Source organism: Macaca mulatta, chromosome X (assembly GCF_049350105.2).
Source record: "Macaca mulatta isolate MMU2019108-1 chromosome X, T2T-MMU8v2.0, whole genome shotgun sequence".
NCBI classification, from domain to species: Eukaryota; Metazoa; Chordata; class Mammalia; order Primates; family Cercopithecidae; genus Macaca; species Macaca mulatta.
The window spans coordinates 76,658,773-76,730,861 of NC_133426.1; the positions used below are offsets into that span (position 1 = coordinate 76,658,773).

Genomic DNA, 72,089 nt, shown 5'->3' on the forward strand with positions numbered 1-72,089 from the left:
CTCCTAAAGCGCACTCGCTCGTCCGCACTCCTGGCCCTCCGAATTCAGCCTCGCCACACCCGGGCTTCAGAGCCCACAGAACTTCTCAGCCCCGTGTCAGCGACGAGGAGCTCATGGTAAAACAGCGCCTAGGGTTTCGTTTGTTTGTTTGTTTGTTTTTAACAGATGCCTACGACTTGTAATAGGCTGCCTCATAAAATGAGTCTATGGAAACGGTTGCCAGGGCCGGCGAACGGCGGCTCCCGGAAGTCCTTTGATGCTTTGGTAACAGTGAGGCTACTGGACCAATGAGCTGCCTCTTCCGGTTTTGTCCGCGGTCGCCCAGTTCTTCTTTATCAAGGTTGCCTTTGACCCCGGGAAAGAGATCTTCCGGGTTCCTCTCTCCCCAAGATGGCTGCTGAGGACGAGTTACTGCTGCCGCGGCTCCCCGAGCTGTTCGAAACGGGCAAACAGTTACTGGACGAAGTAGAAGTAGCGACTGAACCTGCCGGTTCCCGGATAGTCCAGGAGAAGGTGTTCAAGGGCCTGGACCTCCTTGAGAAGGCTGCCGAAATGTTATCGCAGCTCGACTTGTTCAGGTAGGGGGGAAGATAGTAATAATGGCTGAGAACGAAGGTAATAATGGTTACCAAGGGTGGAGCCATTGCGTCTGAGTGGAGGGGACCTTTAGTAGTGAGAACCTTTCGTTCCTACTTACCACTGCGATCTTGTGTACATTGTTTACATTCCCCACCTCTCTTCCCAGATGGTTGATATCCCACGACTCTGCTCCCTAGTGCCTGCTGATTGCAAGGCACTGGATGTGAGCGCTCAGCCACTTTCATTGAGTGAAACTGGGCGCTGTTACCCGTGCCTCCTCCCTCTGCTCCACTCCCAGCCCAGCCTCCCACTCCGTCCCCCAGGAGCCAAGGCCACAATTTGAATGCCTAGCCAGGCTTCACTGCCTCCTTTTTGCTCTTCCAGCCGAAATGAAGATTTGGAAGAGATTGCTTCCACCGACCTGAAGTACCTGTTGGTGCCAGCGTTTCAAGGAGCCCTCACCATGAAACAAGTCAACCCCAGCAAGCGTCTAGATCATTTGCAGCGGGCTCGAGAACACTTTATGAACTACTTAACTCAGTGCCATTGCTATCATGTGGCAGAGTTTGAGCTGCCCAAAACCAAGAACAACTCAGCTGAAAATCACACTGCCAATTCTTCCATGGCTTATCCTAGCCTCGTTGCTATGGCATCTCAAAGACAGGCTAAAATAGAGAGGTGGGTCAATAGCTATAATATGAGGGCTGCCCAATGGCAGTGCTTTTCGGGGGCATGCTTTCTTGGCGGTTGGTGGGGGGCCAGAATGGTGTGTGTCACTTTCTTGGTTCTTATTGAGCATAGGCCCTGGGGAGAGCAAACTTTCCTGAGTTTTTCAAGAAGCCTCTGCTTTTGTTGAGATGATTATACTTACCTGTCAGACCCCTACGACCTTATGGTTGCCAACAGCAGCAATGTAGTTTAGCAGAGTGTCTCCCAACCTTTTCCACATCACATCATAGCAATGTTCACATGGTACAGTGGGGTAGATGTCTCTGGAAGACAAAGCTAGGCCATTTTATGGTCCACTGATTGAGGAGCTCTGTTCAGACTGCTGGAGTAGATGTGTAACATCCTGAACTCATCTTAGTCCTGGCACAGCTTCATCGTGTGATCTTGGAAAAGTTGCTTACTTTCTTAGGTTTTTTTGTTGTTTGTTTTTTAAACAACATTTAATGGGTGGTCATGCTGTCTAGGAACTATGCTAGGCACTGGGGATACAAAGTATATAGGTGTTTGTGTGAGTATGAGTTGTCCGTGCCTTGGAGGAGCATACAATCTGGTGAGGAAAACGGGCATAGAAACAGAATATCAATATAAACTGATGTTATGGAGGGTTGTACAAGGTACTATGAGAGCAGACGGGAGGGGCACCTAACCAAAGGGAGCAGGAGAGAGGAGAAAGCTCCCTGGAAGAGGTGACTTCTGTGCTGAGTTCTTTAAGGGTAAATAGGAATATCCAGAGGAAGAGGAGAGGAGGGCATTAGCCAGCAGAGTATGTAATAGCCTTAGTAAAGCCATAGAGGCATTAAAGAAACAGTGATGGGTGGAGATGTGTAGGACGAAAACAACAGCTATAAGCAATTAGGTGATGGTAGAACACAAAGAGGGTGGTGGTAAGGGGGAAGGAATGATACTGAAGAATGTTGTAGGGTCCACATCAAGGAGAGCCTGGGATGTGAGGAACGTGAAGAGAAACTTGTTGCTGAGAACTTGATAAGGTGTTTGAATCCCAGCTCGACCGCTGTGATTAGTCACTGATTTTTGGCAAATTATTTAATCTTTCAGTACCTGAATTTCCCCAGCTGCAAAATTCAGATAATAGGTCCTTCCTTATAAAGTGGTTTTTGAGGATTAAAAGACAAATATATATATAAAGCAGTTAGCACAATGTTTGACACAGTAAACACTCAAAGTCAACTATTATTATTTGCGGCTAAGAGTATGGGTCGTAGAGTGAGAGACCTGGGTTTGAGACCCAGCTTTACTTATAATTTGTTGGACTTTGGGGAAGTTATTTAACCTAACTGAGCCTCAGCTTTCCTCATATGTGAAATCTAAATAATAATGGTACAGGTGGTCCCCGATTTGCGATGGCTTGTCTTAGAATTTTTTGACTTTATATTGGTGCAGAAGCAATACACATTCAGGGGAACATCAATAAATTACATGAGTTATTCAACACTTTATTATAAAATAGGCCTTGTGTTAGATGATTTTGCCCAACTGTACGCTAATATAAGTGTTCTGAACATGTTGAAGGTAAACTAGGCTAAGCTATGATGTTCAATAAGCTGTATTAAATGTGTTTTCAACTTCCCATATTTTCAATTTATGATGGATTTATTGGGATGTAGCCCCGTTCTAAGTTGAGACACACGTGTACCTACCTCAGGGTTAATAAGCACAAATGGGAAAAAGCACATAAAACAGCCCAATATCTGGCACATGGTGAGTATTCTGTAAATGTCAGCTGCTATCAGATAGGACATGCCAAAGAGCTTACTCTGGTTGGCGACTGAGATCCACTGAAGAGTTCTGTTTCTTTTTTCTTTTTTTTTTTTTTTTTTGATACAGAGTTTTGCTCTTGTCACCCAAGCTGGAGTGCAGTGGTGTGATCTCGGCTCACTGCAATCTCCACCTCCTGGGTTCAAGCAATTCTCCTGCCTCAGCCTCTCGAGTAGCTGGGATTACAGGCACCTGCCACCACGCCCGGCTAATTTTTGTATTTTTAGTAGAGCTGGGGTTTTGCCATGTTGGCCAGGCTGGTCCGCCTCGGCCTCCCAAAGTGCTGGGATTACAGGTGTGAGCTGCTGCGCCCTGGCTGTTTCTTTTCAAATAGTAGCATGATCACATTTGTATTTTAACTAGTACACTCTAACAGCAGTTAGGAAACAATGAGGGAAAAGATTAGACCCAGTTAAGTCACAAAGGTGACTGGGGTTTACTATTGCAATGGTAGAGGGATGGGGGAATATATTTAGGAGGGTTGAATCTACAGGAAACCTGGTGATCAATTGGTTGTGGAAGGTGGGATAGAAGGAAGCAGCAAGGAAAGATGTCCATGTTTCTGATTTAGGTGGATGGCTGTGAAATTTATTGCGATGGGGAAAGAGGAAAAAAAGAAGATGGGGGAAGGTGAGAGTATGAATTTAGTATTGAAACATGTTGAGTTTAAGGTGCCTAGGAGATAAGTAGAGGTATCTGTTAGTCTGAAGCTCAGAGGAGAGGCTTGGTCTAGAGAGCTGAAGATGACTCATTTATTCAAAAATATTTATTAATTCCTTCCTGTGTGCCAGGAGCTGTTCTAGGTGTTAGAGAACCAGATAAAGTCAGTGCTGCTATGGAGCTTTTATTCTGGTGCGAGAGAAAAACAATAAGCTAGTAAATAATGAAATTTCAGCTGGTAAGGACTATGAGGAATAATAAAGTTAGGGGATAGTGAGTGACTGAGGATATGGGCTAGACTGATATGAAATGGAATTTAACATCCTGTCCTTTGTAAGTAGTTGGGGGCAGCCTGTCAGCAGGTAGTAGGTAGTTTAAACAGTGAGTTTGGTATCCAAATAATTATACAAAAAAAAAAAAAAAACCTGCAAGAGAAAGACGAGGGAGTGGTCACATCTGGTTGGAGGGATGAAGAAAAGGTTTCAGAACATAATGGCATTTGACACCAGGCACGGTGGCTCACGCCTGTAATCCCAGCACTTTGGGAGGCTGAGGCAGGTGGATCATTTGAGGTCAGGAGTTCAAGACCAGTCTGGTCAACATGGTGAAACCCCCGTCTCTGAAAAAAAAAAAAAAAAAAATTAGCCGGGAGTGGTGATGCACTCCTGTAATCCCAGGTACTCGGGAGGCTGAGGCAGCAGAATCGCCTGAGCCCGGGAGGCAGAGGCTGCAGTGAGCCGAGATCGCGCTATTGCACTCCAGCCTGGGTAATGGAATGAGACTCTGTCTCAAAAAAAAAAAAAAGAACATAAATGGTATTTGAGACGAGTCTTACAGGATGATTAAAAATAGAAATTAGGCTGAGCATGGTGGCTCATGCCTGTAATCCCAACACTTTGGGAGGCCGAGGCGGGAGGATTACTTGAGCCCAGGAGTTCAAGAACAGCCTAGGCAACAAAGTAAGACTCTGTCTCTACCAAAAAATAAAAATAAAAAATTAGGTGTGGTGGCACAGTCCTGTAGTCCCAGCTACTCCAGAAGCTGAACTGAGCTGGGAGGATCACTTGAGCCCCTGGAGGTTGAGGCTGCAGTGAGCTGTGATCACACCATTGTATTCCAGCCTAGATGACAGAGTGAGACCCTGTCTCAAAAAAAAAAAAAAAAAAGATTTTCTTGAGTGTAAAAGTAATAGTGCTCATTGTAGAAAGTTTGCAAAACAGAAGAATATTTTTTAAATTAAAAATAAGCCTCAGTCCTAGCACTCATGATGATCATTGTTAACTTTCTGGTGTGTTTCCTTTCAGATATATAGTTATTTAAGTTAATAAATTTGGAATGCTGTAACTATCCTGTTTTTTTAACCTAACGTACCGTGAGCATTTCCTCGTGTTTTTTGAAACCATGATATTGAATGTTCCATGCTCTAGTTGTACCATAATTATTTAATCTGTTATTATCAAATATTTAGACACTGGTTTTTTGCTATTCTAAGTAATGCTATAAACAAACATCTTTAAATGCATCTGTCACTGTTTCCTTAGGGTGGATTTCTGGAGCCAGTGACTGGGTCAAAGCGTTTGAATATTTTGAGGCTCTTGACATATGGTAAAAGTGTTGCTTTCCACAATAACAGAGTTTCAGAATATGTTCCACTGCATTTGTCTTGGATGTTAATACTTAGAAAATCCAATTGCGTGGCCGGACGCGGTGGCTCACACCTGTAATCCCAGCACTTTGGGAGGCCAAGGCGGGTGGATCACCTAAGGTCAGAAGTTCGAGACCAGCCTGGCCAACATGGCAAAACCCCATCTCTACTAAAAATACAAAAATTAGCCAGGCGTGGTGGCGGGTGGCGGTAATCTCAGCTTCTTGGGAGGCTGAGGAAGGAGAATTGCTGGAACCCAGGAGGTGGAGGTTAAGCTGAGATCGCACCATTGCACTCCAGCCTGGTCTGACAACAGCGAGACCCCATCTCAAAAAAGAAAAGAAAAAGAAAAAAGAAAAAAAAAGATAATCCAATTGGGCAAACAGAAAGTATCTATTGTTTTGATTTGCATTTCTTTGGCCTGCCTGCTTTGAATGTTTTTCTTAAATGCCTGACAGATATCAACACTTAACTTTATACTAATGTCTCCCACATTCATATCACTAGCCCAGACTCTTCCTGACCTTCAGACCCATACTTGCAACACCCTTCCTTCCTGGGTGTTTCACAGACATGTCATACTTTGAACCCTTGGCTTTTACCCCCAAGTGTGCCTCCACAGCCATCTCAGTAAGTGTACCACCATTGACTTAGGTTTTTAAACCAGAAACCTAGGATTTAGCTTCAATTCCTCCCTTTTTCTGAATTTTCACATCCAGTCTATCAGCAAAGGCCTGTCCATTCTAGCTACAAGAGGTATCTTCTATCCTTCTATTTCTCTCCATCTCCACTATCATACCTCAGTCTAGGCTACCAACATTGCTCACCCTAGATAGATAAATCAGCTCCAAGGCCTTGTGTGATCTGCTGCCTGCCTCTTTTCAGTCTCACCATGTGTCATTCTCCCCTCGTTCACTAGACTCCAGCCACAATGACTGTCTTTCAGTTCTTTGAATAGACCCAGCTCTGTCCCTCTCTAGAATCTCTGTGTGTGCAGTTCTCTTTGCATGGAATGCTCTTCATATGGCTAATTCTTCATCCTCTAGGTCTCAGCTTGAATGTCACTCCTCAGGCCTTTCCAGATCAGTCTCTTTAAGTAGTTAACAAGTATTATTCTCTCTTTGCTTCATGTTTCTTTCCTTCTTGGCACTTATGTGCAGTCATTTCATGTGTCTTTCTGAGTTGTGTCTTTCTCCCCTACTACAGTATATACTCTATGAGGGCACAAACCATTTCTTGTTCACTGTGTTATGCCTGCCGTAGAGCTTGGCATATAGAAGTTACTAAAGCAATACTTCTTGTTGACAAGCAGAAGAAACAAGATGAACAAAATCCCAAAGCCAGGGTATATTTAAGTATGTTCAAAGACCATGTAATAATCTGGTTTGGCAGAAGCTAAGAGAAGTATGGTTGCAGCTCTGCAGAAAGAAGTGATATGTATATAAAATAGTGAAAAAGAAAGGCAGAGGGAGAAATACAAGTTAGCATGTTATGATAGTACTTCAAATAGGAAGGAGTGATAAAAAATGAAGTTATAGCTATCAGAGATACTACTTTTGCAAGAAGAGTTTACATGGTTAGAAAACAGATTACTCAGATCCTTATTTACTTTCTGGAAGTCCCCAACCCATGCCTTTAGATATTGAGGCCGTCTTACATAAAACACCTGAATGGTATGTCCTCTCTCTCAAAACCTGTTTCTTCGTGTATGTCCTCTATTTCCCATATCTGAGGAGTATGAGTCTGGTTGAGTAACAGCAACTCCATCCTTTTGAGAGAAATAGAGAAGTGAACGCTGGCTAAGTAATGAGTCTAGTTTTGGATTTACTGAATTTAGGTCCTAAAGTGGCAACTGGATAGTCATTTCCATAGACAGATTGAAATGTGCAAGTAAAGTTTATGAGACGGTTTTGTGACTGATGTGAAAGATTTAGGAGGCCTCTGCTTTGGTTGGTGTAGATGAGTTTGCCAAGGAAAAACATGTAGACAGAAAAAAACTCAAGGATAAAACTTTGGGGCAAGTTAAGGGAGAAGGAAGAGGAAGGAAAGAGCAATCAGAAACTCAGTAAGGTAGCCGGGCGCGGTCTCTCACGCCTGTAATCCCAGCACATTGAGAGACTGAGGTGGGTAGATCACGAGGTCAGGAGTTCGAGACCAGCCTGGCCAAGATGGTGAAACCCCATCTGTACTAAAAATACAAAAACAAATTAGCTGGGCCTGATGGCAGGCGCCTGTAATCCCGGCTACTCGGGAGGCTGCGGCAGGAGAATCACTTGAACCCGGGAGGTGGAGGTTGCAATGAGCCGAGATTGTGCCACTGCACTCTAGCCTGGGCAACAGAGCAAGACCCCGTCTCAAAAAAGAAACTCAGTAAGGTACAGGTACTTACAGGAGCCTGGAAAAGAGAAAGCAAATGTTATGTCCTCTTTGAAGCCTTTCCCTAATTATCTTCCCTCCCAGATACCATGGCATTTAGTTCATGTCACTTATCACAGTATAACTCTCTGTCAGTCTCTAGACTTGAAACTCCTCAAGATGAGAGACCTTGACTAATTGTATCTCAGTATCCTAATTATATCATTGTATATAATTGCATCCCTTGGTGCCCAACCCAGTAATTGGATCATAGTAGGTACTTGGAGGTGTCTTTGGGAGAGACAGAGTGGTCATAAAAAGATGGAAGCAAAATGCCGTAGCAGAAAAAGCCTAGACTTAGGAGTCAGACCTGGGGTAACTAATCCAATTTCTACCACTTAATAGATGTGGCATCATTTAGCAACCCCCCCCCGCCTCAATTTCTTTATCAGCTAACAGTGTATTGCTGCTTACAAAGCACTTTGATTTGTGTTTTTCCATTTGATCCTCGTAACAACCCCATGAAATAGACATTCTTGTCCCCATTTTAGAGATTAAAAAAAAGCAGGGGGGGCGAGCGCTCTGAGAATTGAATTGCCCAAAGTTACATAGCTAGTAAGTGGCTAGGTTAGGATTTAAACTCAGGTGTTCAAATTCCCAGTTCAGTAACATTCCCACTGTAGCATGGAAAAGAGAAGAGTAGGCCAGGTGTGGTGGCTCATTCCTGTAATCCCAACACTTTGGGAGGCCAAGGCGGGCAGATTGTTTGAGTCTAGGAGTTCAAGACCAGCCTGGGCAACATGGCAAAACCCTGTCTCTACAAGAAATACAAAAATTAGCTGGGTGGTGGTACACGCCTGTAGTCCCAGCCACTCAGGAGACTGAGGTTGGAGGATGACTTGAGCCCGAGAGATTGGGGCTGCAGTAAGCTGTGATCATAGCACTGTACTCCAGCCTGGGTGACAGTAGAGACCCTGTCTCAAAAATAAAGAGAAGAGCGATCATTTAAAAGGGTAGAAAAATGAGTTGAGGGAAAGTGTTTCTAAGACAGGGGAAAGGCACCAGTAGAGTGAAAACTAGCTGCTAATGACAAGGAGGATGATCAATAAATAGAGTGAGGCCTGGAAGAATGTGTGTGGGGTACTAGATTGATAACAAAAGTGGAGTGGTAAAGACATTACCTTTGATCTGGCATAGTGGCTTGTGCATTTAATCACAGCACTTTGGGAGGCTGAGGCAGGAGGATCATTTGAGGCAGGAGTTTGAGATCAGCCTGGGCAATGTAGTGAGACCCCGTCTCACTACAAAAAAATTAAAAATTAGCTGGGCATGGTGGTGTGCGCCTGTCTTAGCTACTCGGGAGGCTGAGGTGAGAGGATCGCTTGAGCCGAGGAGCTCGAGGCCAAAATAAGCTGTCATCACACCACTGCACTCCAGCCTGGGCAACCAAGCGGGACCAAAGCAAAACAAAAAAAAAAAAAACAAAGACATTACCTTGGAAATGCCTTGGTAGAGACAGAATTAGCTCCTTAAAGACAAGAGTAAAAGAGGAAGAGAGAAGTTATAAAATTTTTTTTTTTTTTTTTTTTTTTTTTTTTGAGGCAGAGTTTTGCTCTGTCGCCCAGGCTGGAGTGCAATGGCGTGATCTCAGCTCACTGCAACCTCCACCTCCCGGGTTCAAGCAATTCTGCCTCAGCCTCCCGAGTAGCTGGGATTACAGGCATGTACCTCCCTGCCCAGTTAATTTTGTACTTTTAGTAGAGACGGGGTTTTTCCATGTTGGTCAGGCCAGTCTCAAACTCCTGACCTCAGGCGAGCTGCCTGCCTCAGCCTCCCAAAGTGCTGGGATTACAGGTGTGAGCCACCGCGCCCGGCCAGTTAGAGATTTTATGGTGAAGAGGGAAATTGAATTCTACATTGGCTGGCCATCTGGTGAGTGTGATGGTGATAATAGTCTTCACAAAAGATGAACAAAAGGATGGCTGAGCAAGGGTGACCGCTCAGCCAAAGTTTGACAATAATGGTTTGTAGTTGAACCATTTGATACAAGTTTCTAATTCCTTAACTCTCTTCAACAGCTTGGGAACAGAGAAAGGGAATGGAAGTTGCCCAGGGTCAGAAGGGTTACAAGGATAGGGGATTGTAGGGCAATAGGGAGTATTTCCATGTAATGGCCCACCATGGGGAATCTTAACGGTGATGAAGGTCTAAGACTGGTTTTCCATCTGGTCCTTGGAGCCCCAAAATTTCACTGCAGTGCCTCAGGGTGGGGGGGAGTGTTGGCAGCCCTCCTGATTTAACCAAGGTAAATTTTACTTGTTTATTACTTATGGGAGTTCCATGGCATCTCTCATTAGAAGAAAAGGTTCTTTTACTAAGACAAAATTGTTTAAAAAACACTGGCCCAAATGAACAAGTGTTGAGTTAGAAGTTTAAAAGATGATGAGCAGGCTGGGTGCGGTGGCTCACACCTGAAATACACTTTGAGAGGCTGAGGCGGGCAGATGACCTGATGTCAGGAGTTTGAGACCAGCCTGGCCAACATGGCAAAACCCCGTCTCTACTAAAAATACAAAAATTAGCTGGGTGTGGTGGTGCACACCTATAATCCCAGCTACTTGGGAGGCTGAGGCAGGAGAATCACTTGAACCCGGGAGGTGGAGATTGCAGTGAGCCAAAATTGCGCCGCTGCACTCCAGCCTGGGTGACAGAGCAAGACTCTGTCTCAAAAAAAAAAAAAGAGGTGATGAGCAAAGTCATAGAAGCTAGGAAATAGAAGAAAAGGAAGGAGCAGCAGAGTACAGTAGTTAGGCCTTAAGCATGCAGAGAATGGGAAAAGAAACAAAAGAACCTTATTCAGAGGACTACTAGACTAACCCCGAATTTACCCTGAATTGTATCATCCTAAGGTCTTCATATGTTATTTTTTTCCTGTGACTTAGGTACATCCAGGAAAGAGGGTTGGGGATAGGAGTGAGACTGGAGTTAAACATTCTCAAGCGGTATCTCTTGATAGCATTCATGAACTAGAAATTGTATTTCTTTGTAGTGTTTTACTCAGAAAGCTTCCTAGGATGATGATGTGTCAGTTATTTGTAACATTATAGTAAATGTCCAATTGTTAAGTAAAAGGAACAGAAGAGCCTAAAAATTTTTTAAATAGCCTTTTCAGAACAGTGGTTCTTGACTTTTTTTTTTTTCTTTTTTTTTTTTTGAGATGAAGTCTCACTCTGGCGTCAGGCTGGAGTGCAGTGACACGATCTCGGCTCACTGCAACCTCTCACTCCCTGGCTCAAGCGGTTTTCCTGCCTCAGCCTCCCAAGTAGCTGGAATTACAGGCGCACGCCACCACGCCCAGCTAATTTTTGTGTTTTTAGTAGAGATGGGGTTTCACCATGTTGGCCAGGGTGGCCTCGATCTCCTGACCTCATGATGCACCCCCCTCAGCCTCCCAGAGTCCTGGGATTACAGGGCCGAGCCACTGCGCCCGGCCGGTTCTTGACTTTTCATGGGTCATGGACCCCTTGCCCCTTTGATAATTTGATAAAATCTATACAGATTTCTCAGCCAAAGAAAGAGAAAGCATATAGGTAGAGTGCTGTATAAAATTTGAGGGAGTTCAAGGACCACCCCCACCACACTGAACTCTCTGTGGACTTCAGCTTAAGACACCCTGATTTGGGTGAAGACCTACAGAGGAACATCTGAGTCTGGAGAGTCTGAAGTGGGATTTCAAGCAGAGATATTTCAAGATACGTCTCTTGGAAATCTTGATGTTTTTCCTTGACTTCTCTCTTTCCTTCAGGCTCTTACATCCAATAAATCAACATATCCTATCTATTTTATATTTTAAATATACCCGCATCCCACTATCTCCATCACTACCTTCCTGTTTCAGGTCACCATCTCTCACTTGGATTGTGGCAGTATCCTCTCAATTGCTTTCCCTGCTTATATCCTTGCCTCATAGCTCCCACAGCCTATACTCCACACAACAGCCAGAGTGGCCCGTATTTTAAAAAGTCTTTCAATGTCACTCTATTCATGTCATGTATTCAAAAGCCTCCAGTGGCTTTCCCCTTCAAAATATCATGATATTTGATATTTTGGTTATTGCGACCTACCAGGTTCTACACATTATGGCCCTGGCTATGTCTCACTTCATTTTCTATCACTCCTCTTGACCTCAGCCACACTGGCCACCTTGATATTTCTCAGCCGTGTCAGGCCAGGCACACTTCCCACCTCATGGCCCTTGTATTTGCTCGTCTTCCTTAGCAGTCTTCCAGATATTGGCATAGTTACTTTCCTGAAGTCTTTGTTCACTGTCACCTTTTCAGAGAGGTCTCTTCTGACTACCTTGTATCTAATAGCACCACTACTTTTCCACCATCACCGTATGCACTTGACCTTACTTTTTGCTCTTTCATAGCACTTATCACAACCTAACTCATCTATTTCTTTTTGTCTACTCCACTAGAATGAATGCTTCATGAGACCAAGGACTTTTCTTTTATACACTGCTGTGTCTCCAGCACTGAGAATGGTGCCTGTCACGCAGTAGGTACTCAGTAGATATTTGTCGGATGACATACTAGAATGCATCCTGAAAAAGAAAGGTAGCCAGGGTGGTTACGAGTCTTCAGATGATATAAAGATAAGCCAGAAGAGCTGGGAACATTTTGCCCAGAAGAAAAAAAGAGTTGACCATTTTTTAGGCTGTTTCACAAGGCATTCCTGCATCAGTGGCAGGTAAATGACCTCTAAGATTCTACGATTCTTTGAAGGTGTAATTCTCAAAATGGAAGCATCATAGGAAGCACTATGTTGCGATTCTAAGCACCCACCCTAGTAAAGGTCAGTATAATCAAATGACTAAGGTACTCATCGTCCCTAAAAGAGTTGCTGAGATCCGGTTACTTCTGTATTTTTCTGGCTTCAGAATGTACTCCTCAGCCCCTGCTGGGTCCTTGTCATCTGAGGGAACTGCCTGGTGGCAAACTCGGGGGTATAGAATCTATATTCCTGCCAAAGTGGAAATTGGCATGCTTACTACCCGGTCATTTGCAAAGATGAAATCTTATTGAGGCCTTCTTTTGAAGGAATACCTCTTTATTTGTAAGTTCATGGGTAATGCTTTTCTGTGGAACAGATACAAGCAGAAGAAGGAGTTGGAGCATAGGTTGTCTGCAATGAAATCTGCTGTGGAAAGTGGTCAAGCAGATGATGAGCGTGTTCGTGAATATTATCATCTTCACCTTCAGAGGTGGATTGATATCAGCTTAGAAGAGATTGAGAGCATTGACCAGGAAATAAAGATCCTGAGAGAAAGAGACTCTTCAAGAGAGGTAAGCCTGGCCAAAGAAAGCTACTGCCAGAGAGTTGAGTATTCTACAGGAGATCAAATTAAGATCCTGTTAAGTCTCCATAAAATCACTGTTTTTATCAAGATGAGTATAGAAAGGCCAAAGGGTCACTAGAGTAACTTTCTCTTTAATTTAATGTGCTCCCCAGTGCTTTTTAATCTGTAACACACTTGTAGTCATTTGTAATGTTGTGGTATACCATGGGGGACAGAAAAGTCTCTGAAATAAAAATTGGTTTTGGTTGTGGAAAGCTGTGGCTGCTGAAGGAAGGCATAGGGAGTTAAACCTTTTGAAATCTGTGCTAACTGGCCACTATGGTGGCTCATGCCTGTAATCCCAGCACTTTGGAATGCCAAGGCGGGCAGATCACTTGAGGCCTGGAGTTTGAGACCAGCCTGGCCAATATGGCAAAACCCCCTCTCTACTAAAAATACAAAAATTAGCCGGGTATGGTGGTGCGTGTCTGTGATTCCAGCTACTCAGGAGGCTGAGGCAGGAGAATTGCTTGAACCTGGGAGGCAGAGGTTGCAGTGAGCTGAGATCATGCCACTGCACTCCAGCCTGGGTGACAGAATGAGACTCCATCTCAAAAAAAAAAAAAAAAAATTGTGCTGACTATAATAAAGGGGAAGAGAGAAAGAGGATAGGAATGGAGAAGAAAGGTAGAACTGGAGGAGAGGGAGAAAAGAATAGGAAGAATCTGAAACAAAAGACCAGGGGGATATGCTTAGGGTGGAGGAGGAATTAGAATTTAACCTTGCCACAATGATGCACTCTCACACCTTTAGATAACCCACGTAGGAGGCACAGCAAGGACATTTCCATGCACAGAGTGTCCAGTAAACTGGTAAAGAAACCTGGCGTAACAGCTTTGGCTGTCTTTGAACATCATAACCCTGTTTTGGAGCTGCCACTTCAGAAGAATAGGCTCTGCTGCCACTTGTTCTTTGGTTCAGGACACAACATGAATTGGGTTGAATTTATCAGCAAGTCACAGGCATTTATTTAAGTCCTCAGAGAAACCTCTTCCTAATTTGATTTGTACTAATTAGCCCAGGAGCTCTTGCCTCAGGATAACATCAACCTAGTTCTTCATGTTAAGAGATCAAAGAATGAACAATTAGTATTCTAAGGTCATAAGGCCCCTTGAGCATGTCTAGATGAGTGCTTTACAAGCATTTTAAGGCTGGACTTTTCTGGGTCCTGCCCTGTCCCTTTCTTTGTGTGTGGGTTTTTTGTTTTTTCTTGTTCATTTGTTTGTTTGTTGTAATTGTCGTGTTGTTTTCATGTCCTCTCATGTGGTATTGGAATTGGTTCTGAAAGTGATCGAGCTAGAACTAAGTGAGCACCTTTTCTTTAACCATCCTTTGTTTCAGCATGCCCCTAGAAAGCCAAGGTTCCTTGAAACTTTTCTATATACCTGTATATGGAAACTACCAACTATTCCTTGTCCCTTTCATTTAGGAACATTGACTTCTAAAGCGCCGTAGAAGTTCTTGACAGTTAAGTGCATAATTACATTGGAAGAGGTTTTAGAAGAAAGGTTGTAGTGATTCAACTTTTTAACTGAAGGCCAGGCTGAGGAAAGGGGCTTCAAGTTCACCTCAAGGGATTTAGATGGAACATGGAAGAGGACTTTGGAATCTTCTTCTTTGGACAGGGTATTTTAAAGCCAAGTAATTTTTTTTACTTCTAGTGATATGATTCCTGGGAGAACTTTCTGTCTTTTTTGTAAGGTACTCAGGCCCCCTCAGGAGAGCTAAGGAACCTCCACCATTAGTGTTCCGCTGCTATATCTTAGAGACTGATAAATAGAAAGTGAATTTTGAATCCAGAGCTTTTCAAGCACCCGAAGACTTGAGAGCCCATATGGTAGGTTGAGTAAAATGGCAAATTCACCTCTCATAATTAATTTCCTTTTTAGGCATCAACTTCTAACTCATCTCGCCAAGAGAGGCCTCCAGTGAAACCCTTCATTCTCACTCGGAACACGGCCCAAGCCAAGTAGGTAGTACTAGAAAGGGGTTTGCTTTGCAGCCCTCTGCTTTTATGGTTCAATGTGGCAATTCATGAGTGACCCACAGACTGAGTGATGTTGAAAAGTCATGAACTCGGCCGGGCACAGTGTCTCACGCCTGTAATCCTAGCACTTTGGGAGGCCGAGGTGGGTGGATCACCTGAGGTCGGGAGTTCGAAACTAGCCTGACCAACATGGAGAAACCCCGTCTCTACTAAAAATACAAAATTAGCTGGGCGTGGTGGCACATGCCTGTAATCCCAGCTACTAGGGAGGCCGAGGCAGGAGAGTCGATTGAACCTGGGAGGCAGAGGTTGCAGTGAGCCGAGATCACGCCACTGCCCTCCAGCCTAGGCAACAAGAGTGAAACTCCGTCTCAAAAAAAAAAAAAAAAAAAGAAAAGAAAAGTCATGATCTCACCTACGGAAGTTGTTCTTTTATCAAAGGGATATTATCTCTCCCGAAACTTTCACCATGTCTGTCTTCCTCAGATACTTCCTTCACAAACTCAAGCTTAAAAATAGGCACACATGGGCCAGGCATGGTGGCTCACGCCTGTAATCCCAGCCCTTTGGGAGGCCGAGGCAGGCGGGTCACCTGAGGTCAGGAGTTCAAGACCAGCCTGGCCAACATGGCAAAGCCCTATCTCTACTAAAAATAGAAAAATGAGCCAGGCATGTTGGTGGGCACCTGTAATCCCAGCTACTCAGGAGGCTGAGGCAGGAGAATCGCATGAACCCAGGAGGTAGAGGCTGCAATGAGCTGAGATCACCCCATTACACTCCAGCCTGGTCGACAGAGTGAGACTCCATCTAAAAAAAAAAAAAAAAAAAAAGGCGGACATGTAAACAAACAAATAAAACAGAAAAAAGGAAAATAATTGAACGGGGAATTGTATACTTTAAAGGGTTTTTTTTGTTTTGTTTTGTTTTGTCCTTTAAACATTATTCGCACTCTTCCTGCCTTCAGCTACAATTCTCAAAAGGACATATTTGCCTCCCTGTGATTTAATTCTGAGTTCTTGAGATACTTTTCCCTAGGGTGGCATGAGAGTCTCCTTGTTTTCTGTACCTTTCAGAGTCACCAACTGTGAATACCCATTCCACGGTGTCTTCACTGCTTTGTGGAGTATTGGCCTCTGGGATTGCTTAATGGGAGATGATCCTGGGCTATTTATCTTCTCATGAAAGCTCTGGACTTTAATGCCCCTTTCTGGATGCCTCTTTTTACATATCCTCCCGTGAGTTTGCACAACTCCTCAGAAGTTGACTGGGTAGGGAACAAGGCTGAAATGGACACAGACTTGGTTGTTAAAGAGACTTTTTAGTAGTAGTTTTTTTTTTCGTTTTCTAAATGCAGTGTAATTTTTGCAGAGTATTTGGAGCTGGTTATCCAAGTCTGGCAACTATGACGGTGAGTGACTGGTATGAGCAACATCGGAAATATGGAGCATTACCGGATCAGGGAATAGCCAAGGCAACACCAGGTATGACGGGGTAGGAGGGAAATAGTTGTACCACTGGTCTTTTACTCCCTGGCAATTAAGTTCTCACCAAGTATAGTTGCCCTTTAGGAGCAGAAATAGTGGGGACAAAGATTCTGAGTAATAGAAAGATTCTAGGCAGTATTACGTTTATTATTAGATAGCAGATGATTATGGGAGGATGGGGACGGTGGTAGCATAGTTTGTAAATCTCTCCAAATGTCATGACATAAAAACAGAGCAAGCTGTGTAGAAAACTCAGTCTGTGGATAGCAGTTCCACATCTGGTAATGGCAGAGTAGGTTGTATCAGGCCAGCCCTTCATACAGGATAACAATTACAAACTGAACAAAATATTTTTAAAAACAACTACCTGAAGGTACTGGAAGGTCACCAAAACAGGTGTAAGCTGAAGGAGAGTCAGCACTTACAAGGAGGAAATGATACTTGGAACTCCTTGAGGGCAGGGACTTTGGCTTACTGTACCTTTAATGCCCAACTTAGTAATTGGGTCATAGTGGGTACTTGGAATTGTCTTTGGAAGGGCAAGATGGAGAGGGTGGCCATCAAAAAGGTGGAAGCAATAGGGTATAACAGAAAAAGTATGGACAGACCTGGGATGAACAGTCTGACTCCTGTCACATTTCTTTGAGACGAAGTCTCACTCTTGTCCCCCAGGCTGGACTGCAATGGCGTGATGTTGGCTCACTGCAACCTCCGCCTCTCCTGCCTCAGCCTCCCGAGTAGCTGGGATTACAGGCACCTGCCACCATGCCTGGCTACTTTTTGTATTTTTAGTAGAGATGGGGTTTCACCATGTTGTCAGGCTGGTCTTGATCTCCTAACCTCAGGTGATCTACCCACCTTGGCCTCCCAAAGTGCTGGGATTACAGGCATGAGCCACTGTGTCTGACCCTCCTGTCACTTAATAGATGGAATATCCTAGTCCCTCTGAGCTTCAGTTTTCTTATCTCATATATTAACCCATTTGATCCTTTTTTAAAAAGGAAAAATAGAGACAGGGTCTCACTGTGTTTTCCAGGCTAGTCTCAAACTCCTGGGCTCAGGCAATCCTCCTGCCTCAGCCTCCCAAAGCACTGGGATTATAAGCATCAGTCACCACGCTCAGCTTCATTTGATCCTCTTAAAACTTCATGAAGCAAACATTCTTCTTCTCATTTTAAGATGAGAAAGTGCTCTGGGACAAATAGGTGAAAACAAAAAGAAAAAAAATAAAAATAAATAAGATGCGCTGGGCACAGTGGCTCACACCTTTAGTCCCAACACTTTGGGAGGCTGAGGCAGGCGGATTGCTTGAGCTCAGGAGTTCAAGACCAGCCTGAGCAATATGGCGAAACCCCATCTCTACCAAAAATACAAAAACCAACCGAGCGTAGTGGCATGTATCTGTAGTCCCATCTACTCGGGTGGCTGAGGTGGGAGGATCACATGAGCCCAGGAGGCAGAGGTTGTAGTGAGCCAAGATCATGCCACTGCACTCCAGCCTGGGTGACAGAGTGAGACCCTGTCTCAAATAAATAAAATGAGGAAGTAGTCACTGAGAACTGACTTAAAGTGGCCTGACTAGGATTTAAAATCAGACCTTCAAATTCCTAGATTCAGTTCTCTTTCTCCTATAGCACCAAAAAGAGAAGAGTGGTAATTTGAAAGGATTAGCTTTTCACCTGTGGGCAAACTGCAGTTACTATGATGTGGGGTAACTCAAACTTAGTTAGGAACTTGCAGTAGTACTGTTTGAGGAATGAGAGAACTGAGGTCACAGTGACTAGCAACTGAAAAATGAAGGAAGATATCCCAGAAAAGAGAGAACCACAGAGAAGATGCCCTTTTTCTGTGTACAGACCCTACTGAAATCTCTGGCTGACTATGCATGCACAGAATGGACTCTAAGCACCTCAGCTAAGGCTAAAATAACTGAATGGAGAATTCAGCTGTTGCCCAATGCAAGGGAGGTAGAATTTGGCATTTTGGTTTTAGACAAGTTAATTGCCTGCTAAAATGAAAAATCAGTACTCTTTAGAGGAATGAAACATAATTCAAAATCTCTACAGTATATCATTTATCACGTCCAGAATTCAATTCTAAGCTATTAGACATGAAAAAAACAAACAGGAAAATGTGACTCATAACTCGAAAGGCAGTCAATGGATACCAACCCCAAGATAACTCAGATGTTGGAATTAGCGGACAGGGACTTTAAAACAGCTATTATTTTTATCCTCAAGGGCAGAGAGCAAAAGATGTTTGTAATTAATGAAGAGATAAGAAATCTCAGCAGAGAAATAGAAACTATACACATAATTCTGGAATGGAAAAATACAGTATCTGAAAATGTAAAGTCCCTGGATGAGCTTAATACCAGATTGTTGCTGACAGAAGAGCATGTCAGTTAACTTGAAGATCAATAGAAATTATCCAATCTGAAAAAAAAGAATGGGTAAAAGTAAGCAGTATCTCAGTAGCCTGCGGAATTATGTACAAAGGTCTCATGTATGTGCAATTGGAATGCCAGTACTTGAGGAGAAAGAAGGGAACAGAAAAACTTGAAGAAATGATGGCTAAAGATTTCCCAAGATTCAGAAATGTCAGCAAACCCCAAGCAGTTTAAATACAAAGAAAATCACACATAGGCACATTATAGTCAAACTGCAGAACACCAGAGAGAAAGAGGAAATTTTGAAATCATCCAAAGATAAAGTACACATTACAAATAGGAGAACAAGGATATAAATTATTGCTGAATTTCCATTAAAAACTGTGGGAGCCGGAGATGGTGGAACATCTTCAAAGTGGTGGGGGGAGGAACTTGTCAATGTATAATTTTATACCCAGTGAAAAATATCCATAAAATGAAGATGAAATTAAGACATTTTCAGATAAATGAGAGCTACAAGAATTCTTCACCAGAAAATTGACATTAGAGAAATGCTGAAGAAAATTCCTCAGGCTGAGGGGAATGGTATCTATTCAGATAGAAATGTAAATATTCAAGTAGTGAAGAGCATCAGAAATGGTAAATATGTGGGTAAATACAAAGGACTCTCTCCCTCAACCCAGTTTTAAAAAACTATACGTGACTTCTCAAAGCAAAAATTACAGTACTGTCTTGTGAGGTTTATAATATATGAGGTGTAGTATATATGACAGCCATTGCAAAAAGGACAGGGTAAATGGAACTGTTTTGTTTGTGAGATTCTTCTGTTTTATGTGAACTGATACATGTACACAAATTACTCTAAAACTTAGCAGCTTAAAATAATCAGCATTCATTGTATCACATAGTTTCTGAGGGTGAGGAATTCAGAAGCAACTGGGTGGTCCTAGCTCAGAAACATTCATGAGGTTGCAGTCAAGCTGTCAGCTGGGGCTGCAGTCTTCTGGAAGCTTGGATGGGACTAGAGAATTTGCTGCCAAGCTCATCAATGTAGCTGAGGACAGGAGGCTCACATAGCATTGCTCACAACATAACAGCTTTCATTCCCCAAAGTGAATGATCTGAGAATGACCCAAATCAAAAGGCTCAACATCTTTTGTAATCTAATGTTGGAATATGACTTCTGCCCTATTCTATTGGTCATATAGGCCAACCCTGACAAACAGTATGAGAGGGGACTCCATAAGAGCATGAATACCAAGAGGCTGGGATTGTTGTGCACCATCCTTGAGGCCCCCCATCACATAATTTTAACTCTAGGTAGGCTGGAAAGTTAAAGATGAACATTGTATTTCCTAGAGCAACTACTTAAAAAATAATTTATCAAGAGAATGAGAAAACAAGCCACAACCTGGGAGAAGATACTTGCAAAAGACATATCTGATGAAGGACTTTGTATATTTTACCCAAAATATACAAAGAACTCTTAAAACCCAACAATAAGAAAAGGAGCAGTTTTAGGCCAGGTGTAGTGGCTCACACCTGTAATCCCAATACTTTAGGTGGCCAAAGTGGGAGGATCCCTTGAGCCCAGGAGTTCAAGATCAGCTTGAGCAACATGGTAAGACCCCCTCTCCACAAAAAAAAAAAAAAAAAAAGTTTTAAAAAACTAGCCAAGCATGATGGTTTGTGCCTGTAGTCCCAGACACTTAGGAGGCTGAGGTGGGAGGATTACTTGAGCCTATGAGGTCGAGGCTGCAGTGAGCTATCATCGCACCACTGCACTCCAGCCTGGGTGACAGAGCAAGACCCTGTCTCAAAAAAAAGGGAGCAGCCTGATTAAGAAGTGGGCCAAAAACCTTAACCAATACCTCACCAAAGAAAGTACACAGATCACAGATAAGCATGTGAGAAGATGCTCTACATCATGGCATTAGGGCAATGAAAATTAAACCACACTGAGATACCACTATACACCTGATAGAATGGCCAAATGCAGAGCACCTCAAATGTAAATGGAATAAACCTTCAAATTAGAAGTCAGGGATCGATTATCAGGTCTAGCTACATGCTGTCTATAAGAGATACATTTTAAATATGAAGACACAGATTGGTTACAAATAAAAAGAACAAAAAAGTTATATAGGTGGCTATAATAATCCCAGCACTTTGGGAGGCCAAGGCATTTGGATCACGAGGTCAGAAGTTCAAGACCAGCCTGACCAACATGGTGAAACTCCGTCTCTACTAAAAATACAAAAGTTAGCCGGGTGTGGTGGTGCGCGCCTATAATCCCAGCTACTCAGGAGGCTGAGGCAGGAGAATCACTTGAACCCGGGAGGCTGAGATTGCAGTGAGCCGAGATCACACCACTGCACTCCAGCTTGGGTGACAGAGTGAGACTCTATCTCAAAAAAAAAAAAAGATATATAGGTTGAGCATCCTAAATCTGAAAATGAAAAACCTGAAATGCTCCAAAATCCGAAAGTTCTTAAAGCTAATGATGCTTAAAGGAAATGCTCGCTGGAGCATTTTAGATTTTCAGATTTGGGATGCTCAACCAGTAAGTATATGATGCAGATATTCTAAAATAAAAAACAAATCTGAAATACTTCTGGTCCCATGCATTTCAGATAAGGGATACTCAACCTATACCATGCTAACAGTAAGCATAAGAAAGCTGCAGTAGCTATAGTAATATCAGATAAAGTAGATTTCAAGACGAAAATGTATTATCAGATATTTTGAAAGGGCATTTCCTACTGATAAAGTGGCAATTTATCAGGGAGACACAGCAGTCATAAATGCGTTTGTGCCTAATAATTTTCAAATTATTTACTTGAATACTTATAGGCCACGGTAGGGTTATTCATTGGCCCAATTTCAATATTGCGTCTCCAGGAACAGAAAGGCCTGGGGCAGGGTTGGGACAGCCAGTCCGTGGAGCAGTCAGTACATACACATTTACCCATTAAGTTCTCCGTCTTCTGTGGGCATGGTTTGTGGTGCCCCAAAACAATTACACTGGTAATACCAAAGACCACAGATCACCATAACAAATAAAGAAAAAGTTTGAGAAACTGAGAATTACCAAAATGTGACACAGTGACACGAAGTGAGCAAATGCTCTTAGCAAAAGGGCACCAATAGACTTGCTCACTGCAGGGTTGCCACAAACCTTCAATTTGTAAAAAAAAAAAAAAAAAAAAAAAAAAAAAAAAGTCTCTGCAAAGCACAGTAGAGTGAGGCACAATAAAACAAGGTATGCCTTCACCTTCTTTTCAGATACCCATGGAACATTCACCAAGGTGGATCATATACCGGTCTATGAAATAAGTCTCAATAAATTTTTAAAAATTGAAATCACACTGAATATATCCTCAGACCACAATGGAATTAAATTAGAAATCAATAACATACCTAGAAAATTCTCAAATATTTGAAAATTAAACAATACACTTCTAAATAACGTATAGGTCCAAGAGGAAATTAGAAAGAAAATTAGAAAATACTTCTAACTGGGAATAAGTTCAAGAGATCTGTTATACAGCATGGTGATCTGTTATACACCATCGTTAATGGCTGGGTGTGGTGGCTCACGCCTGTAATCCTAGCACTTTGGGAGCCCGAGGCAGGTGGATCACCTGAGATTGGGAGTTCAAGACTAACCTGGCCAAGATGGTAAAACCTTGTCTCTACTAAAAATACAAAAATTAGCCGAGCGTGGTGGCGGCTGTAATCCCAGCTATTCGGGAGGCTGAGGCAGGAGAATGGGTTGAGTCTAGGAGGCAGAGGTTGCAGTGAGTCAAGATCACGCCATTGCACTCCAGCCTGGGCAACAGAGCAAAACTCCATCTCAAAAAAAATAAAAATACAATACAGAGTAGATGTTAAATGTTCTTACTGCAAAAATAACAATGTGTAAGATGCTGCATCTTTTAATTAGCTAGATTTAACTATCCCATAATATATACTTCAAAACATGCTGTACACCGTAAATTTTTGTTTGCCCATTTAAAAATAAAGAGAATACTTTGAACAGAATTACAGTGAAAGTACAGCATCAGAATTTATGGGATACAACTCGAGCAATGCTGAGATGGAAATATGTGTAACTTTCAACACTTGTTAGAAAAAAGGAAGATAAAATCAATTACCTAAGGTTTTACCTTAACAAGGGCGGGGGGTGGGCCTAGGGAACAAAGCAAGCCCAAAGTAAATAGATGAAAGGAAATAAAGGCAGGGAAACTAGGGGTGGTCGTGGTCATGGTAGTAATGCACAAAAGTTGGACATGTGTATACTCCCATGACCTGGCAGTCTCACTCCTCAGTATATACCTAAGAGGAGTGAGACCATATGTCCACGAAAGACCTGTGCAAGATTGAACATAGCAGCATTATTTGTAATAGTCCACACTGAATACACCACTCAAATGCCCATAAATAACAGAATGAAGAAATAAATTTTGGTATATTCACACAATGGAAAACTATGTAGCAGTAAGGTTAAACTATAGTTTGTTAGCTGTGACAAATATAGCTGAATCTTATAAACCTAATTATGAGTGAAAAAAGCCAGATGCAAAAGAGTATATACTGTGTGATTCCATTCATACAAACTTCAACAAACAGGTAATACTTGTGTGTGCTGGTTGAAAGTTAGTAAGTGTTCACCCTTAGTTGGGGATCATGAATGGAACTGGACCTACAGGGTCTTCTGAGGAGTTAGAAATATTTTGTATCTTGATCTGGGTACTGATTACATGGATGTGTTCAATATGTGAGAGTTCACTGAGCTATACAAATATTAGTATACTTTTCTACATGTATGTTATACTTCAGTGAATATGAAAAAATACCCATGGACAATATTTATAATGAAAATAGGTGGCAGTGTATCCCCATGAACCTCACAATAAAAACAGGTAAGGGCAAATTACCCGTAGCCACAAGATCCAGCAGTTATTGGCATCTGTGCAGGAGAAAACCGGAGTTGGCAGGCCATCTGAAAAACTTGACAAACAGAATTCCAAAGCAGCATATTCCCTAGAAAGAATGGCAGTCCCATTTAAGAACTGCAGTTGAAACTGGGAGGGATGAGTATGAGGGACCAATAGTCAGAAAGTCTGAAAGGGATAGAGTAGTCTAGTCCTTAATGAACTCTTGAAGTTGATCCACCAGGTCTCCCTTCCAGGACAGGGACTCCACACTGAGGAGAAATTGCTGAGAGTAGAATTGAAATTAAGCAGGACAGGAATAGAAAAAGAAAGAAAAGGTCCAGATGAAATTAGAAGAGAGGACCAGAACCAGGAACTCCAGTCAAGCAAGTAATCATATTTCTTTAATGCACATAAAAACAGCAGAAAGGGAGCCTCTATGAAGTTAGAAAAGCTACTCTGAACCGTGCTTCTTTCTGCAAGTTTAGGAATACATTTCACGTAAAAATGAACAACAGACTGTGGTGATGGTTGCACAACTCTAAATATAAAACACTGAACTGGGCTGGGTGGGTTGGCTCATACCTGTAATCCCAGCATTTTGGGAGACGGATCACAAGGTCAGGAGTTTGAGACCAGCCTGGCCAAGATAGTGAAACCCTGTCTCTACTAAAAATACAAAAAAAAAAAAAAAGAAGAAAAAAAAAAAATTAGCCGGTCACGATGGTGCGTGCCTGTAGTCCCAGCTACTCGGGAGGCTGAGGCAGGAGAATCGGCCTGAACCCGGGAGGCGGAGGTTGCCGTGAGTCGAGATTGTGCCACTGCACTCCAGCCTGGCAATAGAGCAAGACTTTGTCTCAAAGAAAAACAACAACAACAACAACAAAAAAAACAACTGAACTGTATACTTTTAAGTGGGTAGATTTTATGGATTCTGAAATATAGCACAAAGCTGAGAAAAAGGGAACAAAATTATCAAAGTCAAACCCTACACAAAATTAGAAAAGAATTGAAAACACTACAGAAAGACATGCTCAAAAAAAAAAAAAAAAAAAACAGAACAAATCTGAAACATGGTATTCAAAAAAGAGTTGGAAGATATTCGGAAAATAACATAGGACATGGAAGGACAATATAAAGCAGGATTAGAAAAACTCAGAAATATGACAACTTGGGGAACATGAATCATTTCAGAAATATAGGCTAAAGTAGAAGGAAACAAGAATGAGTGAATGCAACAGAAAATGCCTTACTATGGTAAAAGGAAGGAAAATTTTTAAATGAAAAAAGATAAACAGGGTTTGAGGAAAAGTGACATATACTAAAGATAGTAAAGGAGACCCGGCATATAGATAATAGGATTATCTGAAGAAGAAAGCCAAAGCGAGGAAAAAGAATAAATGCTAAAAGTTAATACTAAGGAAAGTTTCTTGGGATTAAAAAAGTTGAGGTGGGGGGATCTCTGTGGGTGTGGCGCAACCCACAGGCAGCCACAGCAGTGCTATATTCCAAGGCACAGGTGCTCAGGGTGGCTGTGGAACTTGGTCCTGGGTCCAGTATCTTCTTGAACTGCTGCAGCACCCATGACATGGGTGCATGTTCAGTCTCAGGCACAGGTGGATGCCGCTCTCCCACCAAGCCGAGGACTATGACTCTGAGGCACTTCCCAGTAGCTTGGGCCCAGGGGCAGGGATGTAGCTGTGATTCCTATCCTGGGGGTCGGGGCATAGTACTGGCATGGCTCTGGGGAGCGAGGGGTGTTCCAGACACTCAGACCCCAGGGAGCAGGGCACAGTGGCAATTCAGGCACCAGGAAAGAAGATACTGTGTAGTGGTGACTCTGGACCCTGGAAGTTCTATGAGGCCGGGTGCAGTGGCAACACAGCCCCAGGAATGGTGGGGCATAGCTGTGGCTTGGGCTCCAGTGGGTGGGATGCAGTGCAGTGTTGGCTTTGCTCCCCAGGGAGGTGGGACACCTCAGTGACTCAGACCCCAGAGGGCTGGTCCAGATCCAGGGAGGTGGGGGTGCTATGGCTGTTTGGCCCAGAGAGCATTGTATACAGATTAGCCAAGGCTGTGTTTCCCTGGGGGGTCCAGGGACCCGGTGCTATGCAGGCTAAAGCACCAGGGTCCCAGCTGCTCCCCTGGGCCAAAGCTCCAGTTCCCTGGGGCTGAGGCACTGAGTTGGATCAGGCACCAAAGAGGCACAACTGCTCCCCCAAACCAGGCCCAGCTTCTCCGCGGGGCCTAAGCTCCTGGTCCTGGAGGGCTCGAGCACCACGGTCACTTGATAAGAAAAATCACACCATGTACCTGAGAAATAACCCAGAATGACCAATAAGACATAGTCTAATAAAATTTCTGAATTTTAAAGAAAAGCCACAGACATCTCAGTAAAAATAGTAAGTGATTTATAAAGGAAAGAAACTTAGGTTACCCTCAGATTTTTTGAGATCTATACTTTACGCCAGAAGAAAATGGAATAACAGATATTTAAGATACTCAAAGGGAAAAAATGTGAGCCAAGGAACATTATACCTGGTAAAACTGACTTTCAAGTATAGAGTACAGATATTTATCAACATGCAGAAATTCAAGAAATACTGTTCCACCATCCCATGAATTTGCTAGAGAATGAGCTTCAGACAGCCAAAGTGTTGAGAAACATTGACATAAGGACAGGTAGTGAGCGTTAAATGTACAGTTACTTGTAATATTAAGATGAAATGAGGATTAAAAGAGAGATGGATTATGTAATGCCTGTGTGCCCAGATAATGTAGATAACTATTTTTAAAAATGGAGAAATGGGGAAATCATGCAAAATTTTAATAGTTCTCAGTAATTATATTGGTGGGGTGTCAAAGTTAGTGTTATTATTGCAAGACTATGTATAATGTGAGATAATATAAATGAGCAATTATTAGATATTCTAATTCTGTCGTCCTGTCTTTGAGAACTAGGACTTTTAATGTGAAAGAATACAGATGTAATTCCAAAGAATTTAGATTTTTTTTTTAAACCCTGTAGTACTCCATATGAACGCATGAGAAATTTTATTTAAAAGTAAACACACACACACACACACACACACACACACACACACACACACCCTACTTTTGCTCTATCCACTGAAAAGGCTTAGAAACAAGGACCAGCCCAGTAGCAATGAGGATACCTAGTAACTCCAGTTGTGATACAGAAATATTCTTCCCAATATTCTTTCTTTTAAGAAATCAGGATATCTTAGAGAAATAACTGACTACAATTCTGGGTCAGGAAATGTATAAAATAAGCTTGGAACATCTTGTCATAAAAGATAGGGAAGGAGCTTTCAAAGGCTACTGGGGTCATATCAAAAGCCAATTTGAAGATGTTTCCACTGGCCAATTTGGTTTCACAGAGGATAATTGACAGTAGCAACAAGTCCATCCAACACCCAAATCTTGGTTTCTAATACCATCCTCTAATAAATGAACCAGGGCTCCTTGGAGAAATAGCTGATTCTAGGGCTGAGGCAGAGAATATACAAGATGAACCTGGAGCATCTCGTAGTCAGATGATAGTCAACATATAATGGGGTTATATCCTGGTAAAGCCATTGTAAGTTGAAAATATGGTTAAGTTGATAATGCGTTTGCTACACCTAACCTACCCAACATCGTAGCTTAGCCTAGCCTACCTTCGACCTGCTCAGAACACTTGCATTAGCCCACCGTTGGGCAAAATCATCTAACACAAAGCCTATTTTATACTACAATATTGAATATCTCAAAATATGAAGTATGGCTTTTACTGTAAGCATATCACTTTCACACCATCATAAAGTTGAAAAATCACCTCAGGGCTCTCTGTACTAGAAAACAAGAGCTCAAAAAACTGTTGGGGTGTTAAAGGAACACAAGAGCCAGCTGAACCCTCACAGCCCAAAACTGGGAGAACTTGGGCAGGAAAGTAAATTTAACAGTATTGGATTATCACACAAGGAATAAAATTAATACACACGAGTCCATTGTGATAGAAATAAGTGATTGAATAAGTAAATAAATGAGGGAGAAGAGATAAATCTGCCCTAGAGAAAAATTTCAAATAATTTTATGTAGATACTCCTGCTTCAAGGAGGTGTGTAGCATGACTGTGTACCCCAAAAGTGTGGGCTGTGCTTAGTGACTTGCTTCCAGGGACTGCAATGTGGAAGGAGGGAGGAGAAGTAACTTTAGTTGGAAACGTACAAATACCACTTTGGTCAGGTGATCAAAGTTATTATCAGTGTGAAGTCAGGTTGATAGCATATGTAGTACTGTCCTCCAAAACCAATAACCTTAGTCTAATTCTGTAAGAAATAGGCAACCCAAACTGAGGGACATTGTACAAATTACCTGACAAGTACTCTTCAAAACCGTCCAGGTCATCAGAATGAAGGAAAGTCTGAGAAAGAGTTACAGCCTAGAGGAGACTAAAGAGACAGACAACAAAATGTACTGTGGTGTCCTGGATAGGATCCTGGAACGGAAAAGGGACATTAGGTAAAACCTAAGGACATTTGAGTAATGTATGCACTTTAGTTGTTAATAATTTATTAGTATTGGTTCATTAGTTGTATGACAGAAACTGTATTAATGTAAGAGGTTAATAATAAGAACCTGGGTGTGGTTATGTGGGAACTCAGTATTATTTTCTCAATTTTTCTGTAAATCGAAAACTTCTAAAATGAAGAAGTTGATTTAAATAGTTTTTTAAAACAATAATTGTGGGCCGGGCGCAGTGGCTCACGCCCGTAATTCCAGCACTTTGGGAGGCTGAGGTGGGTGGGTCACTTGAGGTCAGAAGACCAGCCTGGCCAACATGGTGAAACCCCGTCTCTACTAAAAATGCAAAAAGTAGCCGGGTGTGGTGGCAGGCACCTGTAATCCCAGCTACTCAGGAGGATGAGACAGGAGAATCGCTTGAGCCCAGGAGGCAGAGGTTGCTGTGAGCCAAGATCACACCACTGCACTCTAGCCTGGGTGACAGAGCAAGACTCCTTTGTCTCAATAATAATAATAGTTGAAACTGGTTGAAACTCATAAGATACGTTTAAATCTATAAGTTCATAATTATGTATTTTTTTATTTTTTTAGAGGTGGGTCTCACACTCTGAGCCCAGGCCGGGCTCAAGCAATCCTCCTGCCTCAGCCTGCCCAGTAGGTAGGACTACAGCCGTGCACTACCATGCCTGGCAGATTTTAAACGTTCTTTTCTTTTTTTATAATTTTGTGAGCCAATTTAAGTGTCATAAATTTTTTTTTGTAGAGACAGGGTCTCTCCATCTTGCCTAGGATGATCTCGAACTCCTGGGTTCAAGCAGTCCTCCCACCTCAGCCTCTCAAAGTGCAGCAGTTACAGGTGTGAGCCACTGTCCCCGCCTATAATTATATTATAAAACAAGTCCAAATTATTCAACCTCAGAGGCTAATAAGGGAACACATTATCTTGAGAAATGGTAAATAAAGGGAAAAAGTCAAGTATTGTATCTTTTCTACTAGGCAACCGAATAGTAGTTGATGAGGGGAAGGCTCTCTTTGTAAAAGTATTCCAGTTAATTTTCAAAAGTTAAAATTAAGGGCATCACCTTTTTGAAACCCCCCAGGAAATGAATGGGTCTGGGCATTGAGCATCAACAGCTCCTAACATTACAACGAGACAGAGATATTTACCTGCCTCCTGATGAAGGAATGCAGCACCACCTATAATTATTCACGCTGAAGGGATCAAACTTGAGTCAGATCAAGCCCCTGTATTCAGCTGCCAATCTGCAGAAAACACAGGAGGACATGTTAGACTGCATCATGAGTATGTAATCAGCAAAATCCGGTCTTTGGGAAACAAACTCTACAGGTCATATGCCCCAACTTCTTCAACAGATAACTTGGAAGAAAGGGATGGAGGGGGAACCTATAGATTTAAAAAGATAGCAAAACATTTTTAAATAGGCAAGGCTAACCTCAAAAATACGATGCTAGGCCAGGTGCAGTGGCTCACACCTGTAATCCCAGCACTTTGGGAGGCCAAGGCAGGCAGATCACTTGAGGTCAGGAGTTCGAGACCAGCGTGGCCAACATGGTGAAACCCCATCTCTACTAAAAATACAAAAATTAGCCAAGTGTGGTGGCAGGCACCTGTAACCCCAGCTACTCAGGAGACTGAGGCAGGAGTATCACTTGAACCCAGAAGGTGGAGGTTGCAGTGAGCCAAGATCACACCACTGCACTCCAGCCTGGGAGACAGAGCAAGACTGTCTCAACAACAACAACAAAAGATGATGATGCTAAGTGAAAGAAGTCAGCTGCAAAAGATCACACATTACATGATTTTGATTTCATGTATATGAAATGTCCAGAATAGGCACATCTATGGAGACAGTTGATTCATGGTTCTAGGAGCTGGGGGCAGGGAGGGAAGGAATGGGAATTAACTGTAAGTGGGCACAAGGGATCTTTTGGGGTTATAGAAGTTTTTAAATTGGATTGTGGTGGTAGTTGTACAACTCTGTACTAAAAAATACGTTGAGTAAAAAAATGTACAAATGGACAATTACAGTGTCTAGTGATATACACTTGGGTAATAAAGCTGTAATGAACTCTAGGAAGTTATTACTGTAAAAAGCAGTATAGTGGTTACTTTTGCAGGGGAGGAGAGTTGATTTGTATAATGTACACAGAGAGGCTTTTGGGATGGATACAGGAGATCTGTTTCTTGACCTGAGTGGAGGCTATAAGGCCTCCTTATAAAAATTTGTTTTATATGTACTTGTGTGGTTTCCACCATCTTTATTTTATAGTAAAGAATTTAAAAGAAAAGAACCAGGCAAGGTGGCCCACACCTGTAACCCCAGCACTTTGGGAGGGCCAAGACCAGCCTGGGCAACATAGGGAAAGACTTTGTGTCTACAAAAAATGTAAAAATTAGCCAAGCGTGGTGGTTCATGCCTGTGGTTCCAGCTACTCGGGAGGCTGAGGCAGGAGGATGACTTGAGCCCAGGAGTTTGAGGCTACAGCGAGCCATCACACCACTGCACACCAGCCTAGGCAACAGAGAGAAACCCTATCTCAGAAAAAAGAAAAGAAAAAATACGAGACTCCTGAGCTGTTAGATGAGGTCCCCACACATTTCATTCATAGTAATGAGACTATTTCTCATGAGCAAACTCAAGAGTAGCCGGGAAAATGCTACTTTACCTCACAAAGGAAAAAAAAATGCAAAAGAGATGCGGCAGTTGGTTTAATTTCTTTTGGGTGTACACTGCATGATAAGTGCCATTTGGACCTCACAGCCTATTTCAAGTACTGCAAAATAATACGTAGGCATGCTTTTCTTATAGGTCCAACTGCCCTGTGATTTTCAATTTTATGCACAAAAACTTGTATGTCTGTAGTGAAGGAAATGGATGGAGGAGGAAACGTCAACTGCAATCCACCCCCCTGGCAACTCACAAATCACAAATTCATAAATATTTTTTCTTTCATGTTTTTGGATTGCAGGGGTTGTTTGGTGGTGGTGGTAATGTTTTTGTTTTGGGGCTGGAGGAGGGTGTTGGCCATTTTTGCAAGAATTCTCTTCCAAAATAGAATTCATTCTGAGGGGCACCTTTTATGATTTTTGCCTTCTTGTGGAAACCGCTCAGAGCATCCTTTCGTACTATTTTTTAACATGCGATATATTAGGTAATGCAAGTTCTCTCCCCGCTTCCGCCGGGCCCCGGGTAGGCAGCTGGCTGTATTCCTGTTCTCATTGCATGTGGTTGTGCTCAGAGTGGAACTGAGGCCCCTGACGTTACTTATTAACATTCCCTCAATTTCTCACCTCCCTTTCTAATTTTTCCACTTTAGAGGAATTCAGAAAAGCAGCTCAGCAACAGGAAGAACAAGAAGAAAAGGAGGAAGAGGATGATGAACAAACACTCCACAGAGCCCGGGAGTGGGATGACTGGAAGGACACCCATCCTAGAGGCTATGGCAACCGACAGAACATGGGCTGATCTTCCCACAACACGACAGGACTGCAGGGTGCACAGCTCCCCCGCCAAGAAAAACCATGCAGTCCTCCCGTCCCTGGGCTCCCGCTTCAGCTCTGTACAACGAAGGCAAAGATGCTAAATCTTGCTTTGCATTCAATAAAGTGTCAAGTGATTAAGTGTGTATTTGTACCCTAGATGATGTGAGCCAGCAGTCTTGTTTTGGCATCATCTTCATCACGTTGTATTCCAGTTTCTTAAGTGGAGAGAAAAGAGTGCTGAGAAATGGCTCTGTATAATCTATGGCTATCCGAATTCTCTGAAAAAACAATAAAAGCTCCCTCTACTACATGAGCCTGTACAGAAATATGGCTATCAGCTGCTTTTTTTGACGGGGGAGTGGGGACATTTAGCTGTGGGTCTCTGGGCTTATGGGGAGATGCCCTTTGATGTGGGCAGTGAATTTGTCCAGCATCAGATCTGCCCAGGCATTCTCCTTCCTACTGGGCATATGATACGAAGCCGTATAATAACACCCTGCACCATGAAGCAGTCCAGCACTCTACAAGGGGAGATCATAAAAGCCAGAGCTCGCCCTGCCACGCAGCACTATTCTCAGAAACTACAGCTGTAGGTAAATGGACCGCAGAGGGAGGTAGTCTACTTCCCGGTCCTATCTACCTCGTTCTAGCGTGGCCAGAAGAAATGGGAGATAGAGGAGGTACTCTTAAGAGTCATCCTTGTGTGTATATCTGAGACCAGGGTCTTTACTCTCATGCAGACATTTACCATATATCCCTTGGGGTGAAGAGCAGCCTCAGGCCATAGCCTTTTTTTTTTTTTTTTGGGAGATGAGTCTCTGTTGCCAGGGCTGGAGTGCAATGGCATGATCTCGGTTTACTACAACTTCCACCTCCCTAGTTCAAGCGATTCTCCTGCCTCAGCCTCACAAGTAGCTGGGATTACAGGCGCCCATCACCACACCCAGCTAATTTTTGTATTTTTAGTAGAGACGGGGTTTTACCGTGTTGGTCAGGCCGGTCTCAAACACCTGACCCCCTGAGCCACCCACCTCAGCCTCGGAAGTGCTGGGATTACAGGCGTGAGCCACCGTGCCCAGCCAGCCTAACTCTTCAATTGGCCCTTCTTGCCTATGCTGTGAGATACCCGGCACAATCCAAACTAATGGCCTGGGTAAATGTGCCATGGTGGTCGTTTGGCTGCTTAGTGAGGTGCCTGCAGTCACGCAGATAATGGGTGTGGGGGAGGGGGACAGTACAGATGACACTGCAGCGTACCTACTTTCTGAGGAACAGAGAAGACAGTGTCCTCAGCTCTTGCGTTGGTATCCTATAAAAGCAGCCATGTGTTGAAACAAATGATATGCACAGAAAGCATACTTCTGTGGCTTTGTTACACGGGTTTTCTTTTAAGAGGAAGATGACTCAGCCCTCCCAGCTTCTGCAGTCTGGCTTAGGAGAGGTGTTTGAAAAGGAGACTCAGTTCCCTCTTGTTTATAGGGTGGTTAGCGGAGGGCTGTCAGGTGATGAGGGGGAGGTTGTGTTTCGTGGGAGATGACAGAAGACTACCAATAATCTATTTGTATACTGCTTAATGAGGAGTCATCTCACCCTCACAACGTAAGCTCCTGAAACTGGGAGAGCACAGATTAAATCCCCCAAGGATTTGGAAAGCAACATTTTCCGCTCTCTTCCAATGGTTGCCAGCCTGCCTCTAGCAGTGGCCTATTTCCTGTTCTTGAAACTCCACCCTGAATTTATTCCCAAATGGGCCAGGTTGGAGTCACCTCCTTGGTCCAAGTCCATTTGAGATTGGGCCTTCCAGAAGGCCCAGCTCAATTAAACACCTTCACACATCCTGATATCTAAGAGGCAAACCAGACAAGGTGGGTTTGAATTGTGGCTTTAAAAATTGCAGGCTGACAGAAAGACAAAGTTTGCATGTTCTTGCTTATTTGTGGGAACTAACAAAACAATTGAACTCATGGAGACAGAGAGTAGAAGATGGCTACCAGAGACTGGGAAGGGTACTGGGGTAGGGATGGGGATGGTTAATGGATCCAAAAAACTATAATGAATAGGACCTCCTATTTGACAGCACAACAGGGCGACTATAGTCAATAATAATTTAATTGTACATTTAAAAAGAAAAGTATATAATGTGTAACAAAGGAGAAATTCTTAAGGGGATGGATATCCCATTTTTCATGATGTGATTTTTACGCATTGCATGCCTGTATCAAAACATCTCAGGTACCCTATAAATATATGCACCTATGCACCCCCAAAACTAAAACATAAGAAAATTAAAAATTGCAGGCTGTGTGACGTGACCTTGGGCAATAAAACTCTGAACTGCCTTTCCTTCGGGCATGTAGATAAGCTGTCTCCAGGGGCTGTGAGGATTAAATGAATAATGGCACCTATTATCGTAAACTCAGGCGACTGAAGAGTAAGTGCTTTCTGTGAGCTTAGTGACTGCAGTCTGTCCACTGAGAAGGGAAAGGAAATGGACAGATATTGGGCCCCTAGTATGTGCCAGGCACTTTCCCACACTATTAATACAATGACCCTGCGAAACTTGCTTTCTTCAAGTTCACACTAGTAAGATGTTATGCTGCTGTCATTTTCCATATGCTTCCCAATTGCTTGTGCTTTTAGCTGTGTCTTAAAGCTGCTTCAAAGAGCAGCAGCTTTAGAAATCCAAACTAAAACAACCATGTCTACATCACTGGAGCTCTAGAAATTCCTTCTTAGCTGACTCACCAAAGAAAAGGTTATGTCAGCTCCCCCGCCACTGCCTCCTCAGCTGGGGGATAAGAAGACGGAGGTGGTGAGCAAGCTCATCTTCCTCCATTTTCCTCCCCAGTTCTGTCTGCCTGAATGCCGGAGACACCAAAAAAGCGCCACCTTCTCTACTCCCACCAGAGGCGAGTTCTTTCAGGGTCCTAGAGTGAGCTGGGTTTGGTGGATTCCCGGAAGCAAAGACTCTTAAAGCTCTCAATGATAGTAGTGCTTCATAGTTTGCAAAACACTTTCACATATGCTGCTTATTTCATTCTCACAACCTGTCAAGCAAGATCTGATATCTTCACACAGCTAAGAAGTAGGGCGCGCTAACAGATCGGCTTAGCCAAAGGATTTGCTCTCTGTGGCCCTCACGTGGAGGCCAATTAGATTTGGAAAAGGAAAATGCTAGGCACTATTTCCTTTACTGCCGTTACACACTGATTTGTCCTTTCCACTCTTGTTCCTCTTAACACCCCTGTGAGAAAGGGCAAGGGGAGAAATGAGCTGACTTCAAACCCAAGAATTTGGAGTTGGAGTTCTGAGTCAAAGTCTCAATTCTGGGGGCTCTGCCACTCCTAAACTGGGTGGCCCCAGGCAAAGTCTTCTGTCATTTGAAACAACTTAAAGAGGGGGAAACTTTAGGAAACTGCCTCTCTGTGTCACCCAAACCCCAGAAAGTCCTCCCCTGCTGACCCTGGGCCTGCAGTTTGCTCATTAGCACAACAGGAGCATTGTCACTCATCTCTGTTGGGCACGCTACAGCAATAGAGTATTGTTATCACTGTCCCCTTGCAAAACAGCTGTCCCCAAAACCTGCGCATCATTTCCTCACAGATTCCTTTTAACCCACTCATCAAAGTGCAAGTCAACAGGGCACGGTTCGTTTCTGTCCGACACAAGGAGGCGTGGGTTCTAGTCCCAGCTCTGTCACTGTCTTAGCCCCTCTGAGATGCAGCCAATATCTGCCCTACTTACCTCACAGGCCAGGGTAGGGAGCAAATGAAATCATATAGGCAAAGGCACTCTGAACAGTTGTAAGACACAACACAAGAGTGACGAGTAAGAGCAACAGGCTGTTGGTAAGCTGGAGGGACGGAGGAGGGGATGCTTTTTTTTTCATTAAAAATTTTGGTAATAGAGATGGGGTCTCCCTGTGTTGCCCAGGCTGGTCTCAAACTCCTGGGTTCAAGCGATCCTCCTGCCTCAGTCTCTCAAGTAGCTGAGATTACAGGTGTGAGCCACCATACTCTGCTGATTTTTGTATTTTTTGTAGAGATGGGGTTTCGCCATGTTGCCCAGGCTGGTCTCGAACTCTTGGGCTCAAGTGATCCTCCTGCTTGGCCTCCCAAAATGCTGGGATTACAGGCATGAGCCACAGCGCCCGGCCTTTTTTTTAATTCAGCAGTTCACGACTTAAACCCTTGCTCCTCCAATGCTTTCTCAATCTTCTAGATGTCACCACCAGCCAAAAGGTTTGTGACATACTTTTCTTCGTGTCCTGAAATGACCAGCAAAAGAGAGAAATAACTATGCACAGCAAAAACTGAGAACCGGTTTTTACATATCTGCCTGCCAGGCCATCTTTGACAAATGTATGTGAAAAGATGATGGGAAAAGTCTTAGATTTCAGTGTCTTGTTCCAACTGGCAACAAATCCCTCAAAGAGAGTAGAACTGAGCAATGTCTTAGGCTGGCCTAGTCCAGTGTGGTAGCAGGAATAAAAATTATGGCTACTGGGTATTAAGCACCTACTATATACTAGGAGCTTTACATACAATATTTTCTAATCCTCACAACACCCAGCGTAGACACTAGGATAGTCTCAATCTGTCGATGAGGAAATTGAGGTTTAGAGAAGAGATTTCCCAAAGATCACTAAGGCTGTAAGTGGTTGAGCTGGTCCTGGATTCCAGGTTGGCCTGAGGACATATGAAGGTAGGAGATACATCCTGGTAGTACACTGCTCTGAGGATAATCCCTTCCCTTTCTCTGTCCAAGTTTTGAGCAACAATTCTATCAGCTCTGCCTGCTGGCCCCTTCAGGGACAGTCCTGAGACCTGCTCACTAGGGGCAAACCCCACTCAGAATTCTTCCCTTCCTGGGGCCCTCGCATTGCTCAACCTGCAGTGGAATATTTCTGCCCCCAATGCCAAGCCTACCTACCTTCCCTTTCCCTGTCCAGCCTTACTTAGCTGGTCTTTGTTCAAGTAAATCTTTTATTTTTATTCTTTTTAGAGACAGAGTCTTGCTCTCTCTCCTAGGCTGGAATGCAGTGGTACAATCATAGCTCACTGTAACTGCGAACTCTGCTCTCTTAACCTGCATGCCATCACCTCATTTTTTAAAAATAGGGACAGTCTTACTATGTCGCCCAGGCTGGAGGGCAGTGGCTATTCACAGGCACAATCATTGCACACTGCAGCCTTGAACTCCTGGGCTCAAGCGATCCTCCTGCTTCAGCCTCCTGAGTAGCTAGGATAATAGATACATGTCCACGCCCAGCTATTTTTTCTATGTTTTATTTTGTAGAGATGGGGTCTTGCTATGTTGCCCAGGCTTCAGGTGAATCTTTAAAACCTTTTCTCCCAGTCTCTCATTCAGGGGTTCCTACATAGTTTCTAAGCCAGTCACAGCATCTCTTCATCTACCAGGCCTTTCAGGACAACTAAGACCAGACCCAGGCCACGCGTGCATGGGGTTTAGGAGACAGGGGCTGGGAGGAAGGTTTCTGCCTGAACTATGAGGCGCTTTAACACTCAGTAACAGATACAGCCTCTGCTACCCTGGTGCCCTTGGCCCTGGCTCAGAGGTGTTAAGAGATTTGCAGAACTACTTCCTCACCAGCTTTATTTCATCTGTCTTCCCCTTTCCTTGTCTATCTTCTCCATTCCACTTCCGGCTTCCCTGTCCACAAATATACTGGCGGCTATCACTAGCCCTGGCTGTTTCACTGAGCTCCCAGACCTGGACCCTGCCATCTGCTACACAGCTCCCCTTGATGAACAAACTGAACTCAAACTCCACAGTCTTACAATGAACTCATCACATTCCCCACCCCTCTTTCTCCATCAGAGCTTCTTATATCCTCATCACCTACTTAGTGCTCATCCTCAGAAGCTTACCATTGTTTCTGACTTTTCCTCCTGACAAAGCAAGCATTCAAATGTCTGCTGAATGAATTACTGAATGAATGAGTTCCATCATGAATCACACTTCATCAGGCAGTTTCACAAGAATCCAGCCTCTTTCTTTTCATATTCAAACAACTTTACATAAAAGAAAACTTTGAATCCCTTCACCTTAAAGCAGCAATCATTTCTGTCTCAGGCTGATGGATCAGTTCAGTCTATGACTGAAGAGACCAGTTTTTTTGTTGTTTTTTGGTTTTTTGGCTTTTTTTTTTACCAAGTGCATTCAGTGTGGAGGTGTGCTTTATATTCTGCTTTTAAAGCTTAGCGAGTAATACTACAGTCTGCCTTGTAATAATTTTAATAATGTTAATGACTGCGGATGAGTCTATAATGTTGCTATATAATCGTTTACTTAGTCAGCCCCAGATTTTGAACATTTGGAATGATTCCAGGTTTGTACTGTTAGTTTCTTTATTCATTAACAAAGCAAATTACCTTATTTGCTTGTGTATGCAAAAAGAGGTTTCTGGAAGGGCAGGAGTATATTGAGTTGTTAGAGGCCAGGAGTGGGAAGGCCACTTTTCACTGAGCACGCATAGTTCCATCTGAATTCTGAGTCATGTAACTATACCAGCTATTCAAAATATACGTACCAAAAGCTTACTGTACACCAAGCATTGCGCCAGAAGCTGACTGTAGAGGTGGGGTTTATACTCCCAACCCAACTCCTTGATATGTGCTCTCCCAAAAGTATGTATAATGTGCCTTCGAAACCCAGAGGAGAGAGCGGGGAATGACATTTCACTGAATCTTGAAGGGTGGGTAGGAGCCAGTCAGGTTGATCGGATGCTGTGATGGGCAAAGGCTCAGAATAGGAAAGGACACTTCCAGTTGGGGGAACTAGGGTGTATCTGGGTGGTGTGAAAGTGATGGGAAATGAGACTTTCAAGGAGGGTGGAAACCAGTGTAGAAAGGGCTCTGGGTCCAGGTCCTGGGGTGAGTTGGATCCCAGAGGCAATGGGGCCTTTGGAGTGTTTGAGACAAAGCAGAGAGACAGTAAGAGCCGTGTTTGACAGCAGCCCCTCTAACTGCAGAATGGAGACCAAAGGAAGGGAGGCGAGCAGGCAGCAACCTGCTGTAGTCCAGGAGACAGTGACAAGGGCCCAAACTAGGGGGACCGACTGTTCCAGTTTGACGAAGGTTATACCAGTTTTAGCCCTGGAAGTCCAGCATCCTGGGAAACTCCTCATTCCAGGCAAACCGGGAGGGTTGACCACCCCTCCCCCAAGACCCCGAAGGCCACTGTTCCCTGGGGCCTTGCTGCCATGAGAAGTGATCCAATCACTACTGCTTCCAGGGCATTTCAAACGTCCTCTGTTCTGCCCTACACTCTATCTCCACAGGCCCCTCGTCCCACCACCACTCCTGGGTCTACCTTCACTGGATTCTAGGTCTAGAATCCAGTGAAACATAAATCTCTTTACGTATATCTAGGCCTCCAGATACGTAAGGAGATTTGTGAGGAAATCAGCCCTACTTATGCTTTCCATGCTTCTCTTCTACTCCCCTCCACCAACCTGAGGTTCCTATCAAACTAAACCACCCACTGTGCCAAAGCAAACCTCTGGCCTTTTGTGTATGCTGGGCCACCGTAGGAAATGTCATGCTCCCCACTTCTCAGCCTGTTAGAGCACATTGCAAATACTCCCTCCCCACAGCTGAAGAGTAGCACTAGTGAACAGCTCCTGGATGGTAGACACTGCACGAGAAGCTTTTCTTTTTTTTTTTTTTTTTTTTTTTAAATTTATTTATTATTATTATACTTTAAGTTGTAGGGTACATGTGCATAATGTGCAGGTTTGTTACATATGTATACTTGTGCCATGTTGGTGTGCTGCACCCATCAACTCGTCATTTACATCAGGTATAACTCCCAATGCAATCCCTCCCCCCTCCCCCCTCCCCCCTCCCCATGATAGGCCCCGGTGTGTGATGTTCCCCTTCCTGAGTCCAAGTGATCTCATTGTTCAGTTCCCACCTATGAGTGAGAACATGCGGTGTTTGGTTTTCTGTTCTTGTGATAGTTTGCTAAGAATGATGGTTTCCAGCTGCATCCGTGTCCCTACAAAGGACACAAACTCATCCTTTTTGATGGCTGCATAGTATTCCATGGTGTATATGTGCCACATTTTCTTAATCCAATCTGTCACTGATCTACTCATCTGACAAAGGGCTAATATCCAGAACCTACAAAGAACTCAAACAAATTTACAAGAAAAAAACAAACAACCCCATCAAAAAGTAGGCAAAGGATATGAACAGACATTTCTCAAAAGAAGACATTCATACAGCCAACAGACACATGAAAAAATGCTCATCATCACTGGCCGTCAGAGAAATGCAAATCAAAACCACAATGAGATACCATCTCACACCAGTTAGAATGGCGATCATTAAAAAGTCAGGAAACAACAGGTGCTGGAGAGGATGTGGAGAAATAGGAACGCTTTTACACTGTTGGTGGGATTGTAAACTAGTTCAACCATTATGGAAAACAGTATGGCGATTCCTCAAGGATCTAGAACTAGATGTACCATATGACCCAGCCATCCCATTACTGGGTATATACCCAAAGGATTATAAATTATGCTGCTATAAAGACACATGCACACGTATGTTTATTGCAGCACTATTCACAATAGCAAAGACTTGGAATCAACCCAAATGTCCATCAGTGACAGATAAGCTTTTCAAATACTGCCGCTACATCTTGCGGCAAAGAAATGGGATGCACCCTTTTCACCGGATAAAGAAACCGAGACTCAAAGAGAGGAAGTGTCTGGTCCAAGGCCACACAGCTACTAGCGTTCGTCTCTGTCTCCTTTGGCATTATCTGATGGCCCCAATCCTTATATTGATGACATATGCGCTTCTTTCATTCCCTGTCTGTGCCCCCTGCCCCCTAACCCAACACACATGTAATTGTAAACCTAGAACAATACCAGACTTAGAGTAAGTAGGGCCTCAAGGAAAATTTGGTGAATGAAGGGATTAGGTATACTCCTTCTAGAATATCTAGCCTGGTGCTTGGCATTAAATAGGTTCTCCATTGTTGTTGTTTAAGACAGGGTCTTGCTCTGTCATCCAGGCTAGAGTGCAGTGGTACATTCTTGGCTCACTGCAGTCTCAACCTTCTGGGCTCTAGAGATTCTTCCACCTCAGCCTCTCAAGTGAGTAGCTGGGACTACAGGTCTGCACCACCATGCTCAGCTAATTTTTGTATGTTTAGTAGACACAGGGTTTCACCATGTTGGCCAGGCTAGTCTCAAACTCCTGGACTCAAGTGATGTGCCCACCTCAGCCTCCCAAAGTGCCGGGATTACAGGCGTGAGCCACCGCACCTGGGCCTAATGTTTTCAATGGAGCTGAAATTGTAATACCTAACCATAAAAGGGTATGACAGAGGGAGAAGATCAGAAGAAAACAAATTATGGCAAAACCTCAGGTATCCAAAGCTTTCTTTGAGTCATTCCAAAGGTTGAGGGTGAACCTTTGAATCAGAGCTACTCTCCCTTCCACCACTTTCTGAGCTCTCTGGTCCCGGTCCCCTTGATCTGTTTCCTTCCACTTTTCTCCTTTGTTTTTCTGTTGCTCCTTTGAAGTTTCTTTGGGGTCCAGCTTATCCCAGCCCCGTTTGGTGAGCTCACGGCAGTCTCTTAGACTGCCCGTCCAGGCCTCTGTCACCTGATCCATTTCTCCTCACCACAGAGCCCTCCCTCACCTCCCAGGCCAGGCAGGTGCTTCTCTCATCTGTGCAACCCACAGCACCCCATGCAGGTGTCTGCTTTTACACCTACTTCCAACACCGGACTGTGAGTTTCTTGAGGGTGGGAATCACGTCAACCTTCAATGTCTACAGATGAAATTGGCAGGCCTTTGTGCTCCTTGGCAACCTTTCCTTCTTTATTGCTTACTCTGAGGCGGCCAAGCTTCTGCTCGTTGGGTGATGAATTGTCATTGGGAAATCACGAGTGCTGGCTGTTCCGGGTTGATCTGCTAGCCTAATTATCTTCTTCTTGCTGTTTCTCTGTTCCCTGATGTTTATGTTACACTTGTCCATTTGGCTCAAGAGAGCTCCAGCTGGGCCAGCGTGCTCTGTCTTTGGGAGTAAAGGGTGGCCAATCCAGGTCAGTCCATCTTGCCTGAGGCAGCAGGAGACCTGGTATCCCTCACAGGTTCCACAGATATTTACTTGAGTGCCTGCTCTGCACCAGAGCCTGACCCAGGTGTTAGGGAGACAGAGGTAGAAAACTGTCTGGCCCTGTCTGCCTCTGGTTCCTGCATCACCTTGAGCCCTTTCTAGATCTCCTCCATTTACCCACCTGAAAGTGGAAGGGAGCAGAGACCTGATCTGTAAGGTGCATTGGAGCTCTTGATACTGTGGATCTTGTCTGGCCTAGGTACTCTAAGCCCCTCCATATCTCTGCTTTCCCCCAGCAGAGCCAGGCCTGCCTCTCTTACCTCCCTCCCTCCTCCCCTGCAAATTCTGAGCAGATACGCTCCGATACATCTCACCTTCTATGTGGTCTAGCAGCCCCAAGAAGCAGCAGGAGAACCCCAGCTAGCCCAAGGGGAAGAAAAGAAAGAGGAGGAAGAGGAAAGCGTCGCATATCAGATGACCATCTAGAGCACACGGGGGAGTGAAAAGCACACCCTGACGTACCAAAAAAGTTCCCCAAGCTCAGCTCTGAAGAGCCACATTGGTCAGTCTAATGAGGGAAGCCCAAAGCAGAGTGGGAGTGGGGAGATGGCAGGGTTCCGCTAATCTCCCTGGAAAAGGGACCAATGCCCCCTTGCACTTGTAGAACCCTTGATACCATTTTTGTATCTGATTTTTCCAGCAATCCCTTCAGTTCTGTTTAACAGGTGTTTTTGACTTACCTTTTATATTCAAGGCCTTCTGCTGGAAGCACTGGCCTTTTCCTGTAGGACACATCACAACTTCAAGTGTACAGATATTTTATCTTATTTTATTACTTATTTATTTACTTATTTTGTAGAGACGGCATCTCGTTACGTTACCCAGGCTGGTCTTGAACTTCTGGGCTCAAGCAACCCTCCCGCCTCAGCCTCCCAAAGTGCCAGGATTACAGGCATGAGCTGCCACACTCAGCCTAACATTTTTGTGATTTTTTTCTGTTTTAATGTCTGTCTCCTCCACCAGACTGTAGACTCAAAGAAGGCAAGAATCATGTCTGTCTTCTTACTTACTGAATCCTCAGCACCTAAAACAGTACCTGGCAAACAGCAGTCACTCAATAGATAGTGACAGAAAAAATATATCCAACATGGTGAAACCCCATCACTACTAACAATAGAAAAACTAGCTGGGTGTGGTGGCTTGCGCCTGTAGTCCCAGCTACTCAGGCTGCTGAGGCAGGAGAATCACTTGAACCCAGAAGGCAGAGGTTACAGTAAGCCAAGATCACCCCATTGCACTCCAGCCTGAGTGACACAGTGAGACTCTGTCTGGAAAAACAACAACAACAACAAAAAGGTCTGAGACCTGGCAACAGTCTTCAATTTTCCAAAGGCTATCTCACAGAAGCAAGCCTCGGCCTGAAACATACATTACTTGTTCAATATATGTTACTTGAACTCAATGAGTAGTAATGACAGGAAACGGTCCCAGGCTGTGTGCTAAGCACTTTCTATTCATTCACTCATCTAATCCTCAGAACTATCCTAAGAAGCAGGTACTGAGCTCTAGAGAGATGGAGCGTTTTCCGAAGGTGTCACAGGAAGAGCATGGCAGGGCAGGGACTGGGAGCCAGGTCTTCCTTCTGTGCAATGCTTGTCCCGCTCTATGATAAGGTGTCTGGCCACTGAGACAGGGCCCTTGGGACTAGAGGCACAAAGAGGGATCTGAGGAGTCTATTAACAGATATCCAGTGCAGAAAAACAGCCCCAGTGGGCTAGGTGACTCAGCAGAAGACAAGAGGGGACAAGGGGGAAACCCTAGGGCAGAAACAAGTGTGGCTGCCAAGTCTCTTTTCTTAAGCAGGGAAAGGGAGTGGGGTGCTTTTCAGAGGTCCTATTTGAGGCCCAAGCTACTCTCTTCCTGCACTTATTTATCAAGAGTGCCCCTCCCTCACAGCTAGAGCCACCCCAGGGCCATTTCTGCTTCATTACAATGGGGCACACGTGGAGAAAGGATACCACTGGCGAGATCAATTATACTGCTTGATCTGCAACCTGATGTGTGGGTAGGAAGTTGGGGCGGAGCAGTGGGGGAAAGGTTTGGTCAAGTCTGACAAAACCCCAGTAGCTAATCTCACTCCACAATAAGAGATTATAGCAAAGCATCTATAATCAACTCAGCTTAAGAAGTTTTGACCTTCTGGTTGGGCTTCTTACCACAACAGAACAGCACCATAACCATGGCCTTCTTCTCCCGACTGGATCTCCAGGAGGGCCTCCAAACCCTCTCTGTTTTGCAATGGATTCCAGTCTATGTATTTTTAGGTGAGTGAACCCCAAGGGCTGGAGAGCACATGGGGAACAAACCAAAAGAGTGTCCAATCTCCAGATGAGGAGGGTTCCAAAGAGATCGTCTGGTTGATCTCCACCCTCTGGGAAGGATCTGCCAGGCACAAAGGCCAGGAGTGAGGCTGCGGCTGTTCTGGTTTAAAGAGTACTCCAGGCCAGGCACGGTGGCTCACGCCTATAATCCCAGCACTTTGGGAGGCTGAGGCGGGTGGATCACCTGAGGTCAGGGGTTCGAGACCAGCCTGGCCAACATTGTGAAATCCCGTCTCTACTAAAAAAAAAAAAAAAAAAAAAGAAAAGAAAAAGAAAAAATACAAAAATTAGCCGGGCATGGTGGCATGCACGGGTAATCCCAGCTACTTGGGAGGCTGAGATAGGAGAATCACTTGAACCCGGGAGGTGGACTTTGCAGTGAGCCGAGATCCTGCCACTGCACTCCAGCCTGGGTAACAGAGCAAGACTCTGTCTCCAGATATTAAAAAAAAAAAAAAAATCACTCCAGCCTTCTCAGGAGCTGTCCCCTATGAACTAGCTGAAAAGAGTCATATTCAGGGACAGGGCAGAAGTGGTGGTGGCTTACAGAGTTGGTGTTACTAGGTAGGTGTTGGGTGATTTTCTAGTCTACAGTTACGGTGAGAGAATTCTGGAAAATCTGAGGGCTGCCTGAGTGACATCTCAGACAGAATTTGAGAAAGAGCCAGTTGTTCCGTGGACTCACAGCACGGAAGTCAACAGTGTTGGGCCTCTCCCACCTAAGAAGCACTTTTTTTTTTTTTTTTTTTTTTTTTTTGAGACGGAGTTTCGCTCTTGTCGCCCAGGCTGGAGTGCAAACTGCAAACGGGCTGACAGCTCCAAGATTTTCCTTGCCAGAAACCAGGGATTTGGGGGCGGTCAATTACAGGGGCAAGCTTGAAAACTGGATGAGGAGAAATAATGTCATCCTGAGGGATGAGACAGGTAGGAGATAGCTGATTCCAACCCATGGGAGGCTATATGATCCTTAGAGCAGAGGCTCTCAACCAGGGTCCTATAGACCAAAAATTCAGGGTGGATGGGGGGGTACTTTGAATTGGGATGAATAAAACTGCCTCTTTCGGCCGGGTGCAGTGGCTCACGCCTGTAATCCCAGCACTTTGGGAGGCCGAGGCAGGAGGATCATGAGGTCAGGAGATTGAGACCATCCTGGCTAACACGGTGAAACCCCATCTCTACTAAAAATAACAGAAAATTAGCCAGGCGTGGTGGCGGGCACCTGTAGTCCCCGCTACTCAGGAGGCTGAGGCAGGAGAATGGCGTGAACCCGGGAGGTGGAGCTTGCAGTGAGCCAAGATCGTGCTACTGCACTCCAGCCTGGGCGACAGAGCAAGACTCCGTCTCAAAAAAACAAAAAACAAAAAAACAAAAGAAAACAAAAAAACAAATAAAACAAACTGCCTCTTTCTTTCCACTAACATCTAATTGAAATGTAGTATTTCCTTCAATGATGAATGCAGGCAATAAACCACAAAGTATTAGGAGTACCTGTGAGTGTCAGTAACAGACATCACAGAGATTTGCATTTCATATTACAGTTGTTGCAGGTATCTCGAAATTTCATTTATGTTCACGACTACTTCAAAATACCAGTAGTTATTGGCACTGCTGTTAGATCTGGTTATTTAATGCATACATCAAGAAGCACATATGTTACTATATCACATTGTGGGTAGTATTTTGATAACTGAATTTTAATATAATGGGTTTCCTTTGTAAATCTGTGTATTTTATTTTGTGCATTTAAACATATTATTCAGAGAAAGGGTCCATGGCTTCACCAGACTGCCAGAGGGGTCCACAGCCTTCTCAAAATGCAGACTTATTAAGCCTTATTAAAATCAAAACACGTTAAGCCCATTGATGGCTTGACTTTAGCTATATCGAGAGAAGAAAGTGATTTTGTTAGTAAACTTAGTTGTTTCTAGACTTTCATAGTTTCTTTTTGTTTTCCTTTGCATTTCCCCTAACTTCCCCAAAAAGACCCCTTTGATAAGTTCCGGCCCTCAGCCAGGAAAGTGAGGGACACAGGAATGTCCTAAGACACTTGCTATCAGGGTGGCAGCAACTGTGTCAAATCAGGATCCCAGAAAGAATGGGCAGAGATGGGGCAGAGAGAGCAGGGAAAAGATATCAAGAGAGGATGAGTTTTGTGAGCGGGTCCTTTTAGGTGTAGGGCCGCTTCCACCCAGGAAGGCTCTTCTGGGGCAGCTTTTTTTTTTTTTTTTTTTTTTTTGGAGACGGAGTTTCGCTCTTGTTGCCCAGGCTGGAGTGCAATGGCACGATCTTGGCTCACTGCTGCCTCTGCCACCCGGGTTCAAGCGATTCTCCTGCTTCAGCTTCCCAAGTAGCTGGGACTACAGGCGCCTGCCACCACGCCGAGCTAATTTTTGTATTTTTAGCAGAGACGGGGTATCGCCATGTTGGCCAAGTTGTTCTCAAACTCCTGACCTCAGGTGATCTGCCCACCTCGGCCTCCCAAAGTGCTGGGATTACAGGCATGAGCCACTGTGCCCGGGCGAGGCAGCTTTTCTAATTAAAATGTACTCATTTTTCTGCCAGAAAATGATACTTTCTCATATATATTTTTCTCTATTTCATTTCCTCTCTCAAAGGACAGTGTGTCCTGCTGGGTATAGGGTAGAGAGTGTATCAGATAACTGGATATGTGAGGGACCAAGAAGGTGAGGATTAGCCTCCAAGTAATGCCCCTTCACCCCCAAATTTCAATGGTTTCTAGTTGTCCCAGAAGAGCTGGAGGCGTGGAGTGGGGATGATACCCATGTGTCTTCAGTGGAAACACATAAGAATAAATGGGGCCGGGTGTGGTGGCTCACGCCTGTAATCCCAGCACTTCAGGAGGCTGAGGCGAGCGGGTCACAAGATCAAGAGATCGAGACCATCTTGGCCAACATGGTGAAACCCCATCTCTACTAAAAATACAAAAATTAGCTGGGTGTGGTGGCATGCGCCTGTAGTCCTAGCTACTCGGGAGGCTGAGGCAGGAGAATCACTTGAACCCGAGAGGCGGAGGTTGCAGTGAGCCAAGATCGCACCCCTGCACTCCAGCCTGGTGACAGAGCAAGACTCTGTCTCAAACAAAATAAAAACTTAAAAAATTTTAAAAATAATTTAAAAGAGAATAAATGGGATTTTTTTCACCTTCATTTTTAAAAGTTATTTTTATTGTGGTACCATACCTAGAACATAAAATTTACCATTTTAACCATTTCTAAGTGTGCTCGGAGTACATGTCATTAAGTACATTCACAATGCATGGCCACCATCCATCTTCAGAATTTTATCTTCCCAAACTGAAATTCTGTATCCGTTAAACAATAACTCCCTAATTTCCCCTCCTTCCAGTCCCTGGAAACCACCATTCTGCTTTCTGTCTCTATGAATTTGCCTATTCTAGGTACCTCATATAATTGGAATGATTATTCCAGTGTTTGTCCTTTCATGATTGGCTTATTTTACTTAGTATAATGGCTTTAAGGCTCACCCATGTGGTATCATGTGTCAGAATTTCTTCCCTTTGAAAGGCTGAGTTATACAGTGCCTTGTGTGGATATGCCACGTATTGTTTTCCATTCATCTACTGATGGACATTTAGGTTGCCTTGACATTTTGGCTATTGTGAGTAACGTTGCTATGAATATAGATGTACGAACATCTCTGAGACTCTGCTTTCAATGCTTTTGATACACACCCAGAAATGGAATTCCTGGATCACACAGTAATTCTGTTTTTACTTTTTTTTTGGAACTGCCATCCTGTTTTCCTTAACGGCTGCACAATTTCACATTCCCACCAACAGTGCACAAGAGTTTCAATTTCCCCACATCCTCACCTATACTTCTTATTTTCTGTTTTTTAAATAATAGCCATCCCAATGAGTGTGAGATGATATCTCATTGTGGTTTTGCTTCACATTTCCCTGATGATCAATAATGCTGAGCATCTTTTCGTGTGCTTGTTGGCCATTTGATTTGACTTCTTTTAGACTGATTAGCTTTACCATTCCATTTGTCTTTCTCTTCTTGTTCAGGTGCTATACGCCCTGTTTCTGTTCTTTTAGTGATTATGCTAGAAATTACAACATAAATCCTGGGTCTTGAAAGTTACCAAGGTAGCTTCAGTGTCCAACAGGGCGTGATGCCCACAGAGGTGCCTAAGACATTCAAATATGTTCAATCCAACAGTTATAGAGTAAATACTAATGATAAGATCTTGGGCTGTCCTTGCTGTGAGATCCTTACAGGCTCTTTACTATCTAGTAACAGAGATAAACCAATCATTCATTCAACCATTGTCCCTATTTTATGTGCCAGTGCTGGACACATACACAGATCACTACAATGTAAGACAGACTGTGGTGAGTGAAAGAGCCATGACAAAGTGATATTAGGGTATCAGAATAAGAAAATATTATACAAGTTGAACAGATCAGGGGAGACAGGAAAGGGAGTCACCGTGACATGGCAAACAGGACATGAGTTCTGGAGTTCATCAGACTTAGATGGCAATTAGCTATGTGACTCCAAACAAGTACTGCAATCCCTCTAAGTCTGGTGTCCCTATTCTCTCAGCCTGGTTCATGGGAAATGCTCCTACAGAAATGTCTGCCTTCCACCCTTCCTTCTTCCTTTTCTTTCTCACCTTCTTTCCTTCCTTCCTTCTATCTTGCTCAGAGCCTCCCTCAGTGCTTCCCCTCCTTCCCAAATGATGTTCAGAATCATAGCTGATTACGGAGCATTACTGGAAGTAATGGGGAGGAAATAGAGAAAATGGAGAAAAGGCAGAGGGACAAGAAGGAGGGAGGAAGCAAGAAGAGAGGAATGAGAAAATGGCTTGGAGGAGATTTGGAATACAAATATTCATGTCCTTAGAATTAGGCTGTGGCTCTGACAGCCCCTCTCAGGGCCAGCTTTCATTCAGAGGATGGCTTTCCCTCATCTCTTCTGGGCTTGTGTCACCATCCCCCTAAACGATCTCAATATTCTTTTTCCTGATCGTCTAACCTCTGATCTCCACCCTCTCCAATCTATTCCAGTGCCTGCTTCTGGAGGTCTTTCGAAAGCATCCCTTTTTTTTTTTTTTTTTTTTTTTTTTTTTGAGATGGAGTCTTACTCTGTTGCCCAGGCTGGAGTGCAGTGGGGCAGTCTCAGCTCACTGCAACCTCTGCCTCCCAGGTTCAAGCAATTCACCAGCCTCAGCCTCCTAAGTAGCTGGGATTACAGGTATGTGCCACCACACCTGGCTAATTTTTTTTTTTTTTTTGTATTTTTAGTAGAGACAGGGTTTTGCCATGTTGGCCAGGCTGGTCTCGAATTCCTGACCTCAGGTGATCCACCCGCTTCAGCCTCCCAAAGTGCTGGGATTACAGGCATGAGCCACCGTCTCAAAAGCATCTTTGATTACATCCCTCTCCTGCTCAAAAATAGTCAGTGGTTTCCCATTGCCTATGTGGTGATGTATAAAGGTGTCAGACTGGGCATTCAAAGTCTTCCTCCACTCTCTGGTGTTAACCCGTTGCCAGCTCATCCTCCTACTCTTCCCTACATGATTGCCTTGCGTTGCAGGTAATCTATTCACTAAACAAACAGGAAATCGACTCTCCCATTCCTTCACCTCTGCTCCCACTACTCCTACTACTCCTGCCACTGGAAAGACGGCATGATAGCTCTTCCTGGACTCTCCAGGGACAGCACCTCCTTTTAGTTATTACTCAAATCATATCTTCTCTGTACATTTTCCAGACAACCCAAGACTACATCGCCTCGGAAAGTCTAGAGCACTTTGTAAGAATAGGCTGGGGAGCAGCCATTATATCTTTTGTGCCCTCTACCCAATAAGCTCCATGAGAACAGGAGCTCTTTCTTATCATCATTATATTTCACGCAAGATCAAGCTTGACACTAACTTGTTTTTTTTTTTTTTTTTTTTTTTTTTTGAGACGGAGTCTCGCTCTGCCGCCCAGGCTGGAGTGCAGTGGCCGGATCTCAGCTCACTGCAAGCTCCGCCTCCCCGGTTCACACCATTCTCCTGCCTCAGCCTCCCGAGTAGTTGGGACTACAGGTGCCCGCCACCGCTCCCGGCTAGTTTTTTGTATTTTTTTAGTAGAGACGGGGTTTCACCGTGTTAGCCAGGATGGTCTCGATCTCCTGACCTCATGATCCGCCCGTCTCGGCCTCCCAAAGTGCTGGGATTACAGGCTTGAGCCACCGCGCCCGGCCTGACACTAACTTGAAGGTCTTCCAGATTTCTTCTTCCTCAGCAGAAATCTTTATTTTCACTCTTACTCTTTCTTTTCTCCCTTGGACATCCTTTTTGGGTGTGTGGGCCTGCCCTCTTTCTCTGGTTTCTGGTACTGTAAAAAATAGAACAGGTTGGGTGCAGTGGCTCATGTCTGTAATCCCAACATTTTGGGAGGCCGAGGTGGGAGGATCACTCGAGCCTGGGAGTTTGAGACCAGCCTGGGCAACAGAGTGAGACTCCATCTCTACAGAAAAAAAAAAAAAAAATCAAAAAATTAGCCAGGCATGGTGGTGCATGCCTGTGGTCCCAGCTATTGTGCTGGCTGAAATGGGGGACTCATTTGAGCCTAAGAGGTAAAGGTTAGAGTGAGTTGTGATCACGTCATTGCACTCTAGCATGGGTAACAAAGCGAGACCCTGTCTCAAAATAAATAAATAAAAGTAGAACACAGTCTTCAGAGTCAGATGGACCAGTCTGTCACTTACTTGCTATGAGACCTTATGCAAGTAAGTCTCTGTTACTTTCTACGTGACCTTGAGCAAGTAAGTCATTCACCCTGTACCATAACAGAAACAGCATAGTACCTGCCTCTCAAGACTGTTCCAGAGACCTCTGAGGTGAGAAAATCCTCAATACATGTTAATTTTCTTCCTTTCAACTACCGAAATTGACTACTTGGAGCCCAACCACCACACCTGATAAGATACTGCCAACCTTGCCACTTGATCAACAGAGGAGTGACGACCATTCCTCTGAGGCAGACACCTTAGACACTGACTTTATTGCATCTTCAGGAAAAATGATAACTAAAGCAGATAGAGACTTTTTCTTTCTTTTCTTTCTTTCTTTCTTTTCTTTCTCTCTTTCTCTCTCTCTTTCTTTCTTTCTTTCTTCCTTTCTCTTTCTTTCTTTTTCTTTCTTTCTTCTTTCTTTCTTTTTCTTTTTTGAGACAGAGTCTCGCTCTGTCTCCCAGGTTGGAGTGCAGTGGCATGATCATAACTCACTGCAACCTCAAACTCCTGGGCTCAAGCGATCCTCCTGCCTCAGCTTCCCGAGTAGCTGGGACTACAAGTGTGCACCACCATGCTCGGCTAATTTTAAAATTTTTTTGTAGAGATGAGGTCTCACTATGTTGCCTGGGTTGGTCTCGAACTCCTGGACTCCAGTGCTCCTCCTGCCCTGGCCTCCCAAAATGTTGGCATTACAGGAGTGAACCACCACGCCCGGCCTAGACTTTGATGCATTCCCAGCATTCCCACATACCCCATCACGGCATCTTTCATTAATCCCCTTCCATCACCCCAGCATCAAATCAGCTGTGTTGGGCTGAAAATTCTACCTCCTTGGTGACTTTCAAATTGCTATGTGAAATGGTAGCCTATTTTAGGTTCCCACTGGCTTTCATCTGAATGCCAAAACTCTTAGCTGATCTCTTTGCCTATAGTTTCTCTTGCTCTCACAGTTATTCCAGATTATCTTCCTGAAACAGACACGATCATGCTACTCTTCTGCTCTCTGCTTAATAACCTTTACTGGCTACTCATTCCCTTCAGCATCAGGCCTAATCTTTCCAGTTTCCTTCCCAGCTTCATCTCCTGTACCACGGCTTCCTTAGGCTGCCTGTGTTTTTGCAGGTAATGATGTTACTCACGGGCCTTGGACTCTCCCATCTCTTGGCCTTTGTTCGAGTTCTTCTTTGTGCATGGAGGACCCTTCCTCTACCAAGCCATCTGACAAAAATCCTACCTTTTCTCCAAAATTCAACTCTGAACCTTACCTTTCACAAGAAACCCAGAGCTTCTGGAAGACAGGAATTTTGTTTTCCACATGTATTAATATGAGTTAATACACATGAGGTACTTAAAATAGTTATTGGCACACAATGAAGATGCAACAAATGCTATCTACTTTTTTCCTACAGCTTGGAGTAAAGATACATGATCTCTCTGATTCTCAGTTTCTTCATCTGTAAAATGAGATAATAAAATTATCCGCCTATGAGGATTGCAAGAACATTAAATGAGATAATATACATTAAGTGCTGAATAGAGTGCCTTTCACAACAAATGGTCAATACGTGGTATCAAGGACCATGCATGCATTCTTTTCATCATTTCCATATTTACTCCCTTCACCCTCCTCTTTCCAGTTCCCAACCCTGTCCCCATGGCTTTTAACATAGAGATTTCATAGGAGGTAGGCTCATCAATGTTTATTGAATTTTTAAATTACCTGTCACTCCTACAAGTTCTTATATTGATAGTTTGTTTGGATCCAACAAGTAATCACAAAGCTACAGGATTCCTCTTTGACAAACTACCCTTGTTTTTTTGTTTTTTTGTTTTTTTAATTTCTGAAGGCATTGAGCCAACTGACTAGATTTGGCAAGCATTGCCAACATTCAGATTTAGGTCATTGCCCCGAAACATGAAACATAATGTTTTCACCCATAAGATTTATAGGCTTTCACCTTACACTGGAAATAATTCGTTGCCTATATCCTTACACACACATGCACACCTTATAACTTCAGAAGGCCTTTCCTTATTTGGAATAAGGGCATTGGTGGTTTCTCTTCCTATTAACTTTCACCTGCAACTTGGAGAATTTTGAAATCGAACTTCTTCCTTTACTATAATTCAATGTAATGAATAATTATCATAAGCTATCTCTTTGTGCTTGGCACTGTGCTAAAGGCTGTTTTTCAGAAGCTTACTGTCTGATAGGGAGAGAAACAGACATATGAGGTACTAATTACACAATCAAACAAAATGGACCAGAACCAGAAAGAAGCACGAGTAGTGTCTTGGGAGTGTGCAGAAGAGGCAGTCCTTAATTCTGACCAGGAGATGAGCAAAGATATCACAAGGAAGTGTCATTTGAGCTAATCCTTAAAGCCTGAGAGAATTTTGATAAGCAGAAAGTTGGAAACAGAGTAATAAAAATAAGGGAACAGCATCATCAAAGGCACAGAAATGTGAATTACATGGTGAGTTGAGGGAATGGGAAGTAGACAAAGGTGGTCGGGCCCCTGTTTCCCATACTTTAGCCATTTGTGTCCCACCTTCTGGCTCTTTCCACAGCTGTGTACCACCCATGCTATTATTACTTAACATACTTTTCCTTCAAATTAAGTCATCTCTGTAGCCTAAATTAATGTATTTTAACAGGAAATTTTATATTGCTACCATGAATTTGCTTTTATTCTCTATGCATTCAAATAACTTTTTATCCATATACCACCTTGGATCATCTAATGTCCCTACAGAGCATGGGAACACTAGGCTGAGAAACACTTTGAGAAATACTAGGCTGCAGCATAAGGAATGTGAGTACAGGCACTGAGAGATGAGGCTAGGAAGATATATGGGGCTAGGCCAGTGAGGGCCTTGAATACCAGGCCAATGTGTTCAGACTTTATTCTGTCAGCAGTTGGAAAATATTGATGGTTTTAGGGAAAGCAAACAACATTATGTGATTGTGCTTTTTAAAAATTTCTGGCAGAGGTGTGGAAAATGGATTGGAGGGGAAGAAACCAGTAGCTGAAGGGCAGACAAAATACTGCAGTCCAGACTAGAAAAAAATCAAGTCCTGGACCATAGCAGTGGCAATGGGGACAGAGACAGGAAGATGGATAGAAGAGGTTTTGTTGTTGTTGTTGTTGTTTGTTTGTTTGTTTGTTTTGGGTTTTTTTGGAAAGGGAAAGAAGTCAAAGATGGCCTAAAAATATTGAACCTATGACATTTATCTTGAGGCCTGAAAGATGAATAGGAACTAGCCAGACAAAGAGCTGAAGAGAGAGTTTTCCAGGCAAAGGGGACTGCATGCAGAGAAGCCCTGAAGCTAGAGAGCACTTGAAGGAGCTGAAAGAATAGCATGGTGGAATGCAAAGGACAAGGTGGTGGCCAGGGCCTAGATCACCAAGATCTCCTAATCCTTCTAAACCAGGGTTAGGAGACCGGACTTGATCCTAAGGGCCACAGGAAACCACGTTAATTGTTGAATTGTTAAATTACCATGTACTCCCACAGGTTCTTATATTTATAGTTAACTGAATAGGTTATCATAGTTAACAATAGGTAATTATAAAGCCACAGATATGCCTCTTTGACAAACCAGCCATGTCCTTGGCTACGTGCTATAGAGTGACAGAGACAGACTTGCATTTAATGCACTGGCTGGGTCATGGCTCCAATGGAAGCAGGCAGCCTATTTAGAAGACACTGGTGGTCATCTAGGTGAGAGATAATGGTGGCTTTGAGCAAGTGGTAGCATGGAGGAGGGAAATATAATAATTTGAAAGAGATCTGGAAGGCAGAAGTGGCAAGAATTAGTACCTGACTAAATGGAAGTAACAGCTAGAGCTTGGTGGTTAAGGGTACAGTCCCTGGAGTAAGACAATCTTGGTTCTCAGCCCTGGTTCACTTACCTCTTAGCTGTGTAATTTTGGAACTATTTAACCACTCTGAACCTCAGGTCCTCATCCACAAAATGATAATGATTACTGTTCTCATGGGGTCTTTATGAAGATTAAATAAAGTATGCCATGTGAAACGCTTAGTTTTACATGATAAGTGTACAATAGATATTGGCTATTAATCTATGGGATAAGTGAGCAAGTGAGAGGAATCAGAGATGATTTGAAGAAAGGACCCACTTAGGTCATATTGGTACCATTTTCAACTTAAGCTAGTAATCATTAGCAATTTGAGGCTATACAGGTTTAACTTTTTTTAAAGTCAGGATCAGGGATAAAGAGGGACACTATGTAATGATAAATGGGATGATTCACCAAGAAAACAACTATCCTAAATGTGTGTGCCTCAAATGATAGAATTTCAAAATACATGATGCAAAAACTGATGGCTCTAAAAAGAAAAATAGACAAATTAGCAATTATATTTGGAGACCTCCTTGACAACCACAATCAGTCAAAACTCACCTAACATGAAATAAATAACCCATCACTATAATCTTAATTTTAGAAGGTTAAAAACCTTCTAAAAAGAGATTTTCAGACCCAGATGGTTTCAACAGCAAATTCTACAAACATTTTACAGAAGAAATGTCACGAATTCTATGAAATCTCTGCGAGAAAACTTAAGAGAAAGGAACATTTCCCAACCCATTTACGAGGCCACATCCTGATACCAAAATCAGTCAAAGATAGTACAAAAAAAGGAAAAGAAAACTATAGACTAAGATCCCTCATATATATAAATGAAAAAAGCAACAAAATATTAACAGATTGAATCCAGCAATACATTACAAAGAATAATGCACCGTGACCAAGTGGCCTTTATCCAAGAAGGCAAGTGTAAATATTTGAAAATAAATCAATGTAAACTACCATATTAACCATCCAAGCATGAAAAAACCCCACGTAATCATATCAATTGACAAACTTCAACACTTAATCATGATAAAATCTCTCAGCAAACTAGGAATAGAAGGGAACTTCCTCAACCTGATAAAGGGCATCTACAAAAAAAAAAACCCTACAGTTAACATCGCACTTGATCATGAAAGACGAAATGCTTTCTCCCTAAGATTAGAAACAAAGCAAGGATGTCCATTCTCACCACTTGTATTCAACGGTATACTAAAAGCCCTAGCAAATGCAATATGGCAAAAAGAAAAAAAGAAATAAATGCATACAGATAGGAAAATATGAGAAATAAAACTGTCCTTACCTGTAGATGTCATGATAGTCTGTAAGGAAAATCCCAAGGACTCTACTTTAAATAAAACAAAAACCTCCAAGAACTAACAAATGAGATTAGCCAGTCACAGGATACAAGATCATGCATAAAAAGTAATCACATTTCTATATACTAGCAGAGAAGAATTGAAAACGGAAATTTAAAAAACAATACCATTTCAATATCTTCAAAAATAAAATGTTTGCGAATAAATCTAATAAACCATACAGGATTCATAGGCTAAAAACTGTAAAATGCTGATGAATAAAATAAAAGATCTAAATAATTAGAGACATACCATGTTCACAGATTCGAAGATTCAACAGAGTAAAGACGCCAGTTCTCCCCAGACTGATCTATAAGTATAATGCAATTCAAGTAAAAATCACAGCCAGGGTATATTAGGTAATGGTTTTGCAAAAATATTAAATTTCCCAAATTCGGTAATAGCATTGTGGGTGCTATAAGGGAAGAGAATATCATTTTTCTTGCAAAATACATGCTAAAGTATTTAGAAGCAAAAGGTTGTAATTTCTGTGATGTATTCTCAAATACAAACATATGTATATACTTACATTTTTACATTTAAAGATTACTCAAATGTAAAATGTTGACAATGGGTAGATGTAGATGAAGATTATACAAGACTTTATTAAAATAATCTTGTTTTGTCAGAATAAAAAGTTTAATTTAAAAACCTCCATCAAGAGTTTTTGTAGAAATAAACAAGCTGATTCAAAAGTTTATATAGAAAAACAAAGAAACTACAAATAACTAAACAATTTTGAGAAAGAATAAAGTTAAAGGAATTATACCATCTGATTTTGAGACTTAGTACAAGACTACAGCAATCAAGACAGTGACGTATTTGTCAAGGAATAGATGTATTGATCCACAGAACAGAAAAGAGAGTCAAGAAATAAACACACGAATATGGTCAATTGATTTTTGACAAAGATGAACAAGCAATTCAATGGAGGATGAATAAGTCTTTTCAAGGAATGGTGTAGGAAAATTTGATGTCCATATGTGGCAAAATGAACCTTGACCCAAACTTCAGGCTCTATAAAAATTGACTCAAGTATGACATCAACAAGATGGTGAATGGGAAGTCCATCACATCTCTCCAGAGCAACAAGAATTTGGCAGCCATCCGTGGACCAAAGTACCTTTGTGGGAATTTTGGACCCAGGTAGGATGCTGCAAAACTCTAGTAGAGTCCAACACCAAGGAAGGCTGTTTTGAGAGGGCAGACCCACACCCAGGGTTGTTGACCGTGATGAAGGTTACAGACCTGGAAATAGTCTCATCCTCCTGTAAACTCAGCTACAATGCCATTTGGCCTTGACTCTGCCACCAAAATCATCTTCCAAGGCGTCCAGGAGGAGTCACAACCATCTGTGCCTCAAGTTACAGGACTGCCAATCTTGGTCCCAGTAGTATACCCTGAAGCAGCCTTATAACTCAGCTCTGGTCACACTCTGCTGTGGTATGGGAGCAATTATGCCTTCCCAGGGCCTTGCTGGGAATCGTGCCTGTCTGTGCCATAGGAAGCAAGCTTGCTAACCTTGGTACCGCAGCAGATCCTGAAACAGCCCCATAACTTGGCTCCAGCTCCATTGCACTGTCCAGAGCAGTCCTGTCCACCCAGGAACCTGGCAGGAGGCACACCTGTCCATGCCCATGGAGGCAGGCCTGCAGGCCTCAGTCTTGGCTATAGACCTTGAGGCAGCCCTATGACTTGGTTCTATCCCTTCTCAGCCACAGTCCTGGGCCTGTCCTGCCTGCCCAGGGACCTACCCAGTGACCTAGCAGAAGCCCTCCCATAAACCTGCTGAAATCAGTCTATAAAGACTGATTTGCTCCTTGAAATGCACAGACACCAATGAAAGGCTACATAAATAACAAACAATCCAGCAAACATGACACTACCAAAGTAAACTAGTATAGCTCCAGTAACAGCCCAAATAAATGGAGATCTATTAAAGGCTTGATGAAGAATTCAAGATAGTCATCCTGAAGTGCAGTGAGTTGTGAGAGAACACAGACAACTAAACAAAATCAGGAAAACAACACATAAATGAGATGAGAAGTTTAATAAAGAAATAAAAACCATAAAAAGAACCCAAACAGAAATCCTCAAGCTGATGTATACAATGACAGAACTGAAAACTAAAAGAAAGAGTTTCAATAGCAGACTTGATCCTGCAGAAGAAAGAAATGGGTAACACAAAGATAGGTAATTTGAAATTAGCCAATTAGAGAAACAAAAAAGAAAAAAATGAAAATGAGTGAAGAAAGCATAAGGAACCTATGGGACACAATAAGCAAATGAATCTACTAATTATGGGAGTCCCATAATTTAGGAGAAGAAAAAGAGAGAGAAAGAAACAGAAAGCTTATTTTAAGAAATAATGGTTGGAAACTTCACAAATCCTAGGAAAGAAATGGACATCAAGATTCATGAAGCTCAGAGGATCCCAAGCAAGATCAACTCAGAGAAGAATATCCTGAAGCACATTATAATCAAATTGTCAAAAGTCAAAGACAAAAGAGAATATTGAAAGCATTAAGAGAAAAGAGTTGCATCACATACAAGGGAACCTCATCAGCCCACTTCTCAGCAGAAATCTTGCAGGCCAGGAGGGAGTGGGATGATACATTCAAAGTGCTAAAAGATGAAAAGCTGCCAATGAAGAATACTATAACCAGCAAAGTGGTCGTTCATAAATGAAGGAACAATAAAGACATTCTCAAAGCCAGGCATGGTGGCTCATGTCTGTAATCCCAGCATGTTGGGAGGCTGAGGTGGGAGGATTGCTTAAGGCCAGTTTGAGACCAGCTGGGGCAACATAGTGAGACTCTGTCTCTGCAAAAATAAACTAATAAAATTAGCCAGGCATGGTGATGTCCAGCTACTTGGACTTCCAGCTACTTGGGAAGCTATGGCAGGAAGATCGCTTGAGCCCAGGAGTTCAAAGCTTCAGTGAGCTATGAGCATGCCACTGTGCTTCAGCATGGGTAACAAAATGAGACCCCATCTCTAGCAACAAAAAAAGGCATTTCCAGACAAATAAAAGCTAAAGGAGTTCATCACGACTAGACCTACCTTGCAAGAAATGCTAAAGAAAGGTGTTCAAGTTGAAATGAAAGGATACTAAGTAACAATATTAAAACAGATAAAAATATGAAACTCACTGGTAAAGGTAAATATATCAACAAATCCAAAATGGTAGTGTGTAAATCACTTTTAACTTTACATCTTTTTATATCATGTATCCATTAAAAAATTATTGCAGCTGTAGTTATTTTTAATACTTTTGTCTCTTATCTCATGTTAGAGTTAAAAGTGGCAATCAAAGAGTATCTTGAAGCATATGAAAATGGAAACACATCAAACCAAAACTTATAGAATGCAGCAAAAACAGTTCTGAGGGGAAAGTTTATCATGATAAATACCTACATAAAGAAAAAAGAAATATCACAAATCAATAACCTAACTTTACATCCCATGAAACTAGAAAAAAAAGAATAAACTAACCCTAAGATAAACAAAAGTAACAAACCCTTAGCTAAACTAACCAAGGAAAAAAGAGAGAGAATATCAAATAAATAAAATCAGAAATAAAAGAGGAGACATTACAACTGGTAACACAGAAATACAAAGGTTATAAAAGACTACCATGAACAATCATACGCCAACAAATTGGATAATCTAGAAGAAACGGATATGTTTCTAGACACATACAACCTACCAAGAATACATTATGAAGGAAGAAAATCTAAACAGATCAATGACAGATGAGATTTAATCGATAATCAAAAACCTCCTAACAAAGAAAAGCCCAGGACCAGAAAGCTTCATAGGTGGTCAGTAGTTCCAGACCAGCTCGGCCAACGTGATGGGTTTGAGACCAGCCTGGCCAACATGCTGAAAGTACAAAAATTAGCCAGGCATGGTGGCATGCTCCTGTAGTCCCAGCTACTCGGGAGGCTGAGGCACAAGAATTGCTTGAACCAGGGAGCAGTGAGCCGAGATCGCGCCACTGCACTCCAGCCTGGGCAACAGAGTGAAACTGTGTGTCAAAAGAAAAAAAAAGAATTAATGTCATTCCTTCTCAAACTCTTCCAGAAAATTGAAAAGGCAGGAGCACTTCCAAACTCCTTTTACAATGCCAGCACTACCCTGATACCAAAGCTAGGCAAGGATACTGCAAGAAAAGAACATTACAGGCCCATATCCCTGGTGAACACAGATGCAAAAAATCCTCGACAAAATACTAGCAAACCAAATTCAACAGCACATTAAAAGGATTATACACCATGATCAAGTGGGATTTATCCCTGGGATGCAGGGGTGGTTCAACATGCATATGTCAATAAATGTAATATGCCACATTAACAGAAGAAGAATAAAAATCGTAAGATCATCTCAATAGGTGCAGAAAAAGCATTTGACAAAATTTAACATCTTTTCATGATAAAAACTCTCAGCAAGTTAGACATAGAAGGAATGGATCTCAACATAATAAAGGCCATATATGAAAAGTCCACAGCTAACATCATACACAGTGGTGAAAAGCTGAACGCTTTTCCTCTAAGATTAGAAACAAGGCAAGGGTGCTCATTCTGCCATTTCTACTCAACACAGTACTGGATGTCCTACCAAGAGCAATTACACAAGAAAAAGAAAGAAAAGGCACCTAAATTGGAAAGAAAGAAGTTAAATTGTCTCTGTTAGCAGATGACATAATCTTATATAGAAAACCCTAAAGACTCCACCAAAAAATTGTTAGAACTAATAGATGAATTTGGTAAAATGTCAGGATATAAAATGAACATCCAAAAGTCAGTTGCATTTCTATACACTGACAATAAACTATCCAAAAAAGAAATGAAAGTAAACAATTCAATTTACAATATCATTAAAAGGAATAAAATACTTAGGAATAAATTTAACCTAGGAGGTGAAAGATCTGTATATCAAAAACTGTAAGACATTGAAAAAAAATTGAAGAAGACATAAAAAAGTTGAAAGATGTCCTGTGTTCATGGATTGGAAAAATTAATATTATTAACATGTCTATACTACTCAAAGTGATCTATAGATCCAGTACGATCCCTATGAAAATTCCAATGACATTTTTAGAAGAAACATTAAAAAATCCTAAAATTTGTATGAGACAGCAAAAGACCCTGAATAGCTAAAGTAATCTTGAGAAAAAAACAAAGCTAGAGGCATCACACTTCCTGATTTCAAACTATATTACAAAACCATAGTAATCAAAACACTATGGTACTGACATAAAAACAGACACAGAAACCAGTGAAATATGATAGATAGCCCAGAAATAATCCCATGCATTTATAGCCAACTAATCTTTGAAACAGGTCCCAAGAATACACAATGGGAAAAGGATAGTTTCTTCAATAAATGGTGTTGAACTAGACATCCACATGTAAAATAATGAAACTAGACTCTTACCTTACAACATACACAAACATTAACTCAAAATGGATTAAAGACTTAAATGTAAGACCTGAAATCATTAAACTCCTAAAAGAAAATATAGGGGAAAAGCTCCTTGACATTGGCCTTGGCAATGATTTTTTGGATATGACAACAAAAGCACAGGAAACAAAAGCAAAAATAAACAAGCAGGAATACCTCAAACTAAAAATCTTCTGCCTAGCAAAGGAAACAATCAACTACATGAAAAGGCAACCCACAGAATGGAAGAAAATGTTTGCAAACCACATATCTCACAAGGGGTTAATCTCTAAAATATATAAAGAACTCATAGGCCAGGCGCGGTGGCTCAAGCCTGTAATCCCAGCACTTTGGGAGGCCGAGACGGGTGGATCACGAGGTCAGGAGATCGAGACCATCCTGGCTAACATGGTGAAACCCCGTCTCTACTAAAATATACAAAAAACTAGCTGGGCGAGGTGGCGGGCGCCTGTAGTCCCAGCTGCTCTGGAGGCTGAGGCAGGAGAATGGCGTGAACCCGGGAGGCGGAGCTTGCAGTGAGCTGAGATCCGGCCACTGTATTCCAGCCTGGGCGACAGAGCGAGACTCCGTCTCAAAAAAAAAAAAAAAAAAGAAAAAGAAAAACGGGCAAAAGATTTGAATGGACACTTCACCAAAGAGGATATGCAGAAAGCAGACAAGCACATGAAAAGTTGTTTCGCATCACTAGCTATTAGAGAAATGCAAGTTAAAATTATGATGAGCTACCAATGCGCATATATTAGTTTTTTCTTCATTTTTTTCCTTTTTTTTTCCCTCCCCAGTGCGCATATATTAGAATGGCTTGGCCATCTTCACTACAAACTAAATTAGAAGCCTACCTATGTGAACTTCCTCTTTGATAACCCTCTCCAAGACGCCTCACTTGTACGTGACAAGAGAAATTGGAACTATCTTCTGGTGTCAAGGCCATAATAACTAAGGGAGTGTCACACATACATAAATGCTTGTTCTTCGTCATTCCTTTCTCAGGTACCCTTGCTTTATGTCACGGAACTCTTTTTCCATGAGACTTAGCTCTTCCACATTTGGCCTCTATTTCTCCTGTATCTTTATTTATTTATTTATTTTTGAGATGGAGTCTTGCTCATCGCCCAGGCTGGAGCGCAGTGGCGCGATCTCGGCTCACTGCAAGCTCCACCTCCTGGGTTCACGCCATTCTCCTGCCTCAGCCTCCCGAGTAGCTGGGACTACAGGCGCCTGCCACCAAGCCCGGCTAGTTTTTTTTTTTTTCTTTCTTTCTTTCTTTTTTTTTTTTGTATTTTTAGCAGAGACGGGGTTTCACCGTGTTAGCCAGGATGGTTTCGATTTCCTGACCTCGTGATCCGCCCGCCTCGGCCTCCCAAAGTGTTGGGATTACAGGCGTGAGCCACCGCGCCCGGCCTCTCCTATATCTTTAAATTCCACTTTTGTCACTGTGCACGACTCTAGTGACACTCAGGCTGGGTCTGGAAGCCTTGCTCTGAAAAAACGTTCTTGGTCTCCTGCCGGGTCATACCTGCAGTTCCAATAGGTTCCACAAGGGGGATGGTGTTACCCAGGTAAGGGCTCTTAGACCGCCTTTAGGACTGGTGGATAAATGAGTGAGATGAAAGGCACACAACTAATCCGTCTATGCTATTAAAATAACATCACATTTAAATAACACTATACATGCTGACTAAATAGTAATCATCAAGTTTACTACTGAAAACAGAAAACATTTTCTTATTTCTTTTTCAATCTGTCTACAGATATTTGTTGAACACATACTGTGTGCCAAGCTCTCTTCTAAATACTGGGAATACAAACAAAATGTATTTAAAACAAAATATAAAGGAAATGATACACTTAAGCTAACTTTAATTAGTGATGATTCTTATTTAACTTTATCTGAATTTTCTTCTGAAGCTTAACTGGCAAATTTACTCTCCTCTTTGATGAAGGGCATGGATAGCAAGGCTTTTCTCCATGACAGGCTTCCCATAAAACTCCTCCCACCACTCTTTCCTGTCTAATTCGAATGCTTACAACAACCATCTCGACCAGTGCTTATGAGGGCAATTCAGCTTATTACAAAGGTTTCTTTTACTCCATAACATGAGTTTTTAAAGCACTGTCCACTCAGCCTTTTCCTGCTATTTTCATTTATGTCCAAAATGCAAGAGACAAAGAGCTGGTAGGTAACTCCTGAGTTTCTTCTTCCCTGAAACTTTTATCTGCCATGACATGGTACCTGGTCAAAGAAGTCATTCCCTTAGCTAAGTCTTTTTTATTCACCATATGTATACTCAGCCCCTCTTTCTCATGAATGCAGATTTTTTTAATGGAATTCATTCCCACTGCTGTAAGATGTATCATGTTTGCAGTTACAGCCTGCTATGGTCATTTGCTAACACAGACTTCCCCTTCTGAACCTTCGTGACACTTTTGAATGGGACAAAATAAACATAGTAAAGTGGTTTTGTTGTTGTTGTTGTGTTTTTTGTTTTTTTGGTTTTTTAGAGATAGGGTCTTACTTTGTTACCCAGGCTGGTCTCAAACTCCTAGGTTCAAGCAGTCCTCTCGCTTTGGCCTCCCAAATTGCTAAGATTATAGGAGTGAGCCACCGCACCTGACCTAGTAGAGCAGTTTTGTTGTTGTTGTTGTTGTTGTTGTTTGTTTTGTTTCGTTTTTTCGAGACGGAGTCTTGCTCTGTTGCCCAGGCTGGAGTGCAGTGGTGCTATCTCTGCTCACTGCAACCTCCACCTCCCGGGTTCAAGCGATTCTCCTGCCTCTGCCTCCCGAGTAGCTGGGACTACAAGTGTGTGCCACCTTGCCCCGCTAATTTTTTGTATTTTTAGTAGAGACAGGGTTTCACCGTGTTAGCCAGGATGGTCTCAATCTCCTGACCTTGTGATCCACCTGCCTCGGCCTCCCAAAGTGGAGCAGTTTTTAATCCATGTTTACTTTTCAGCATCAAACAGCCTGTACACTGCGGGTAACGTCCCTGCTGGAATATGCAGACTTAGCAGTTCAGCACAGGAAAGCGGTTCAAGCTTTTAGAAAGAATTTCCAGAGGTCCCAGAATGGGGATTCAGCTACCAGCCCAATGTACTCTTCCTCCCATTCAGCAAGCCGTGCTGTCCTTTGACCCCAACTCTTTCTTCAGTTGAGAGTTTGACCATCAAGGAGACCCAGATCCAGGGGCTCAGAGGCCTGCCTAGACCACAGCAGAGACAAATGGAGGGCGAGGGGTTGGGGAAGAGGGGAGAAGGAGAGAAGGGTCCCACACCAGCCTAGCCCTGCTCCTGTAGTGTAGAGCAGAGGCCGGGGTTATGAGCGGTGTACTAAAACTTGAAGGGAATTGAAAGGCGTGAACCCTTTGTGTCTCCTCAGGAGCTATTCCCATTCTCCTTATACCCTACTTCCTGCTGTTCAGTAAGTTCTGGTCCTTGGCTGTGCTCTCCTTAGCCTGGCTCGCCTATGATTGGAACACCCACAGTCAAGGTATGAGACAGGGGCACAATGGTCTTCCTGTTTGGGCCAACCGTGGAAGCACAGGGAGAGGGAGGTGGAGGGAGAGAGGGAGAACCAAGGGTAGGGGAGAGGCGAAGGAAGGGGAGGGAGAAGGGAGAGCAAAGCTCAGCAGGGACAGAGGTCTCTACCAGGTAGCTGAGGAAGAATTATGAGGTTGAGGTCTCTGGGCAGGTGCCCCCAGCCTCAGACTATTTTCCTGTCACCTTTCTGGTCAGCTCTAGAGGAGCAGGGGCTTCCTATGGTCTTGGGGACTGGATTCAGGGACAGTACTTACAGTTCTGAGGTGTCAGAAGGAGGCCCCTCCTGTGACCTGAGGACTGCAGGCAGAACTCTCCTCCTCTGGGAGAGGTAGAGGGACTACAATGCCCTACGGACTCTTCCCTTCCCTTCTGTACACACAGGCGGCAGGCGTTCAGCTTGGGTACGAAACTGGACCCTATGGACTTATTTCCGAAATTACTTCCCAGTAAAGGTGACTACTCTTCCTCGGGGTGCCCTCAGTTCCCGTTGCCCAGACTCTTGCTCCCTACTCAGCTCCATGTCTTCAGAGGCTTTGGTGGTCAGCAGCGAAGGTCAAGGCCCCAAGTCATAATGCAAAGCAAGGGCCCGAGATGGATGGGCAGGTGGGGAGACAGGTGGATGGCAGCCTTTCCTGCACTGGCAAAGCCAGGTCAGCCTCTCTGACCATCGTGAGCCCTGGCAGTCCTATGACAATGATGACATCCTAGTGAACAGGGATTTGGGGCTCCCGAAGGGAAACATAGGCTACCTGCTGGGATTTTAGTCCACACGTCATTTCTTCCTTCTTTGTAGCCAATGCTCTGACTCAATCTCCCTCTAACAGCTGGTGAAGACTCACGATCTTTCTCCCAAACACAACTACATCATTGCCAATCACCCCCATGGTGTTCTCTCTTTTGGTGTCTTCATCAACTTTGCCACTGAGGCCACTGGCATTGCTCGGATTTTCCCATCCATCACTCCCTTTGTAGGGACCTTAGAAGGGATATTTTGGATCCCAATTGTGCGAGAATATGTGATGTCAATGGGTGAGTATAAGAAATAATTAATTCTATTTTTTTACCTACTTCAAAGGTGCAACCCCAATAAGTCCTGACAATCATTCCCTGCTTGAAGAGTACATGATAGAAAATAAGTCCAGCACACCCTGGGCCCGTAACAGGAGTATGTGGCTAAGCATTAGTTTCTGTCCAAGATCTGGGAAGCAGGGTTTGGTTGCACAGCAGGGGAAGTTACAGGCATTCGTAAGAGTCACCAGGACTTTTTTCAGAGGGAGAACCAGAAGGCTGGAATTCAGGACCAATGCCAAAGTGCAAATCAGAGGATGAAAGCCAAGAATGAAACACACATGCAGGGAAAAGCAGGTGTGAATGGGATCGCTCCGGTGAACTTCACCAGGCTCTCTCTAGGATGTCAGTTGGCGTCTTTGGGCCGGTCATTTGTACACCATGGTGTCTTAAAAGCATTTTAAAGTCTATCATACTAGCTAAAACTCTCCTGGTCTATGACTTTTACCTCCTTGGAACCCCTTCACACTTGCATAAAATGCCAAGGGATAAAGGATAGGAGTTCATCAGAGTATCCAGAACAACTTCCCCATGCTCAGCTTCAGGTCAGTGCACTGTGAAAAATGTCTCTCTCTCTGAACAAACAGTCATCCTTCTGGACACCAGAAAACAACTGAAGCCAAACATTAAAAGGTAAGATACAGTTCTCTGGAGGTGCCAGGTGGGACCACCAGAGTCCCAGAGAATGCTTCTACTCTGCTCTGAGGTTAGCATGGCCCTGGAGCGGGACTCTTTCTCAATGGCTAGAGCCTGGAGGCAATTTCTGCCACCCCAGTGGAGACTAGATGGTGAGCACAGGGCAAAGATGGGAGACAGAAGTGAGAAAGGCTAGATGATTGTTGTTAAACAACAGGGTGTCATTCACATTCCATCATTCAACTACATTTCAGTTTGGCTTGGGCAGGCTCAGGGGTCTGCCTACTCTCCAGAAACCCCAGCCATTGGCTTCCCTTTGGCAGGCTGCTCTTAGGGAGGAAGCAGGTTTGTGGTGGCTAGTCTCGATTAGCCCTGGAGGAGAGAACTCTGGAGGATCTCCAGTGTTGTCAGCCTGGGCAGAGTGGAAGATGGCTGTGCTTCATGGGTAGAGAGGGATGAGGTGGGCTTAGATACTATTGATCTGAAATGCAGTAGGCTATGGATGTAAGAGGCAGAGGAACTCAGTATTGACCCAACTGCAGAAGCACAGACCCCCAAGGCAAACAGCTGACCCTAAGGACCAACCAACCTTAGGCTAGAGCAGTCATAACCCAGGACACGAAGGTCAGAGACAGAAAGGTGGAAACAGCAATCATCAGAAAACAGAAGAACTGTCTCTGACAGGAAGAGCCTGGAAAAACCCCTCATCCCATCCTCAGGCATGAAGTTTTTCTACCACTTGACTCTTTGGTTTCACAGGTGTGTGCCCCGTGAGTAGGTCAGCCTTGAAGTACTTGCTGACCCAGAAAGGCTCAGGCAATGCCGTGGTTATTGTGGTGGGTGGAGCTGCTGAAGCTCTCTTGTGCCAGCCAGGAGCCTCCACTCTCCTCCTCAAGCAGCGTAAAGGTTTTGTGAAGTTGGCACTGAAAACAGGGTAGGTTCCAAGGTTCTAGTGCTTTGTTGTCAGGGTGCCATAGGCCCTCTGTAGCCCTCTCCAGAATGGTGCCCTCCCTGGGCACCTGTTAGAGGGCCCCCATCTTCACTCTAATTCCTTCCGTCTACCCCCTCACATTGTGCCTTAGGGATGTTGGGGCCTCCAGATACATTTCAGTGGGCACTTTTCTTACTTGAAGTTGGAGAAAGAACAGCAGAAGAAAACCTTTTACTTTCTGCCCATTGACCTGGTAGGCTGGAGGTCTGGGAAAGCGGGGCTCCACTCTATATCAACCTGTTAACTGAGAGGCCCTGAGAATCTACCAACTGCAAGGGGAGGCACTAGCTTTGATGCTGTGAGGATCAAAAAGATAAGACATGCCCCAAAGAGTATACAATCTGGTTTGAGAAATAGACCTCATTCATTCAGCAGTTACTGAACACCCACTGTATGTCAGTCATAGTACTAGGCATTTAGGATTTAAAAGTAAATAAGACCTGGTCCTTGCAAACTCACAGTCCAATATGGAAGAAGACAGGCCCATGCACATATAATTACCAAATAAATACATGCAGAATCCAACCACTTACTACCTAGACTACCACCCCTTGGTTTACTATCATCATCTCTCCCCTTGGATGATTATAACACTTCTAACTGCTCTTCCTGTATCCATTCCCGCCTCCCCCACCCCCAAGAGTCTATTCCCAGCTTCAGCCAGGATGATCCTGTTAAACACGAGTCAGATCATGTCACTTCTCAAAATGCTCCAGTGGCTCCCATGTCGCTCAGAGTAAAAACCAAAGTCCTGGCCGGGCGCGGTGGCTCAAGCCTGTAATCCCAGCACTTTGGGAGGCCGAGGCGGGTGGATCACGAGGTCAGGAGATCGAGACTATCCTGGCTAACATGGTGAAACCCCGTCTGTACTAAAAAAAATACAAAAAACTAGCCGGGCGTGGTGGCGGGCGCCTGTAGTCTCAGCTACTTGGGAGGCTGAGGCAGGAGAATGGCGTGAACCCGGGAGGCGGAGCTGGCAGTGAGCCGAGATCACGCCACTGCACTCCAGCCTGGGAGACACAGCGAGACTCCGTCTCAAAAAAAAAAAAAAAAAAAAACCAAAGTCCTTACAAGGGCTTGCGAGACGTGGAATAATCTAGTCCTTAGATGTCTCTCTGTTCTCATCACTCACTCCTCTCACTCCTCTCTCATTCCATCACAGTTACACTGGCCTCTTTGCTGTCCCTCAAGCAAGCCACCCACTCCTGCCTTAGGGGCTTTGCTTTAGCTGTTCCCTCTGCCCGCAACACTATTCCTGCAAATGACTGCTTGGCTCATTCCTTTATCTCCTTCAAGTCTTTGTTCAAATGTCTCTTCTCAATACGGTTATCTGACCATCTTGCTCTATTTTTTCCCAGTTACACTTATCTTCTTATAGATCATCCATTTTATTTATTTGTTTACTTACTATTTTCAATGTTTATTGTCTGTCTTCCTCCCAAAAAAAAGTAAACTCCATGAAGACAGAATTTTTAAAAATCCATTGTATTCACTGATGCATCTCCAGGGCCTAAAACAGTGCTGGCACATAGAAAGAACTTAATATTTGTTAAACAAATGGAACACTTCAATGGAAATGTGTACAAAGTGCTATGTGAGCACCAGTTGATGGAAAAATCTTGACCCAGAATAGAGGTTTCATAGGTGGGTAACATCTGAATTGTGACTTGAAATATTAGTACGAGTTTCCAGGCAGACCAAAAGGGAGAAAGAACTCAGGCATTCAGTGAGGACCTATGGCATGTCAGGCGCTATGCCGGGGCCTAGGGATTCAAAGATGAATATGACCCAGTTCTTGCCTTTGATTGGCTTGTTGTCTATGGGGCGAGTCAGGCAAGTAAGGAGATGACTGTAATACACGGTTGGGGCAGTGTTAGTGTAGAAGAGAGGTAAGCACTAGATAAGGGGTACCTACTCCGCATTGGGGGAATTGAGGTGGTCAAACAAAGTTTCTTTAAGGGGATGAAATTGGGACTGAGCGCAAAATTGAATGAGCCACATGAAGACAGAGGGAAAGCACTTCCGACAGAGGAAGCAAAATGTACAAAGACATAGATGAGAGAATACAAGGCACAATTAATATGGCTAAGCAGATTGCAAGGAAAGAGTGGGGAGAGGAAAAACTAGCCAGGGAGGGAAGGCCAGAGCAAAAGGGCCCTAGGGAAGCAGCATGGTGCAAACTGAGGAGCTCTGCAAGATTTTGAGAGGAGTGGCATGTCCAGATATGCAGTTTACGAAGAACACTCTGGATGCTGGATGCAATGAAGACAGAACTTTTGAGATTAGTTTCTTCCTATACCAGGACAAGGCAGAGCAGCAGCTCCCCTCAGAGAGTTCAGTTGGGAGAGTGGGGCATGGCAGGAATGGGACATGAGGCTGGAGATGTTTGGGTGCTTGGGTTCTTGTCCTATAAGGGGGAGGTTGGAGAGGTTTCCCACCTTGGAGAGGATTTTTCTGGGGATCTTCCTCAGAGAGCTCACACTCCTGCCCCTCTCTTTGCAGGGCATACCTTGTCCCTTCATATTCCTTTGGTGAGAACGAGGTTTTCAATCAGGTGACCTTCCCTGAGGGCACGTGGTTAAGGTTGCTCCAAAAAGCCTTCCAGGACACAATCAAAAAAATCATGGGACTAAATTTCTGTACCTTCCATGGCCGGGGCTTAACTCACGGATCCTGGGGCTTCCTGCCTTTCAATCGGCCCATTACCACTGTTGGTGAGCTTTCCAGTATCTCCAGATGACCTGTTTCTTCATTCACTTCCCACCCACTTTAAATCATCCATCAAGTCCAGGGGGACCCAACTCACATCTGGGATGGGCAATGGGTGTGGCTGAGAGCAGGGTGGGTAGGACAACTAAACAGATAAGAGTTGTGGCCATTCATGGATGTGACATCAGCATCTGCTACAAGAGCATCACCATTCACACACATTCTGTCACCACTCTCCTGAGCTTGCTTGCATTCTCTTGAGCATGGGTTTGATTAGATGATCAGAGAACAGGGGCCAGGATGAGACTGGAGCAAAGGGAAAGAATGAAAGAAGGGGAGGAAAGCCAGATACTGAGTTTCAGGACATGGCTCCCAGTGAGGGATGGGTAGTTTGAGTTGAGGAGGGGGGACTCTGATGTTTGTCTCTTGTCTTTTTTCATAGTTGGGGAACCCCTGCCAATTCCCAGGATTAAGAGGCCAGACCAGAAGACAGTGGACAAATATCACGCACTCTACATCAATGCCCTGCGCAAGCTCTTTGACCAACATAAAGTTGAATATGGCCTCCCTGAGACCCAAGAGCTGACAATTATATAACACGAGGCACATTCCTCATTAATCTACGCCCAAGCCATGAGGGATCCAAGTAGAGCCACAGAAAAAGAATTCCAGGAAAGGGAAAGATTGTAAGGATGAGAGAGGAGACCATCCAAACCAGAAATTATTTAATAAATCAGAGTTCTAGCAATAGAGTCGTCTCCCAAGTGGCTGAGACAGGCTTAGGGGAAAGAACCAGAGGGGCAGGGGAGGACTGGGGAGGGCTGGACCTGCACTGTAGCTGCCTAGTCAAAGCAGACGGGATTCCCTCAGTTGTGATAGAGTTCTAGATTGGCAATGCAGTTACATTGTTTCTTCTTTGAAAATAAAGTTCTAGACATATAAAACAGGATACCACTATTTCCTGATTATTCTGTGGTTTGCTATTGGGCTTCCCTCAAACCTGAGATTTTTCCTTCTAACCAGAAAGTTGCTCTATGGAGAGCCACTTTCCTCTTCTTTATTTACCCTTCGTACTTCCCCTGACAGAAAAGGTGGGGGAGTGGAACCATAGCTGCTGCACAGTGTAGGAGACAGGAGCGGAAACATGGGAACTGGCACAGGTACCCGCTGGGTAGCCCACCTCTCCTGATCCCACATAACCACCCTGTGTCAGAAGCG

General features: G+C 43.5%; 2 protein-coding genes across 2 annotated transcripts; both read left to right on the top strand.

Annotated features, from left to right (window-relative positions):
* The first annotated feature begins 390 nt into the window (after nt 1-390).
* Nucleotides 391-32,004, top strand: IGBP1 (immunoglobulin binding protein 1). The gene is given in 6 exon segments (NM_001195789.1): nt 391-578; nt 964-1,257; nt 12,897-13,092; nt 15,035-15,114; nt 16,501-16,613; nt 31,809-32,004. Coding segments are annotated over 6 exon segments (1,020 nt in total). The 3' UTR covers nt 31,958-32,004.
* Nucleotides 32,005-44,314: 12,310 nt separating this feature from the next.
* DGAT2L6 (diacylglycerol O-acyltransferase 2 like 6) lies at nt 44,315-71,468 on the top strand. The gene is made up of 7 exons (XM_001083431.5): nt 44,315-44,399; nt 65,307-65,417; nt 65,849-65,919; nt 66,292-66,496; nt 67,931-68,105; nt 70,665-70,876; nt 71,314-71,468. The coding sequence occupies exons 1-7, from the start codon at nt 44,315-44,317 to the stop codon at nt 71,466-71,468; spliced, it is 1,014 nt and encodes a 337-aa protein (XP_001083431.1).
* The last annotated feature ends 621 nt before the right edge of the window (nt 71,469-72,089 follow it).

What these genes read in the sequence shown, in the direction of transcription:
- DGAT2L6 (XM_001083431.5), top strand. Translation starts at nt 44,315, where the DNA reads ATGGCCTTCTTCTCCCGACTGGATCTCCAGGAGGGCCTCCAAACCCTC. An exon ending in TCCAGTCTATGTATTTTTAG is followed by an intron (nt 44,400 to 65,306) that starts GTGAGTGAACCC and finishes GTGTCTCCTCAG; the next exon opens with GAGCTATTCCCATTCTCCTT. An exon ending in AGAATATGTGATGTCAATGG is followed by an intron (nt 66,497 to 67,930) that starts GTGAGTATAAGA and finishes TTGGTTTCACAG; the next exon opens with GTGTGTGCCCCGTGAGTAGG.